The sequence below is a fragment of the Prionailurus bengalensis genome, chromosome B1, assembly GCF_016509475.1.
Source record: "Prionailurus bengalensis isolate Pbe53 chromosome B1, Fcat_Pben_1.1_paternal_pri, whole genome shotgun sequence".
In the NCBI taxonomy this organism is placed as follows: domain Eukaryota; kingdom Metazoa; phylum Chordata; class Mammalia; order Carnivora; family Felidae; genus Prionailurus; species Prionailurus bengalensis.
In genome coordinates, this window is record NC_057344.1 from 145,107,827 (window position 1) to 145,179,915 (window position 72,089).

The window sequence follows — 72,089 nt, forward strand, 5'->3', positions numbered from 1 at the left end:
TGAGCTGTCAGCACAGAGCCTGACGCCGGGCTCAAACTCACAAACTGTGAGATCATGACCTGAGCCAAAGTCGGACGCTTAACTGACCGAGCCACCCAGGTGCCCTCAAACGTGGCCATTTGGTAGATGAACTCAGTGAGTTGTGTTTCCAGGGCTCCTTCTGATTCATCATATTGTCCCTGTGATGGACATGGTGTGCCTGGTTTGTTTCCTGAGAGAATTCGGTTTGTCTAGGAGAGATGGGAGGGGATGGCCACCATGAGAAAGAGCATGGATCTTGAATTGGGAAAACTGGCTTCAATCTTGATACCTTCTCTTCCTGTCTAGGTGAATCCCTGAGACTCGGAGGCGTCTCTTGTGTAAAATGGGCCTTGTCATATTTCCCTCAGAGTGGTGATGGATATAGAAGAGGTAACTGACCTGAAGCCCCAACCACAAGGCCTGGCCCATGAAAGGGACTGGTTAGGATTGTCAGTGAATTATAATGACTCCAGTTCTTAACTTGTTCTCTTAGGAGCTAATAGTTGTCTGCTCATTCAGTCACTCCACAGGCCTCCCCTTTGAGAACATTTTCCTGGGCATTGCAGAAAGAACAAAACAGAACACAGTCCCTGGCTTCCAAGGGCTAACAATCTATCGGGGGAGACCATGCAAGCTGAGGACCAAACTGAGGAAGAATGCAAATACTCACAAACTAGAAAATGGCAGATTCCACAGGCCTGATGAGGATCCTAGGCAAAATTCTAGGACAGATGATTAAATGGACGATTTGTCAGCAGTTTGGAAAGGAAGCAGGGATCATGGAGAACAAGGCATTACCCACTGACTGGGCAGCTCTCTGTTGGTCATGTATCATGTGCCACACACTGGTCTAGGTGCTGGGACTAAAACTTAGGGTTCTGCTCTCATGGAGCTTATGGTCGTGCAAGGACTTAAATACTAAGAATAACAATAAAGGGTCTTGAGTATCAAGAGAGAGGAGTACTGGAGGCAGAGAAATCTGTAATTTTATGTCACTGGGTGAGGTATTACATATAGTGATGAGGGACTGAAGCAGAAAAATGTTCACCTTTAGCCCAGAAGGCCTAATTGTGGGCTGCATTGTTCCGATAAGGATCAAATACGTGCCCTTTGCTACACTCTTAAAGGGTCTCATGACTGCTTGTAAATCTCACTGATAGTTAATATCAAGCTGAAGGATAAGCACCAGAGAAATCTTGTGAAAGTAGTTTTATGTGTAGAAATTTGAAGAAGACGTTTATGATCTAATACTCCCTGCACGTCCCCTCCCCCTTGAGCACTAAGCAGCAGAAAGTGTAGCACTTTCGGCCCATGGGTCCTATCCCCGTGCTGTAATAAGTACCTTTCTGGCTCTTTCCATAATTTGGCTATTGTTGAAAGCGATGAGAAAGAATAAAATCCTGCTATTTGCAGCAACGTGGATGGAACTGGAGGGTATCATGCTAAGTGAAATAAGTCAGTCAGAAAAAGACAGATACCATATGTTTTCACTCATATGTGTATCCTGAGAAACTTAACAGTAGACCAGGGGGGAGGGGAAGGGGGGAAAAAGAGTTACAGAGAGGAAGGGAGGCAAACCATAAGAGACTCTTAAATACTGAGAACAAACTGAGGGTTGATGGGGGGTGGGGGAGGGGAAGTGGGTGATGGGCATTGAGGAGGGCACCTGCTGGGATGAGCACTGGGTGTTGTATGGAAGCCAACTTGACAATAAGTTATATTAAAAATCAATTAAATAAATAATAAACATAAATAAATAAAAGTACCTTTTTACACCAAAAACAGCTCAAGAAATCTTTCTTGACCATTCAATTGCAGCCCCACATGATATATTACTTTGCCCCCTGCATTGAAAACACATTACCATGCCAATAAAATTCGATCCATGTAATCTCTTACTACTGCCCAATGTTCCTCTTTGTGGATTTACTGAAAATTATTGAAGCAAACTTTTAGTTGATGGAAGTTTGTATCATTTTTTCTGATCCTCTTTCTTTTCTCTATTGGATTTCTGACAAGCCTTCAGTTTAAATGCTGATGACATAAATAACAAAAGCCAAATGGCGTAATTGTTTTTTTCTGTTTGCATCTATTGTCCTGAAATTTATAAAATAAAGGAATGAAGCTTCCAAAGGAGGAAAACGATTTTTTCAAGTAGGTAACAAACAAAACTTTGCTCTGTTGATGATATAAAACAAAATGAAAGAGACGGGGTGTGAGAGAAGAAGCCAAAATGTAAATTTGTCTATCAGACAATCAACTGGTGTCTCAGGTAGTGCTCTACACTATAGATTACTCTTCCTTTTGGATGGGTTTCCTGCCCACCAGGAACACCCTGTGGAGAGGTTGACATAAGCTTTCCACTCCGCCCCTCTCTCTTCGAGAAGACATTCATTCTGAATGCACGGAACCTAACCACCAGACCCCAAGTTTCTTTTATTATTTTTCTGGGAGACTTAAAAAATACTCATGCAAATGGGGCTAAGCTCCCCGCATAGGTCTGCCCTGGGGGTAGCGGATCAGATTCCCTGATGTTCCTTTGAAAGTGTAAACCCATGTGTAGAGGAAACAGGCAAAGAAGGGGAATGGTACCTGCTAGCGCCGGTGGCAAAAACGACTAAAAACCAAAAAAACTCGGGATGTATAAGGTGAAAATATTCTGAGACAGTAACCTGCAAGGGAAGCCGCACATGATGATGTTGATGCGGAAACTGAAGATCAACTGAAAGCAAACATGGAAAGTGAGCATTATCTGTCCTTAGAGCCTCCATGCCAGTGGGCTCGGCACGCGGGGCTGGCACTTCCTTTCCACCTTGTAGGCTTTATCTCACATAGTCATCATGTCCAAGTTTTGTGACAGCTATTGTCTTTTCAATCCCCTCTCATTCTAAGATCAAGAAAATGTTCTTAAAAAGAAACTCTAATTATATCACTTTCTAAGGATCCTTTGATGATACTCCATTGCCTAAAAACCAAAACCCAAAATCCTTAGGTGAATATTCAAAATTGTATTACTGATCTGTTTTGATCAATGGTTTTATTCCATCTCCCATCAATCTCTAGCTTAGATCCCAACCCCAGGCATAGTTCTCTGCTTCTAACTCTCAACTTTGTCTTGCTCTTCCAAGGAAGGAAGGAATGCAAATATCTGTATGGGGTCAGTGGTTCTCAACCGGAGGGGATTTTGCTCCCCCCCTCTCCCAGAGGACATCTGGCAATGTTTAGAGACGTTTTTGTTGTCACAGTCCCCCACAGCGAAGTCATCTCTGGCCCCAAATGCCAATAGTGCTGCTGTTAAAAAAAATAACGTTTAGAGCAACCTCGTGTGAAGTGTGTTGATCATTTCTTTGAGCCTTTAGGAATTTGCTAAAAGGAGGAACAAGTTTCAGGATAAAGGGAACACTGGAATGGAAACATAGATGTACTAAGAGGAAGACTTTTTTGTCTCCACTGGGTGATCAAATCAGTTGCAAAGTCGGTCGCACTCCTGCCAAGCTGCAAAGCGAATTTTCTCCCTTAGGTCAAAGCGAATTGGAGAACTAGAAATGAGTATATTCACAAGAAGCCAGGTAACACCTTCTGCTTGATACAACTAAAATGGGTCATCCTAAAACACAGGTAGCTGAAGTAGGGTTGAAAGGTATGGGCTCTGCCTTTCCTCACCAGTTTAATTTTTCAAGCTTTTCTGCACCCAATACTAAAATAGACATGCTTTAATGGAGACCTAGGAGGATGGGGCAAGCCTCCAGTCCTGTTGCTTAAAGATTAAAACTACCGGGTCAGGAGGCCACATTAAGGCCCTAACCAGATCTCTGATAGTGCCAACAGCGGACAGATCAAAAGGAACAGAATTTTTAAAAATCTCATTGAATTCTTATTTGACAGAAAATTCTACCTTACTTCTTCATTGGTGATGTATGGAGTTACTGTCTTGCCATATCTTATTTATTTATATATATATTGAGGGGAACCAAGTGTTCAACAACACATAAAATCAGTGAAGATGTTGTGAGGTTAGATTAATTTGAGGGGAACCAAGTGTTCAACAACACATAAAATCAGTGAAGATGTTGTGAGGTTAGATTAATTTGCAAAAAATCTTTACTTACCTTAAAAAAGGAAATATTTCTTTATTTCTTTTTTTTTTTTTAGAGGGGGTAGGGAGTGGAGAAGGGTAGAGGGTGAGAGAGAGAGAGAGAGAGAGAGAGAGAGAGAATCTTAAAGAGACTCCACGTCTAGTGCAGAGCCTTACCTGGGGCTTGATCTCATGACCCTGAGGTCATGACCTGAGCCAAAATCAAGAGTTGGATGTTCAGCCGACTGAGCCACCCAGGGACCCCCAAAAAGGAAATATTTCTGAAGCTTATTTCAAACGCAGTAATTTGAGTGATAATCTTCGCCGTCATATACTTTAAAAATCCACAGATGATCACTTTCTCATTTAGTTGAAGGCTAATCAGTGAGATTCTGATGTCCACATTCTCAATGTCAAGAAAGCTATTATGGCTTTGGGTCACTCTTGTTGATGCACCCAGGTATGCTTTTTCACTTAAATCTTTACTAGTTTCTCCCTCCATGGTAACTTCACACACTGCCCGTGGGCACATTCCTTCACCACCTTATAAGAATTATTAACCTTGTCCTTTTGTTCTTTTTCCTGAGGTTAATTACAGGGACCAGGGATGGGATGCAGGTTGATAATGTCTGTCTTGCCGAACCAGTATCAGATGTGAGGTCAACAGGTAAGGAACTAGGACCCCTGGATGGTGCCAGGACGCCGAGGACAGTGTGTTACCTGGAGAAGTTTCAAGCCTCCTAGAGAAGTTTCGAGGCCCATCCAGTTCCTGCCCTAACCCCCACATAATTTGCTAATCATACATAAACTGTTCCTAAGCTTAACAGGGCAAGGCAGACTTGGGACTGATTTCCTGACTGCTGGTTGGGCTGCCCTTCTGATAATAAAGCTTTCTGTGAATTAAACCTGGTGATTCAGAGATTGACTCACTGCGCTTTGGGAACATGAATCGGATTTCAGGGTTCTGTAAGGAGAAGGGCCCATGTAGCTGGTTTGTGTTAGGTGGTTTTGTTTGTTGTTGTTTGTTTGTTTGTTTCCTATAACTTTATGAGGAGGTGATGTAGGACTCAAGAGGAGTTATATTTCTTTCTCAAAGACTCAAAGATACCAAGTGGTAAGGTTGAGATTTGGAACAGGAACTTTCCTGACTTCAAAATTCTGTCAAAATTCAGTGCAAAGGCCCTGAGACAGAGGTAGGCATGGCATGTAATATAAGACCACAAGGAGGCCGTTGTAGCTGAGATAGACTAGGGGATAGACTAGGGGATGAGCTCAAGGAGTGATGGAGCCAGATCATTTCCCTGAGGGAAATGGGAAGTCACTGGAAGATTGCGCATAGAGGCGTGACATGACCTTACTTACATTTGAAAGGACAACTCTGGCCACTGCGTGGAGGAGAGACTATTGGGGGGTGATGGAGAACTAACTAGCAGAAGTGTAGGAAGGAGACGATGGTGACACAGATTGGGGTGGCAGCAGTGGAGACGAACAAAATAAGGAGATTCTGGACATATTTTGAAGGTGGACTTGACAGGATTTCCTGTCGGGAGAGGAAGGGTTGGAAGGAGGTTGTGAGAGACACCAGAGTCCTAGGTAACACCCTAGTTTTGGTCTGAGCGTTTGACGGCTGAGGTTGGGTGTGATCAGGTGGTGAGACTGTAATTGCATTGTATAAAGTTATTATAATATTGCTTCCTCCATAATGAAAAAAAATCAGGTGACTAAAAAGCACGTTTGTACTTTAGCGAGTACCTAACATAAGACAAGTTATAGCGTGTGGAGTGGCACCTCGAAGCTGCAGGACTGGAGAAGTGAGATCTTCAGGTTTGGGGATTAAGAGGGATCTGCCTTGTGGCCTGACTGGCCGTGTGTCCAAGGCAGCTGTGCTCAAGGAGGAGAGAAAGGACAGGGTGGGCAGATGAGCGAGCCGCCGTTTCTGTTCCTGTGTGGGGTCTGGCTTCTCCGGCTGCCCTGTCTTATTACGGGTAACCCCCTACACTGAAATTGTGCTTTGTATCTGTCCTCTCTCTCTCTTTCTCTGGACTTTGAGAACCTTGATGGCAAGAACTTGGTCTTTTTTTTGTGTGTGTGATAAAATAGACAATATAAAAATGACCATTTTAACCATTTTCAAAACGTGTATTTATTCATTTTGAGAGAGAGAGAGAGAGAGCCGGGGAAGGGCAGAAAGAGAGGGTTCCAAGCAGGCTCCGTACCCCCAGTGCAGAGACTGGTGCAGGGCTTGAGCTTATGAACCGTGAGATTATGACCTGAGCTGAAATCAAGAGTCGGAGGCTTACCCGACTGGGCCACCCAGGTGCTCCAGCATTTTAACCATTTTTAGGTATGCAGAAGAACTGAGCCTTGATTACATTTGGAGCCACAGTGCCTGTGTAGAGTGAGCACTCAGTAAACTATTTTGGAATACACCACAGACAGATGTCTGGGGAGAAGGGCCTCTGCTTGTGTACCGGGGTTCATGCACCTTGTTGTCTGGCAAGTCCCTGTCGGGGGAGGGCGGGAGGGTGGCTTTGTCCAGGGTCTCGAGCTGTCTGCCATTCTCTGCTTTTTGGATCTGAGCTCAGGGGAATTTAATCTCCTTTTTCCTCCCACTCGCACCCTGAGAGGTGGTGGTACTTTCATGTGTCAACCTGGCTAGGACATGGTGTCCGGCTGTTTGCTCAAATAACGACCATTCTGTGAGGATGGCTGTGGATGACATTGACATTTAAATGGATGCATTTTGAGTAAAGCAGATTGCCCCGCTGCTGTGAATGAGCCTCACACAAACGGTGGAGGCCTGCGCAAAAGACTGACCGCCCCTGAGCAAGAGCAAGAGGGAGTCTTGCAGCAGATGGCCTTGGGACTTAGACGGCAGCATCGGCTCTTTCCCTAGGTCAGCCTGCCAGTCCGCCCTGCAAATTTGGGCTAGCCTCCATGATTACGTGCACCAGCTCCTCAAAAGAAACCTTCCCCTCTATACAAACACACCCATATTCTCTCTCTCTTTCACTGGCATGTGTATACATGCTGCCCCGTCAGGGTGAGGGGCCAAGCCCACAGGAGGAGACTTACATTGAATGCTCTTACGAAGAACCTTGGTGTTTGTGGATAATGAAAGGCCGAGCCAAGTGCTCCTTGAGCAGAGATGTGTGGCATGACTTTAGGAACTTCTGCCTGGTCTGTGAGCATCGCACTGCTTCTAACACGGGTACTTCAGAGAGATGCCCATGAGGAGAGCAGCCCCTTCCTGGCTCAGGACAGCCTTTCTTTTAACTGGGGCTGAAACTATTTGGGGGGAGAGTCCCAAAGTGGTGACCACCCTGCTTTGCTCTCCGCTGTCTCCTTTGCCCTCCTTTGGTGGTTTAAAAACGTGTTTAGAATTTCGAGGAGCTCCAACTCTGAAGATATGGGTTTGGATATCACAAAAGTGGTTTTTGGTTTAAAATTTTTTTATGCTTTATTTTATATTTGAGAGAGAGAGAGAGAGAGAGAGAGAGATTGTGGAAGCAGGGGAGGGGCAGAGAGATGGAGATAGAATCGTAAGCGGGCTCCAGGCTCTGAGCTGTCCGCACAGATCCCGACACGGGGCTCAAAACCACGGACCGTGAGATCATGACCTGAGCTGAAGTCAGACGCCTAACCGACGGAGCCACCCAGGCGCCCCTAGAGCTCTTGTCCTAATCCCTGGGCTAAGTGTGCTTTGACACCCTGGCCGTCCACTTATTGATGTGAAAGCTTTGTAACAGTATCCTTGAAATTCACCTGTGTAGTGTCGGACAAAGACTCGTTTGTTAAAACAGTTGCTTTTCAAGGCAAAATGAATAAATAAACAGAGGTAGAAGGGACTCTACAGGTTAAAAGATTTAAGAGACATACCAACCAATTACAATGTTGGGACTTTATTTGGGTCCTGTTTCAAATATGCAAATTAAAAAAAGACAATTGGGGAAATGTGGACTGCGTATTTGACGATATTAAGGGATTATTGAAGGTGTGATAATGATAAATGACTTTGTCCCCCCTCCCCCCCCCAAAAATAGAATCCTTACCTTTTAGAGATAAATGCTGACGTAGTTACAGATTAGATGCTGTCTGAGATTTGCTTCCAAATAATCGAGAGGTTGGGAAGTGAGTGGGGAAATAGAATAAGATTGTCCATGTTTAATAATCATGGAAGCTGGATGACAAATGCATTTGAGTTCATTATACTCTGCTTTTGTTTGGCACTTTCCATTATAAAAAGTTAAAGAAAATCACCCTGTTTAAATTTTTGTTGTATTTCTCAGAAATGTTGAAAGCACCGTGGACCTACTTCACAGGACTAGTGGGAAGAAGGACAGTACCTAGGGAGAGAACAATTAGGATCTGCTTAGAGGATTCACCTTCCAAGGGGTCACTTATTTGAGGGTGATCCTGGGTCCTTTCCACCTGGCAGATAGAAGATTCTTCCGGGCTGCATGAATGCATGTGCATATGAATGAATGAATGCAAATGACTGGTGTCCAGGAAGAGAATGATTCTGTCACGAGAGCAGAAAAAAGAATCTAATCTCAGGGCCAAATATAATGATAAGATGATTCTTTGTTTCCCATTTAGCCAAATTGTGTATTTTAAAAAAGTGTTTATTTTTGAGAGAGAGTGGGGAGAGAGAGGGCAGAGAGAGGAGAAGACACAGAATCCTAAGCAGGCTCCAGGCTCTGAGCTGTCAGCACAGAGCCCGACATGGGGCTTAGATCATGACCCGAGCCGAAGTCGGATGCTCAACTGACTGAGCCACCCAGGCGCCTCGCCAAATTGTATATTTAAGGGGAGCTTTATCTACCACAGTCATAATAAGGACCAAAATACTTATACACCATTCCTATTTGTCCTGGTGGACACCTGTCCACAAAGAGATTTACTAACACAAAAATCTTCACTCTGAAGGGATGTCCCCACCACTACACCTCTCAGAGCCCATACTCTGTTCTGAGCTCTATTGCCTTGTTTTGTGTGCTCAGCCCAGAATCATCCCAATTCTTCTGAGTTCCCTCTGAGGAACTGGCATTACTCTTCTGTCTCCAGGATTGTCTGTAACCTATGCCTGTCAATCACCGTATAGCATTCCTATGGCCACAGCATTTGTTTTGGAATGGGCATTTGACTCAAGCCAAATCAACCGGGCCCAGTCAAAACTAATCCTGGGACTTTTGTATGAGTGTGACTAGAAAAGACACACCATCCTTGAACCTGAAGTTGGGAACAGATACGCCTACCTGAAGGGAGAGCCTGCTTGATAAAGCAGAGTGGAGAGATGTCAGATTATGACAACATCATTTGAACCCCTGGGTCCAGCTGTACCTGAGGCCACACAGTATACTGCATGTGGTTTGCTAAAATCCTGAAATATAACCAACACAATCTCATAGTAGCAAAGCACATATGGAATAAAGATTTTATTATAAGCCTAGTGTTGCTATGAAAGAAGAGATATTAACCAACTATAGATGCAGACGCAGAGTAGAAAACCTTCTCTGTTGTAGTAGTTGGGTAAGGCACTGGCAGAGATCAGGACCAATGTATTAAACATTCTATGCATTCTTCCTGAGAGCTGAGAGGAACCAGGGGACTAGACAGACTCCTGAGCAGGTGAAACACTGCTTGAATGTCTTGCCGACGTGTGTGATGAGGTGACTTCACCCTGAGTGCTCAGCTGCCTTGTTTATGCTTGGCTGTAGCATCAGACATATCCAGATTGTGGTGATGAGTAACTCTGGGCTTTCCCCAGCTTCAGACACAGGATGAGTTCACATTTTATCTTTCAGCCTCTCAATACCCCAGTTGGAGCTTCTGAACAGAATGATTGAAGCCTAGCCTGAAGGTGCTGTGAATGTTCGACAGTAATTCAACATTCAGTGAATCGGAATCTCTGGGCTTGGTGTTATAGGTCAGGGTTGACAATATGTATCTTTGTATAGTGATGAGAATATGTATCATACCAGCTGTGAGAGCTTGGGCAAGGTATCTAAGTTTTCTGTTTAATTTCCTCACCTGTAAAGTGAGAATAGGGGCGCCTGGGTGCCTCATTCGGCTGAGCAACTGACTCTTGATCTCAACTTAGGTCATGATCCCAGGGTTGTGGATTGAGGCCTGGGTTGGGCTCCAGGCTGAGCGTGGAGCCTGCTTGAGATTCTCTCTCTCTCTCTCTCTGTCTCTCTCTCTCTCCCTCTCCCTCTCCCTCTCCCTCTCCCTCTCCCTCTCCCTCTTTCTCCTCCTCTCTCTCCCCCGCTTCTCTCTCTCTCTAAAATAAAATAAAAATAAATAAAATAAAATGAAAATAATAGTACCTACCTCATAGGCTTGTTATAAGGTTAAATAAGTTAATGACTTTTAAGCACTTTGAAAAGAAATTGGCACCTTATGTTAGCTATCATTATTACTGCAAAATAACAATTTTCTGCCTCGGACAAACACTTCCTCTAGAACCTGGAGATCTGAAAGAAGACAAAGAAAAGGCAAAAATACGAGGATTTATGAAAATTGTGAAAAGCTCTGTGAGAGTGTGCAATACTTCTCAGATATCGGACTCTGAAGTCTTGTGTTTTAGTTTTCTGAGATACCGAGTCCTTTGGAAAGCTTGTCTGGAAGTTTCTTACAGGGGATGAAGGCATTGTATGTTTGTTTTAGGGTTCTGCTAGGGACCAGTCATAGGCAGGCTAACTAAAATCTTGTAACCACACCTACCCAGACAGTGGTTTCCGTAAATCTCAGTAGTTAAGCTGGTAGGGGTTTGAGAGAGTTCTTTGAAATGCTCAGGTAGCACAGGAAGTGGCAGTAATTCAAGACTTGGATTCAACTTTAGCCAATGTCTCCAGGAGACGATGAGGGTTGGTAACAACCAACCCCTAGGTTTTCAGAGAGGAAATGGTGTTGATTTCCATTTGTAGAATGCTGTTGTTATAATTCTCTTTCCCTTCCTTTTTCCCCTCCTCTTCCTCCTTTCTCTCTGTGTTTCACAGGAAGTCTATATTCCCCTCTCCAGAAGTAACCACTTTTAACAGTGTGCCATATATCTTTTGATTTCTTTTTCTGTATGTTTACACACACTTAGAAACTGTTTTGTAGGAGGGTCTCCGAAATTTTTACGTAAGTGGGATAATATTTTGAGTTGCCATTTATTTCTTTTCACTGAAAGGGAGCCTTTTCTTTCCATGCCAATACACATGGACCGATCTCTTTCTTTTCAATCGTTGCTTCTTATTGCATTATGTAGGTACACCATAGTTTGTCACCACTTGATGGAATTTTATTTCCTTTCCATTTTTTCGCCCTTGAAAAATTCTCATAGCCCTCTTTGGGCACACGCAGAACCTCTTTGCCATGTAAGGCACGTTTAAAAATAACTTGCTGAAACTGTTTGGAGATTTATATTACAGAATACATTTTCATTTCCCTCGAATCTTTCCCAGTCCCTATGGGGCCTTGGCGAGTGTGAACCTTTGGGTAGCCCTATTTTATTGTTGGTTAAAACCATTTCCCATCTTTTCAACAAAATATGGCCAAATAATGGTGATGGCCACAGAAAGGTGAAAGGTGTATCTCAATAAGACAGTCTACTCTTAAGACCCATCTACGAGTGGCATCATGAGAATGGCAGCCAAAACCTTTTTTGAAATCCTAAGGATTTCAGGTAATTTCCTTCGGGTGTGTAGCCCGGCAACACTTTGTACCGTTAGAAAATCGACCTCTTTCAGAAGCACCAGTACCGTTCAGTTTAATTGGTCTGTTGAGTGCGCTTTGCTGGCAAGTCTATAGCTGAAGGCCCATTTCCACAAGGTGCTCGTCATCTGTATTTGTGGTTGGCATCCTGCACAGCCTGTATACTTCACTATCTTTGTTTAATGAGACACTTCTATTTTAAAAAGCATGAGGCCAGATCCGCTGAGTCAGATGTGATATTATCTTTTAAGTGCACAAGCTCTACCACAAGGATTTGGGAAATTTATTACATGACACAAATGTGTCAGGAGCTCCCTTGCTGCCAACAACCACAAAGGAGCTAAGATTAGTTCAAAGACTGTTTAGTGACTTGCTATCTGAGACAGTGTTACTCAAAGTCGTGAGCCTGTGAACTCTTTTTTTTTTTTTTTTACTAGTCCAGAATGAGATACGGCAACGTTCTGGTTGTTCCAGAACGTCAACCATTACAACCGTTCCATTCACAGAAAAAAGTCTTGCGAAAAAAACGCCATGAAAAAATTTTAGTTTTCAAACGTATAATGGATTCTACACTCCACAATTATTTCCGTAATATTTTACCTTTTTATTAAAACTACAGTGTGCTTCATGGCATAGTTGATTTGCATTCCGTGCAAACTCCTTACTCTGTCCGCTGGTCTGTGAACCCCATTTTAAGTAGCACTAGGATGCTTTATGAAGTTGAACGAACAAATGAATAAATGAAGCATATCTAATCTGGATTAAATGGCTTTTCAGGGTTGAGGTGGGAGGATGGAGAGAAGGATGAATTAACTTTTCTCTCTCAGTGGGGCAGTGTTCTTTACCTGCTTTTGAGCTCTCACAGAGAGGGAAGTTATTTAAGGCACACCATTGCCTGTACCACTACCCTTCCCCACTAAATGCATTTTCCTCTCTTGTTTTTGCCCTCCTTTCTGTTCTTATCTCCTTTTTCCATGCTTCTGGCATGGAATTTAAAGAAAGAAAATATATACGGAAAGCTCATTGTTTTATGTTTCACACACAATGGAATACAACTCTCACCACAACTGGGTTAGGAAAGCATTACTGTCTACTTTGTAAATGCGCAGAGAAATTCAGGAAGTTGGTCCGGGTCCTACCTGTGATAACGTGGCCGGCTTGGGCCTTGACTCTAGGTCTGTTTGGTTCTCTCCCAGGGGGGTTGGTCTGCTACTCTCATACCCGAGGAGGTGCTAAGAGAAATCCAGATCCTGGGACAGGACTTGGAAAGTGCCCACACTGACACACTAATGTTCCATTTTGGAACTTTGAGATTCCATTACTCTCCCAGTCTCGGCACCTTCTTTAATTGCCTAAATTCTGCTACGTCGTCGCCCACTTCTCCAGATTTGTTAGATACTTTGTGTCCCTGTAGGTTGTGGATGCCTTCATCTCATTTTTGCATCCCTCACAAGAGGGTATGGGGCTTTAACGTTTATTTTTGAGACAGAGAGAGACACAGCATGAACAGGGGAGGGGCAGAGAGAGAGGGAGACACAGAACCGGAAGCAGGCTCCAGGCTCTGAGCCATCAGCCCAGAGCCCGATGCGGGGCTCGAACTCACAGACTGCGAGATCGTGACCTGAGCTGAAGTCGGCGCTTAACCGACTGAGCCACCCAGGCGCCCCGAGGGTATGGGGCTTTAAATGCAGGACACGTGATGGATGGGTTGTTACACTGAATGTTAGTCTGTAAACTTCTTCATGTGCCTAAGATAAATATTAGATGAATGAGACCGAGTGAGACTCAGGCACTTAAGCTTTAAGGTGTGATATGAATCTGAGCATGCGTGTCATCCTATAACGCAGTGCGGAGAAAGGCATCGGACAGCCCATTCTCCTGAGATGCACTCCTTGCTGCCCGTTACTACTCTGTAACCTCCTTGAGGACAGGAACGGAGACTTTTGTTTCCCCAGTGCCTGGCACATACCCTGGCATACAGTTCCCGGTACTTGAAAACGTGTAGAATTAATGAATGTGCTCAGCACTTGTTCTTAAACGGCTGTTCCTGGTGCTGTTAACTCCCACACGGTTCTTAGATCACAAAGTACATCTTCTTCTGCTCTTGGATTTCCTGGTCCTGATCCAATATTTTTTTTCTTCCTTTTTTATCCCGGCCAGCTCCTGCTTTGCATCAGGCCCCATTCTATGACCAGATGCACAGCAGGGAGGACGGTAAGAGATGGGACAATTGTTAGAAGCACGGAGGAGTGAAGTATGAGGAAGCGATATGAAAGGAAGACCACGTAGCCCACGGAGAAGGCAGTCACTGGTGCAGACAGCTCACACCCCATCCAGCTTGCCTCCAGCAGACCCACTGACTATCATGGCCTTCCCATTGATCCAATGGAGGAGCCAATTATACCTTTGAGCTTCCCTCTAGAAGCACTGAATTTGACAATGTGTATGACAGATCAGTAAAATTTCGGGGGAGGAGTATCCAGCGAGCACGGGCATGCTAGGACATCCCCTCTGAAGTAAAAGACAAATTATTACGGCTTGCATCTCCCACTGTGAGGAAGGAAACACAATGCCTAACAGGCCGTTTTGGATTTCGAAGGGAGCACATTTCACACCTAAAAATACTGCTCTCAGCTGTTATACTTGGGTGACATGAAAAGCTGCCAGTTTTGAGTGAGGCACAAGCAGGAAAGGGCTCTATGGCACATCCACATTGTGCTAAAAGCAGGTCTGTCATTTGGATCACTTAACCTAGCAGACTCTATGATTTTGGAGTTATTGTGGAGGGAAAACAATGCAGGAGAAATTAAAGCAAAACCACAGTATATATACTCTTCATTTTTCTCTGCTCATTTTATTGGATAACTGTATAAAAACCACATACAGCACATTACTGGAGAAAATATTTTATTTTCCAAATGTATAATGTATTCTACACTCAATTATTTCTGTAATATTTTACCTTTTTATTAAAACTACATATTTTAATACATTTCATCTTTTCTCAAAGGCTGTGGTATAATTGTGATTATCTTTAGCAACCAAAGTCTATTTCCAGAGATTTAAACTTGATATGGAGAAAAATGCCACGTTAAGTCCTTTTGAACTGGTGTATTGGTTTGTTCCAGGATCCAGAGGCTACTCCAAGCTTTAAAGCAAAGCGAAACCCTCAGACTGGTCTCAGCTGCTTGAGAAACCTCTGGATGGGGTCACTGGCTTGCTCTGCACAGGACAGTTTCTCACTGAGCTAGGCTGGAATATCTGGAAGAGGGAACTGAGGTATTTGCTGCATCCAGGCATTTGTTCTGGGTGGCAGGTGGGGAGAACCCTGTTTCTTATGTCAGATTTCTGTTGGTAATCATTTCTCTGTAAGAATAAAGAGCAAATGGGTAGCTCCGGGTGCTTGATGATACCAAGATTTTGCTCTCAGTTACTTATCTCTCAGTGACACTAAGACCAATGACAAAGACGACAAGGGCTGAGTTCACGGTGAGCAAAGGTGACCGTGACAACTGTGATTGTGGCACAGATTGGGATTGGACTCTTGGAAAGGTCTCCCAGGCTTGAATTATTCCAAGCAGCCAGTAGAGAGCTTGAATGTAGACATACTGTGTTTGGATCTATCCTACTTTTCTCTATTGTCCACTGACTTTAATTTTTATACTCAGAAATAGTTTCCATCTCTATCATAGTACCTCCATAAAATCTAAGATCGTACCCAAACTTTCCATTAGAATGTCCATTATTCAAAATTAAATAACTAAAATAAATAACGGGTAGCTAATGAGATTTTTTTTTAGGAAGTAAAAAGACATGACCTCAGTGTTTCTTCTTAGCATAATGCTGACCTCTCAAATGTGGGGAAGATTCCAATTCAGAGGAAGGTTTAAAACCTACATAAAAATATAACATACATCAACACATAGAATATTCTTGAATACAAAGGAAATTCAAGTGACCATATCCTTGCTGACAATATAACACAAATAAAATTTCCATGAAAATTTTAGCACAAACTGCGATTCATTTCTAGTTAACACATGGAAACAACTGATACTCAAATTCTAACTACTAGAGCATACACATCTGAATGTGGTTTGAATATGTACATGTGCTTCAAAGTAGAGTTTGGTTTTGAGCTAGTAATTTTTATTCTAATTCACAATTTATGACTCTAAATTTCAGTTGTTTTTAATAAGAAATTAGGAGAAAAGCTAAATTTCTGACACTTGGATCAGAAAATAGCTAAGAGTCATTCTTGTGTATATTCAGTAAGAAGCTATTCTAAAGCTGCTGCTTTACTTAGCTATTTCTTTAAATAAAAGCCTTTGGGCAGTAATCTACTCTCCTAATTACAGTAAAATATTCTAACCCTTTCTCCAATTCCTATTACAACTGGAAGAGTCACAATTTTTTAATGATTTCACCAACATTTTGTATTTTAGAAATGCCGGCAACATTACTTTCTGTAAAATACAAAGCAACTTTAAAAATATTCAGCTAGTACTAGCATTTAGGTTTTGAAAGGATTCCTTCATAATGAAACAAAATGTTCAGAACAACTGTCAGCAACCAACCATTTAAAAATCAGATTTATGACCCCCCCACTTTTTTTTTGTTTGCTTTTTAAACCTCTGCTGGTTTATATGAAAGTGCTCCTAGCCAAGAAGACGGAGGAGGAATGATGTACCGTACTGAAAACTGTGACCTCATCAGAGGTCTTCTCAACTTGGCTCTGAACAACTTTAAAAGCCAACAGATCTGTACCATATGCTATTCTCAGGGTCAGTACTATGGGATGCCGTGTAATCTTTTGTTATTATTAACAAAAGCACCCTGGATTGGATCCAAGGTGGACATGTGTTATAAATGAATTCTGCTTTATAGTAAAGTACATTTAAAGTATAATTCATTGTACTTACCATAAAGTACATACAAGTAAAGGTACTCCTTTGAGCCAAAAATCTGATGCTGTCAAAGCAGTGTCCAATTCCTACTACCATTGTTGAATGAGACTAATTTGACCTCATTTCCTAAGTCCTGTGGAATCTTTTTAAGCTTTTAACATCTTACAATAGTGAACTGGCACTAGTTTAGGTCTATAAAAACGTAATTGTCACATATCACACAAAAACATGATAACCAGCACAAATTTCTATAAATCTTTAAAACAAAGTCTTTGAATAACAACTAAATGTATAATGCTACAGAAGACCCAAAGAAGCACTCTAAATGATGGATATTTAATGATGGTAAACAAGAATTACTTTCTAAAAACCTGTACCAATGTTAACTTTAGGTAGAATATAACATGGAATTATTTCATGAAATATAGTCTCTTTCTATGCTCTCCTGACAACACTCCCAACAGAAAGCTTCCAGTCTATTTGCTGTTTCTTGGCTGATGAGACATTCATCTTTTAATTCCCTGATTGTCTTCCTCAATGATTTTTGGAAACGTTTTTCTCGGTCTAAAACATTCCGCAGACTTTTCTTGGTATCCTCTAGCTCGCTGATCACATGATCTAATTTATGCTTAAGTTTCTTTGGACTGTCCATTACACTGTAGCTATGTTCCTAAAAACATAAACACCAAGTTATTAAACTGGAGAGACAAGTAGTTAGATAAAAGTTTTTAGCTAGGCCTCAGCTGTTTCTTACGATGATTAGGTATCTTTAAGTTGGTGATACTTAGAGGTTTAAAGAACACAGGAAGAGGATGGGGGTGGAAGCAGTATTTTGGGTGCCCAGAGACTTCCCCCTTTATCTAAGGCTAGGAATAACATGAGGGGTACAATATCTATTGATGGGAAGCACTGCTTATTGGGGTAAGTATTTGCTATGAACATGACACCTGTAATGACTATCCAGCTTTTGTTCCCTAGGCGTGGCGCTGCTAAGTTTAAGTTTTACCTACCCAAAAATCTTATGTTGTTAAACTTTTAACGATTTTATTTTATTTTGATAAATATCTCATTTTAAAGGTGATGACAAAAAAGGAGCACTGGAGCAGGTCCTCAGGTTGAGTGTTTTTATTTAGCGAGGACCTTGGTTTTGGGTTTTTGGAGACAGAATTTAAGCTCTTTCAATATTTATTATGGTTATGCTTAAGTTTGCTGGGTATACTTTTTTTCAATTGAAAATAGGGAAAGTAACACTAACAGATCTTAAAAAGGCACTATAAAATAATTTTGAAAAGCTGTTACTCACTATTAAAATTACTAAAGAGAACATTTGCTTCTGGCCAGTATGACAGAGACTGAATTGATTCCTATCTAAAAAACCCGACATAGGGCCAAAAGACATAAAAAACGTTATGAAGATAACAGAGATCAGGCAGGGAAGGCAGCAATCCTGGAGACATGCAAACTAAGAGGTGAACCCTATGACTGACTGCCCCAGCTTACTGTCTTGGGAGAGTGTGTATGCCTCAGTGCATGGAGGGGAAACCCAGGCAGAGCTTAGTAGATTGAGAAGATTGTGTGAAGCATCCAGGAAGACCAAGAGAGAACTCTGAAGATCCTTAGAGGCTCCCCTTCTAGTATTCAGTGCACACAGGCAGGAAACTGCTCAAGGCTGAAGAAAGAATGACCAGAGAAGACCAGGAGTGCCCTGTGCTCCGATGGCATGGCCACTTTTCCCACCCCTTCCAGATCAGAAAATTTCAAGGTTCATGGGGCATTGAGGAGAGCATACAAAAGGGTCTTGCTCCAGCAGTGGAGAACAAATAGCCCTAAACTGAACATTCTCCTGGTCCTGCCTAATAAAACCTGAAAGGATCAAACTGTTTCCAAATAATTTTGTGGTATCCCAGAATAAAGCTCAAAAATACAAGACACAAAAATATCTAGCATCCAGCAAAGTAAAATTCACAATGTGTGGCACACAACATCTACCAAGTATGCAAAGAAGTAGGACAACATGAACCATAAACCAGTCAATGGAAAATAATCAAGAATTTATACAAAAGATGGAATTACCAGATAAAAGAATTAAGGTTATTAAAATAATATTCTATATGTTCAAGAAGTTAGGGAGAGAACGAAAGATATAAAAAAGAATCAAACAGAACACCTAGAGGTAAAATTTACAACGTGTTGAGGTGAAAAATACATTGGGGGGAATAGCATATTAGTGAAAGTGAAGATACAGCAATATGAACCATCCAGAACAGACTACAGAGAGAAAAGGGAGTATTGAAAAACAAACTCAGAAAAAAACAAAAAATTAGCAGAGCATCAGTGAGTGGTAGCATGACTCAGCTAGCCTAATATACATGTAATCAGGATCCCTGAAGCAATGGAAAGAAAAGTTGAGGTAGAATGAAATACCTGAAGACTCCATGAGTCTTCAAAATTTTTCCAAATTTGATGAAAACTATAAACCCACCGATAAAGAAGCTCAAAAATCCCAAGCATGAGAAATATGAAGACTGAACTATATATATCATAATCGAATTATTCAAACCACTGGGAAAGAAAAATTCTTAAAAGCCAAAAAAAAAAAAAAAGAAAAAGAGACATGTTAGAGGATACAGAATGTATAGAGGATATAGAGGACAGATTTTTCATTAGAAATGAAGCCTATGAGAATAATCTCTGAAGAACTAAAAACAAATAAAAAAATCTCCAAAACTATCAATCTAGGATTTGATACCCAATGAAAAATCTTTCAAACACGAAGACTAAATAATGACTTCTTTCAGAAATATAAAAGCTGAAAGAATTCATCCCCAGCAAAGCTGCTTTATAAGAAATGTTAAAATGCTTCAGACAGAATGATGCCAGATGGAAATATGGACTTATGCAAAGGAATGAAAAGCCCTGGCAATGGCCACTACACAGGTAATGTATACAGATTTTTTCTTATTATTTATATCTCTTTAAAAGATAATTTATTGTTAAAAAATAGATAATTTGTTGTTAAAAAACAAAGAACAAATGGAACATGTAGGAAACCAAACAGGATCAATACACTAAGTGAAAATGGTCTAAATAACCCAATTAAAAGGCTGAAATGACTAGATAAGATTAAAAAATCAAGACCCAACAGTATAAGCTCCCTAAAAGAAACATGTACTTCAAAAAGTCCCAAATAGGTTTAAAGTAAAAGAGTAGAAAAAGATACAGATCTTCCTCCACTTATGATGGGTCTCACAAGACCTATTTTATAATAAAGTATTGAATATCTCATGTCATTTATTGAATACTGTATTGGAAGTGAAAAATACAATGGTTGTATGGGCACAGAATGGTTGCAAGTGTGTTGGTTGTTCACCCTTGTGGCTGCATGGCTGACTGGGAGCTGTGGCTTGCTGCTACTGTCCAGCATCACAAAAGAGTATAGTACTCCATATCGCTGGCCCAGGAAAAGACAAAAATTAGAAACTTAAAATATGGCTTCTACTGAATGCCTTATTCATTTTGCACTATTGGAAAGCTGAAAAATCATGAGTTGAATCATCATAAGTTGGGGACCATCTGTACACCCATATAACACTAAAGAAAAAGGAAACTAGAGTGGATATACTGCTATCAGAAAAATAGATTTCAGACTAAAGAACATTACCAGGGAAGGTCATTTCCTAATAATAAAGGGATTAAATTAACAAGACAAAACAATCCTAGATATTAGCACTCAATCACAGTGCTGCAAAATGTAATGAGTAAAAACTGACAAGTTCAAGGAGAATTAGACAAATACATAGTTACAACAGAAAGTTAAACTCCTCTCTCAATAACAGAACAAGTAGACAGAAATTTAGTAAGGATAAAATCTTGAACAACAGTCTTGATATTTCTAAAACATTCTAGGTAACATCAGCAGAATGCACATTCTTTGCAAATGCACACAGAACATTTGCCAAGACAGGCTATATTAGAGACTATAAATCTCAATAAATTTAAAAACATCTCAAGCAATTTCAAGCCATACAATGTATTCTGACTACCACAGAATTAAATTAGGCACATTAATAGAAAGACATCTGGAAAATTCCCCAGTATTTGGAAACTACAGGGCACACACACACTTCTAAATAACTCATGGGTCAAAGAACAAATAAAAATGGAATTTGAAAGTTTTCTGAACTAAATGAAAATGAAAACATTTATGGAGTGTTGCTAAAGCAACACCTAGGGAGAAATTAATACCACTAAATGCCTACATTATAAAGGAATGTCTCAAGTCAATGACCTTAGCTTTCATTTTAAGAAACTAGAAAAAGATGAGCAAATTTTACTGGAATAAATAGAAAAAGCAAATAGTAAAGATGAATGGAAATCACTGAAGTAGAAAACAAAAACAAAAAAAAGTGAGAAAATCAATGGAAGCTAGTTCTTTAACAAGATCAATAAAACTGACAAATCTCTAGGTAGACTGATCAGCAATAAAAAAGAACAGAAACAAATTGCCAATATCAGAAATGGGAGAGATGATATCACTACAAATTCTACATATATTAAAAAGGACAGTAAGCCAATATTATGAACAATTTTAAGCTGTTAAACTTGACAACTGAGATAAAATGGGACAAATCCCTTGCAAGATACAAGCTACCAAAAAAAACCTTACCTACAAAATCACACACCCTGATAGTTTAACTGGAGTATTCTACCAAATACTTATGGAAGAAATAACATTAAATCTATACAAACTCTTTCAGAAAATCAAAAAAGGAGGCAATATTTTCCAACTTTTTCATTAAGGTCAGCATTATTCTGATTCTAAGCCAGACAAAAATATTACAAGGAAAGAAAACTACAGGTCAATATCCCTACTGAACATACAAGAAAAGATTCTAAACAAAATTTTAATAAATCCAATTCAACAATATATAAGAGGATAACACACCATGAAGAAGTTGAGTTTATTCTGAGGTTGGTTTAATATTCAAACATCAATTGATATAACTAATCATTTTTCCCAAACTAAAAAAGAAAAACCATAGAAAACCTCAATAGACACAGAAAAAGTGTTCGACAAAACTAACATTCATTTCTGATAAAAAACTTTCAGCAAACTAGGAACAGAAAGGCACTTCCTCAACCTGATAAAAGCATTTATGAAAAACCTACAGTTAACATCATATTCAGTGGTGAAAGACTGAATGTCTTCTTCCTAAAATCAGGAGCAAAGCATGGAGATCAGCTCTCAGTGTTCTCTATTCAGCAAAGCCCTGGAGGTTCAAAGCAGTCCAATAAATATTGCAGGAAAGAAATGAGGCATCCATATTAGAAAGGAAAAATTAAAACTATCTTTAATGACAGACAACATGATTATGTAGAAAATATAACAGCCTTTACAAAAAAGCATAATTAATATATGAGTTTACAAGTTTGCCAAGTACAAAATCAGCATACAAAAATCAACTTCCATATACTATCAGTAAACCAAACAAAACAACACCATTTGTAATAGCATCCAAACACATATAATACTTAGGGATAAATCTGACAAAATGAAAGACCTATACACTGAAAACTACAAAACATTGTTGAGAGAAGTTAAAGACCTGAATAAATGCAGAGATATAATGAGTTCACAGGTTCAAAGACTTAAAACAGTTTCATTAGGATGTCAATTCTTCTCAAATGAATCTGTACATACAACACAACCCAGCTAAAATTCCAGTAGGCGTTTTTGTAGAAATTGTTACAAAATGATTCTAGGGGCACCTGGGTGGCTCAGTCAGTTAAGCGGCTGACTGATCTTGATCATGACTGGTCATGATCTTGCAGTTCGTGAGTTCAAGCCCCGTGTCGGGCTCTGTGCTGAAAGCTCAGAGCCTGGAGCCTGCTTCAGATTCTGTGTCTGCCTCTCTCTCTCTCTGCCCCTCCCCTGCTTGCACTGTCTTTCTCAAAAGTAAATAAACATTAAAAAAAGAAAAGATTCTAAAAATTCATATGAAAATGCAAAAGATCTAGAATATTTGAAAATTAACAAAGTTGGAAGACAAACACTGCCCTATTTCAAGTATTACTATGAAGCGATGGTAATCAAGAAAGTAAAACAGACCTGGATTCTAGGTGTGGCTCTAATATGAGTATGCAAGGAGATGAATAAATAATGCAAGCTTGAAAACTGTGTATGTATGACTGTTCTTTAAGAAAACCTAAAGATGTGACTATATTTTTTATTAGATGTTTCCATGTAGAAAATATAGTACTCAAAGGGATTATTGCATTTTCTTGGTAAAAAATAGCTGTATGAAAGCACTCTTTGAACTAAATATGCAACCAAAGGATTAACTACCTGTATATTATTATCCCATATATAAAAATTATAATGGCTCTGGGAAACACTATTTTTGGGCATTTTATATATTTATATAACATATTTATATATATATATATATATACAAATACATATACACATATATACATGTACATATATATAATTATGTATACATAATATATAACATTATATAGATATATAATTATGTATATATAATATATAACATAATACATATTTAATATATATATAACACATATATATTAATGTCAGGGTACCTGGGTGGCATAGTTGGTTAAGCTTAGGTCATGATCTCATGGTTTGTGGGGCTCAGCCCCACCTCTAGCTCCACACTGACAGCATGGCATCTGCTTGGGATTCTCTCCCTCCCTTTCTCTGCCCCTCCCCCATTCATGCACGTGTACGTGCACACTTGGGTAGGCTCTCTCTCAAAATAAGTAAACTTAAAAAAACCCTCAAATGCCTAAACCTCTAGTTTAATCCTAATGGAGAAGACGTATTACCTTAAAAATATCAACGTTAGTTCAGTAAGTAATTTTACTTACAAAAGTGAACTGAGATTGGAATTCTTCAGTACATGAGGAAGCACCAACAAGCTGGTGATTGTGGTTTGTGACTGGAAGAATTTTGAGGGTGAAGTTTTTTCTAGAATGAAGTTTTTCTTTTTTCCCCTGTTAAGAAGAGTTAATAAAAATCATTGTAGATACTTCTGTCCTTTCTTACATTTTTATTCCTTCTCTACTTTGTGTAGTGGAATTAATATTTCTTTTCATGAAATTGCTCTAAAAACTCAGTAAATTTTAAATTTCTCTGAGATTAAAGGAACTTCCTGAAAATAATTCTAAAGTTCATCTAGAAACACAAATTTTCCTAAAAAAAAAAAAAAAAGAGAGTGGTATTGAGAAAGAATACGTTCTACCACTTATTAAAGATATATTACCCAATAACAACAGTTAAAGTAGTGTGCTACTCTCCTAAGATGAGACAGAAAAATCTGTAAATATATCAAGTGTATAAAAGGTGTTAAGATAAAAAATGGCATTCTAAATAAGTGGAAAAAGGCTATAAATCATGTAAAAATGAATTAAGAAAAATAGTTACATCCTTTATATATAATAAATCATGATGAAATTTTAGTACTGAAAATTTATGTACAAATGAAAACCCTTAGGAACTAGAAAAAATCAGCAAATATTTATATAATCTTAAGGTGGGGAAGGCTAAAGTCGGACAATTCAATAAAAAATATACAACATACTATTTAAAAAAGAAGTCTGAACTTCAAACAAAACAAAAAATACCAAACCAATGTGATAATTAGTACTAAAGACAAATGACAAAAAGTAACTATAACACATGGGGCACCTGGGTGGCTCAGTCGGTTAAGTGTCTGACCAGCTCAGGTCATGATCTTGTGGTTCGTGAATTCAAGCCCCGCATCAGGCTCTGTGCTAATGGTTCAGAGCCCGGAGCCTGCTTTGGATTCGTGTCTCCCTCTCTCTGCCCCTCCCCTGCTCACACACACTTTCTCTCTCAAAAAAAAATAAACATTAAAAAATAAATAAAATTATAAAAAAAAAAGTAAATGCAACACAGATGGCAGTTAAATGATTTGTATCTTCAATGTACAGTGTTTTTACATGTAGTTTAAAAAAGATGAAAATAGCAGAGGACCCAAATAAGTAACTCACAAAAAATACAAACGTCTAACAAACATATGAAAAAATGTGGAGACTCACCAATATTCAAAAATAAAACAATAAAATGCCACTTTTGCCTATCAATTTTAACAAAGGTTTAAAAACACAACTTACACTGAGGATTAGGGTGGATGGACACTTTCATGCATAGCTACTGGGAAGAAGATTGGTACAAGCTTTCTGGTGGGCCTTTGGGGATCTGATTCAAAAGCAAAGGCTTTAAAAATGTGTATAATCTTTGATCTAACAATTTTATTTCCAGGAATTTGGTTTGAGGAAATAAGGATAAGTACAAAGATTTGGCTAGAATTATGTTCATCACAGTGTTAATTTAAAATAGTAAAAGATGATAACCTATATACAATAGTGATTGGGTTACATAAACCACTGTTCATACATAAGATCCATTGCTACATGGTCACTAAAATGTTCCATAAAACCAATACCACCAGGTATTGACAAGGATATAGAACCAGAGGAACACTTACATGCAGATGGTGAGACTACAAATTGGCAAAACCACTTTGGAAAAACTACAGCAGTATCAGCTCAAGCTGAACACACACATCCCTAGGACCCAGTAGTTCCACTTTTAAGAGAATTGTACATATACTCTGCAGAAATGTGAACCTAAGTGCACCAAAAGACATGGACAAAAACATTCATAGTTGCACCATTCATAATAGCTCCAAAGTGAAAACGACCTAAATGTTTGTCAATAGTAGAATGGTGAAAGTTTATTTAAACAATAGAATACTATAATGCAGAGAAAATGAATGGACTATTATCACATACTACAACATGGATGAATCACACAAACAAAATGCTGAGCTAAGCAAGTCAGAGTACATACTGTCTGAGTTCATTTATATAACTGATGGTGACAGAAGTCAGGATAGTAGTTACCTTTGGGGCTGTAGTGACTGCCAAAGAGTATGAAGAGGTTTCTGGGTGCTGATACTATTTTATATCTTGGTATGAAGAGAGTTACATGAGTATATTCACTTTATGACAACTTATTGCTCAGTACACTTATGATGTGTGCGCTTTTCCATATAGATACTGTATTTCAGTAAATTTAGTTTAAAAAATTGATGTTCTACACAGGTTTCTCTTAAAAATATGATCCATAGATCTGCAAGACAATTGTGTGGGGTGCCTGTTAAAAAAATGCAGCCTTCTTAGGGGCTCCTGGATGGCTCAGTTGTTTAAGTGTCCAACTCTTGATTTTGGCTCAGTGTATGATCATGTGGTTAGTGAGTTCGAGCCCCGCACTGGGTACCACACTGACAATGTGGAACCTGCTTGGGATTCTCTTGTCTTTCTCTCTCCCTCTCTGCCCTTTCCCCGCTTGTGCTTTCTCTGTGTCTCAAAATAAATAAACTTAAAAAAAAAGTGCAGGTTTCTGGACTCCAGCACAAACTCAGTGAGTCAAATTCTCTGGGCCACATGATTCTCCATTTCATTTCATTTCATTTCATTTTCATTTCATTTCATTTTATTTTATTTTTCAACGTTTATTTATTTTTGGGACAGAGAGAGACAGAGCATGAACGGGGGAGGGGCAGAGAGAGAGGGAGACACAGAGTCGGAAACAGGCTCCAGGCTCTGAGCCATCAGCCCAGAGCCCGACGCGGGGCTCGAACTCACAGACCGCGAGCTCGTGACCTGGCTGAAGTCGGACGCTTAACCGACTGCGCCACCCAGGCGCCCCGATTCTCCATTTTAAACAAGCTCCCTGGATAATTCTTATGTAGGCTAAAGTTTGAGAGCCATTGTTGTGGAAAAATATTTAGCATCATGGAAAGCAGCAGTTAACAGTGGACTCTAGGGGCACCTGGGTGGCTTCAGTCAGTTAAGAGTCTGACTCTTGATTTTGGTTCAGGTCGTGATCTTCTCCTAGTCGTGTGATTGAGCCCTACATCGGGCTCTGTGCTGGGCATGGCACCTACTGGGCATGGCACCTTCTCTCTCTCTCCCTCTGTCCCTCCCCCTGCTCATGCACTCTCTCTCTAAAAAACAAAACAAAAACAAAAACAGAAAACAATGGACTCTGAAGCCAAAATGCCTGGGCTCAAATCCAGCCTCTGCCATTGAACAGCTGTGTGACAACGAGGAAGATATTCCAGCTCTCTGGACCTAGGTTTCCTCAAGTAGTAAAATGAGAATAACAATAGTATTTTTTTCACATGGGTGTTATGAGGATTAAATGAGTTTATATGCAAAGTGCCCCGAATAGTGCCTGGCACACAGTAAACACTATATAAATGTTGAGATGAAATGAATGGGGAGGGTGGAAGGGAATGAGATGGAAGCAAATTAAGAAAAGGATATACAGGTGATCCGTGAACAATGCAGGGTTAGGGACACCAACCTCCCTGCACAGTTGAAAATCTGTGTATAACTTTTGACTCTCCCAAAACTTAACTGTCAATAGCCTAATGCTTGTTGGTTGGAGGCCTTACCGTTAACAGTTGATTAACACATATTTTGTACGTGTATTATATACCATATTCTTACAATAAAGTAGAGAAAATATTATTAAAATCCTAAGGAAGAGAAAATACATTTAAAGTACTGCGCTGTGTATTTATTAAAAAATATCTGTATATAAGTAGACCCATGCATTCAAATTCTGTTTTCAAGGATCAAATGTACAGTGTAATTATAATTTTGTAAGAATATATAAATATAGGTGAATACATATACAAACATACACATACAAATGACTGGAAAGATACACATTGAAGTGTTAAAAGTATTATCTCTGGATTATGTGATTATTGATAATTTTTATTTTCTTTTTGCTTGTGTCATCTAATTTCCTATAATGCAAAATTTCTTTTGTTATAGGATATAGTTTTTGAAAGTTAGTAACTTATGGTTTGATTTTATTATGCCCACATTTCTTAAGGTTCTCAACATTAATGCTGGATGAGACCTTGCTATAAGGAAAGAAATCCTTTATAACAAATTGCACAAGATATTATAAATTTATTAACATGGGAGAGAGTGAGGCAGTCTCTTCTTGCTCACTCAGGCACTGGAAAATGACCAAGACCATCTCGAAGCAGGTACACTTCCAGATTACATATCTTCCTTGACTTATGATACGGTTATATAAATTGAGAATATTGTAAGTTGAAAAGGCATTTGATACACCCAACCTACTGAACATAATGGTTTAGACTACCCTACCTTAAACATACTCAGAACACTTACATTAGCCGATAGTTAGGCAAAGTCATTTAATGCAAAGCCTATTTTATAACGGAGTGTTGATATCTCGTGTAATTTATTAAATACTGTTCTGAAACTGAAAAACAGACTGGTTGTGTGGGTTCAGAATGATTGTCAGTGTATCAGTTGTTCACCCTCGTGACCATTGTGGCTGCAGCTTACTCCCACTGCCCAGCATCACAGGAATATGGTATTGCATACTCCCATGTGCGCTGTATTACGTATCGCTAGCCTAGGAAAAGATGAAACTTAAAAATTCAAAGTATGGTTTCTATTGAATGTGTATCGCTTTCGCACTGTTGTAAAGTTGAAAAATCAGAAGTTAAAGGCCATCTGTATTTCCCTTGTTTCCAACTGTCAGGAAGGAGATATCTTTCAATGGAGGTTCATGACTATTGTTCTGGGAACTGATAGGTTCTCCCTGAATTTTCTACACTGGAATCAGTTACTCTATGGTGTCTAGAAACACTTTGCCATATTTTAACTCAAGAGAGATACTGAGGGTGAGGCAGTCAACCCGTGGCACTAATATCACTGAAAAAAACCACAAAATTCAACTAGACTTTACTTATACAATCTTTTTATTTTCTTTTTCTTACCTCTTCTCTCCTTTCATTCTCCCGTTCTCCTCTCTTTTGCTTTTCTTCCTTTTAGTTTTACCTAGGCTTTAAGCTTGAATGTATGTGGCTCTAAAAGTATACTTTGGTCCTGTTACTTTGGCTCGATACTTTGGCTCTGCTCTTGACTTTTGCTCCAGTGTGAAGAGGACTGGCAACTTGGAACTTCAATCCAACCCTCTTATTTCCCTCCTTTTTTAGATATAAATCCTGAGTTATGTCAACTCCTAAAATCAGTCCCCTTCACCAAATATTTGTAACATGCCAGTATTTCTGAGTGGCTACTGGTAAAATACTCCTACTACATATTATAAAACCTGGAGCAGTCACTTCCAAATTTAGAAACTCAAAAAATGGACTTCAAACGAATAAGCAAACAATCAAAATGTTAGCCTGAATGGTGACGGCTCTTCAGCAGTACCATAAAAAATGAGTAACGATGCTAAGCAGTGTCTCATAAACAAACCTGTAAGTGAGATGAGGGATCAAAGATAGAAGGTATGACTCCAGGTTTCAGTTTAATATTTGGAGCACTTCTGTCAAAATCTGTCTTCTTAAAGTGCCTTGAACACAACACGTCTCCTTTTTTAGGCTCCCAGATGCCTGCAGCATTCACATCAAGTCTTTTCATGGCTAATACCCATTTTCTTTTGACGTTTTCATCTGTGGGGAATCTAGAAAAAAACATATAAACAGTATCCTAATATTAAGCACTGTCAATATATACTTGAACTAAGGTTGTGACTAAATTGGTTCACTGAGAAGTTTGTTACTACTCTTGGGAAATGGACTATTCAGGAAGCCATCATGAATCAAGCTTTCAGAACTTTCAGTTTTTTTTCTTTTTTTTAATTTTTTTTTTTCAACGTTTATTTATTTTGGGGACAGAGAGAGACAGAGCATGAACGGGGGAGGGGCAGAGAGAGAGGGAGACACAGAATCGGAAACAGGCTCCAGGCTCTGAGCCATCAGCCCAGAGCCCGACGCGGGGCTCGAACTCACGGACCGCGAGATCGTGACCTGGCTGAAGTCGGATACTTAACCGACTGCGCCACCCAGGCGCCCCAGAACTTTCAGTTTTAATAGATTTTTCCACCAATCATGCTGCAAACATATGGCCCTCATTTCAATTTTTCTCATATCATAAAGAAGAAAAGTTTCAAGGGATACTTCAACCTTACATTAAGATTCACAACTGGGGGATTTTCCTTCATCTATCTATGATAATACCATTTGGGACTTTTCCTATGTGAAGCCATACCCAGAATTGATCCCAGATGAACAGAGTACCTCATACTTTCATTCTTCTGTCAGCATCAGAAAGTTGCTTTGTACAGCATTTAACACACAACAGGTCTATAAATGCTTAGTGAATGAAGGCAGACAACAGCTGCACAGTTTGGGGTTCTAGAGAAAAGAACTATTTTGAGAGATCTGGAAACCAATAACCATATCTTCTGTAATTTTCCAAGCTGATTCAAATCTTTTTTTTTGGAATAAGGTGGGGTATACATACTCATTTTTTATTTCCTCATACCTAGCAAAGTACTTATCAGATCTTTCTCTAGCACATAGCACAGTGCCTGGCACAAAAGCAGCAAAATAAACTTCTAGCAAATGAATAATTATTAAAATTAGATCATCTTGACTTACCTGTAATACTGTTAAAGAACCCTTGGTCTGAACTTGTAATTTACATTTTTTCTCTACAACGTAAGTTTGATCTATTTCTAAATAGAAAGGTCAATATATTTGGGCAAAGATCCTTCCTTCAGATTGTAAACTCCATATAAGCAAAACACTTTCTTTGAAGGTATGTTAAAACACAAAGTAACAATATTAACAAAAATGAGCTTGATATTTTTGTTTACTAGCCTTTGATACCTTGACAGGAATCTTAAACTTTTAAACTAAGTTATAAAAACGTAAATGTATCCCTTCAAATTCACTTAAAAAGCTATTTATTTAAAAAAGCTTTGGGAACTAAAGGTCAAAACTGAAAAATTAAGTATAACTGTCTTTGGCTTTTTTAACAGAAGTACTTGGCTTAACTATGGCAAAATCTTACACGTGAAACGTCAGTCCTTTTAACTTGGAATTTGGCAAACAGCGGGAAGCACATCCAATGGCCGAGCAACATTTCACCATGATTTTAGCAACTCATAACAGAACTGAAAGAAAATTAAAACGGTAAGAGTTAGCAATTTCAAAGCTAAGGGGAACATGTTTACTTTTCCCAGCGTGTTTTGGGTGATGTGAAATCATGCTAGAAAGCCAAAGGCAAATATTTTCTTCCAACACTAACAGCTCTAAAAATTTTCCAGGGGCTTGCCTCTTCAGAAGGCCAATCATTTTTTCACTGCGCACCCGGAAGCGTCTGACTCAGTCTTGCAGGCTTGTACATTTCCCTTCCGCCTTTTTACAGGCACCATGCCACAAGGCCTTTGCACACGAACTCCTACTCATCTTTTTAGCTCACGTGTTGCTTCCCCAGGGAAGCCTTCCTTGGCACCCAGATTAATCCGATCCCCTCCAGCATTAACTCTCATAGAACACACACTTCTTCCTAGCACTTCTCAAAGCTGTAATCTTCATTTATGTCAGTGATTCATTCTGTGATCAATGTCTTTCTGCTTTACCAGTCTGCGAGATCCAAGAGGGCACGGTGGGGCGTGTACTTTTTCTCACTTTTTGTCCCCATGCTTAGCTGGTGACTGGCATACAGGAAACGTCAATGCACATTTTGAAGGAATGAAGAGCGACTAAAAGCAGCAGCTGCAAAAGCAGAGCGCGCCCGTACCCGCTCTGAGCCCGGAGGCCTGGCGGAGCTCCGCCCCTTTCTCGAGGCACCAGGCCGCCGCAAGCGGAGAGGGAGGGGCCGCCCTGTCACAGGTGCGGATGCGGCCGAAGAGCGTCCCTTTCTCAGGGGCCTCCCGGCGTCTCCGCGCCGCTGCGGTCCACCTCTCCCCGTACCACGCCCAGGGCTTGGGCGAGTAGCGATGGGGACTGGCGGGGGGGGGGTGGAAAGAAGAGGCAACCTAAGTTATTACCGTTAGCAGCGAAGTCAGCAACTGACGTCGACAGCAGAGATTGCGTTTCCCTTCACTTCCTCCCCGTCGCCCCGGGAACCGGAAATCCGGCTGCCCCGGGTCACGTGCTGAGCCGCCATATCAGCTCGGCTGGCTGCTGTGACCAAGAGGGGGTGCGCTAGTGACGCTACTTCTCTGGGCGTGGTTTCCATCCTGGGGGAAGGGTCCGTGGAGTTTGAGGGGAGATGGAGGAGATGGCGGCCTCGGCGCGGGAAGATGGCGCCCGCGGCCAAAAGCAAGGGCGGCGGGGCTGCAAGCACTATGACAGAGGATGTCTCCTGAAGGTGATGACTTCAATGGGCTCTTCCCATACAGGCTGCCGCCGGGTCGGGCGGGGGCGGAGTGGGCCAGGCGATTAGGCTTGGGCTGAAGTTAGAGGCTAAGCTGTTTGTCAGGATCCCTCCTCCACCTCGAACTGGGTTCCCGCTGTAGAGAACGTTTTGGCAGGGCGACCACAGGCCGCACCCGTACTCTTGTCTTACTTTGTAAGCAAAGTCCTTTTCGCTTGGGAAGAGCCGAGGCTTGCACATCAGTCGCTGTATCAACGGGTTTAGTCTTTTGCTACTGGGAAGTAGACTGAGGCAGCGTCGGGCCTGGGCCGGCTTTTCCCCAGGATGACTTTCAGGTGTGTGATGAAGTAATGAAAGAGGAGTAAGCGAGTGGAGAATCGGAATACGATTTCAGCTACTGTAGTAACAGTTTTACCGCTCGCCAGCTTCGTTTTAGAGTCGGTGAGTGAACCTCAGGCTGCCGAGGAGAAAATGCTTTTGTGACATGGAAAGCCAGCCGTGTGATTGCCACTAAATAGGAGATTATGTGTAGGAAAGTGCCTACTATACATATATTCTTGTTTTTGCCGTTTACTTTGAGGAAAATTGCTGGTCACTCTAGAACTTTTATGGGCACCCGCTCAGAGTTTCCTGATTTTGTTGTTGTTGCAAGAAGCAGTTTGAAGATTTTAAGAAAGCGTGAGCTTTGGAGTCCCACAGCCCTACCCACAAGTCATAGCGCTGCCCCTTGATAGCTCAGTGCTTTTGAGCAGGTGCTCCATTTGTACAGTAGGGCTGATAGAGTTACTGTTTCATAAAAAAGTATGAGGCCTGTAAAGACCACTTAAAGCCTTCCTTTAGGCCAGGCTTGGTGAATTCCTCCACAGCACTGGATGAAACTTTTTCAAAGTCACTCACCAAGTGTTGTGTAAGCAAATTGAAGGCTGTCCTTATGATTCCATTTCCACTGACTGATGTTACTGTTTGAAACTTGATGATTGGAACTGAATTCAACATTTTGGCCCTTTCCCCCAAGAAACTACATAAATATGTCTGAGTTTCATAGAGTTGAGATACTTGACCCTGAGTATCAAATACTTTTTGCCCGCTCTTGCTCCTTCCTTAAATACTAGAAGCCAAGTGAAGAGTTTTAAGGAGGAAGTAATCAACTAAATCAAATGCTGTTGTTTGAGTAAGACAAGAACTGAAAATTGAACTTTAAATTGGATGAGGAGGTCCCTGGTGATCTTGACGAGAGAAGTTTCAGTGGAGAGATTGGGACAGAGCCTGATTGGAGTGGGTGTGAGAGAGAGAGAGAGAGTAGTTAAACTGGAAATCTTAAATTTTTTTTTAATGTTTATTTATTTCTGAGACAGAGACAGAGCATGAGTGGGGGAGGAGCAGAGAGAGAGGGAGACAGAATCAGAAGCAGGTTCCAGACTCTGAGCTGTCAGCACAGAGCCCAATGCCGGGCTCAAACCCACAAACCGTGAGATCATGACCTGAGCCAAAGTTGGTTGCTCAACTGACTGAGCCACCCAGGTGCCCCTGGAAATAGTCTTTATAGACAATTCTTGGAGTTCTGTTGCGAAAGAGCGCAAAAAAACAAACCACCACAAAAAAAACAAAAAACAAAAAAACCCCAAAACAACAACTCTGGTTGCTGTGAGATTTAGAATCATGAGATTTTTTTTTTTTTTTTTAATCTTTAAAATGGGAGGTATTGCAGCATGTTTTTGTACTCTTGGAAATGACTCAGTAAAGTGAGAACATTTTTAATGCAGGAGGGAAAGAGAAAACTGTAGGAGCACTTACTGCCCTTGAGTAATCAAAGAAAAGATGGGATCCAGTGCACAAGTGGAGGAGTTGGCCTTACGTAAAAACATGGAACAGAGGACAGAGTATTAGGTACATTTGCAAGTAGGTTGGTTGATAGAGTTTGTGGTAGGATGTTTTCTTTTGATTATTTCTATTTTCGTAGTGAAGTAAGCAAGGTATCAGCAGAGTGTAAGGGTGGAGGAAAAGCTGTAAAGAAAGAGATGTGAAATAATCACCCAGATTTTAGGTCCTAGATTGTAGAAGAATGAGGGAGTCAACTAGGCAAGTATGGTAAAAACTCATATTTTATTAGTGATTTTGACTTAGAAGTGACACCAGTGGTCCCTTTTCTGGAAGGAAGAGAGAAGGAAGGAACTAGAGTATGTGCAAGGGAAGAATTGGAGTTGGGAAGAGAGGAAGTAGTGATTAGAGAATTGCATGCTTGAAATTAAGATAGAAACAAGATTCAGTTGTTTAGAGCAGTGGTTCTCAAAGTGTGGTGAATGGACCCCCCACCCTGTGATTCCTGAGGCCCTTTTAGGTCAAAACTACTTTCTAATACTAAGATGTATTCTTTTTCAGTGTATGCAAAAGTGGTGATTAAAATTGCTGGCACCCTAGCAAGATGAAGACAGTGGCACTGACTGTGCTACACCTATAATTTAGAAAAAAAAAAAAAAAAAAAAAAAAAAAAAAAAAAGCCAGTTTCACTCAAGAATGTCATTGATAAAATTCTATAAAATCTCAGCTCTTGAATACATGTCTTTTTACATGTTTTTTACATGTTTGATGAAATGGGATGTTTTCATCAAGAACTTCTGCAAACTAAAATTAGATGGTCATTGTGAGGAAAGTTCTTATGCAATTGGATTGTGTACTGAACTAGTAGCTTTCTTGTGGAACATTTCTTACTTGAAATCTGGCTTCTCAAATTTGAGTATTTGGTGGACATTTTTTTGAAAAGGAGAGAAGTGAAACTGTCATTGCAAGGAAGATCCTTGACAGTAATAAAATTCAAGCTGTCATGTAAAAATTAGAATTAAAATTAAAAAAAAATTTTTTAATGTTTATTTATTTTTGAAGGAGAGAGAGACAGAGTGTGAGTGGGGGAGGGGCAGAGAGAGAGAGAGAGAGACACACACACACACACAGAATCTGAAGCAGGCTCCAGGCTCTGAGCTGTCAGCACAGAACCTTACACGGGGCTTGAACTCACAAACCACGAGATCATGACCTGAGCTGAAGTTGGACTCTCAACCGACTGAGCCACCCAGGCGCCCCTAAAATTTTTTTTAAATGTTTGTTTTTGAGAGAGAGAGAGACACAGAGTGTGAGTGGGGGAGGGGCAGAGAGAGAGAGAGAGAGAGAGGGAGACACAGAATCCAAAGCAGGCTCCCGGATCTAAGCTGTCAGCACATAGACCGACGCGGGGCTCAAACTAATGGACCGCAAGATCATGACCTGAGCCTAAGTTGGATACTTAACAGACTCAGCCACCCAGGTGCCCCAAAATTAGAATTTTGGAAAACTTGGATTATTCTCTGTAAGCTTGAAAGTGTCCCAGTACCTAAAGACTTTTCTGATGAGATCGGTAATGATATTAACAAGCACGATTTTTTTTTTTTAATCTTGCATGGAAAATTTGTGAACATTTGAAAGAGCTATAGAACTCAGTGAACTGATACTTTCCAAATGACCAATGTGTGGGTAAAAGATCCATTCAGAGTGCAAGATAGATCAACGGACTTTGATGTAATGGAGAAAAGTTCACATACAATTTCAGAGTCCGTGTTACAACTAATGATTTATGAATTGTTGAGTTTTGTTGTAGTATCAGAGATGAGTATTCTTGCAAAGGCTGTTAAAATACTCCTTTTTCCAACTACATATCTGTGGAAGGCCAAAGTTTCTTCATATACTTAAACCGAATACAGAAGCAGAAATGAGAATTCAGTTATTTTGGGAGAAAGTAGTTATTTCATTAAAATAATGTTATTTATGTTAACATGTAATGGGTTCATTACTATTATTTTTAAAAGTAATAAATATTTAAAAAACCTTTCAATTTTATAATATGGTGTCAGATATAATTCACATAATCAAAAACTCTTTGAGATCATCAGTAATTTTTTTTAAGTTTATTTCGAGAGACTGAGACAGCACGAGTGGGGGAGTGGCAGAGAGGGAGGGAGACAGAAAATCCCAAGCAGACTCCACACTATCAGCGACCCGAAGTAGGGGTGGTAGGGTGCTCGAACTCACAAAACCGTGAGATCGTGACCTGAGCTGAAACCAAGAGTCAGATAGATGCTTAACAGACAGAGCCACCCAGACACCCCGATCCTCAATAATTTTTAAGAGTGTAAAGAGGTCCTGAGACCAAAACATTTGAGAACCACTGTTCTTTGGTATGACCTTGAGAATATGTGGTGAGGAGGGTTGGAGGACAAGGTCATTGGAAGTAAGAAAGTCAAGGAATTGAGAGTTCATGGTATTGGAAGGATTATAGTGGTGGATGTGCAGATCACTAAGATGTAGGACAAGAGTAGTGTTGGGAGAGAAAGGGTACCAGTTAAGTGTTAAAATCTTTTTTTTATTTTTTTTTATTAAAAAAAATTTTTTTTTTCAACGTTTATTTATTTTTGGGACAGAGAGAGACAGAGCATGAACGGGGGAGGGGCAGAGAGACAGGGAGACACAGAATCGGAAACAGGCTCCAGGCTCTGAGCCATCAGCCCAGAGCCCGACGCGGGGCCCGAACCCACGGACCGCGGAATCGTGACCTGGCTGAAGTCGGACGCTTAACCGACTGTGCCACCCAGGCGCCCCAAGTGTTAAAATCTTTAAGGGATGAACTGTATTGTGGTAAATTATGGTGTAAGATCTTCAGAAATGAGTGGATCTGGAAGGTCACAGTATACTGGAAACTATGGGGTGAGCTTACTGGCTTGGAAACTTTTTTTGATGTATTATACTATTTAGGATAAAGCTAAGTTACTAATGGTAACAAAAAGGCCCAACAGTAATGTAGGTTAAAGAATAGAATTTATTTCTTCCCACCTAACAATTTCAAGGTTAATTATCCAGTTTGGTAATAAGACTGTTCCACATGATCACTTCAGGGACAAGTTTTCCCCATTGTATTTTGCCCTGCTTTAGGGCATACAGTCAGCAGGTGGGTTGCTGCTATGTCCAGGTTTCATCTGATGGAAAGGAGAAAAGGAGCGTGGAGGAGGAGGCATGCCCAGTTTCATAATACTCAGGCCCAAGAGTGGCACTGATTTCTGCTTGTATTCTTTTGGTAAGAACTTAGTCATTTGGCCACAGCTGAAATCAAAGAAAGCTGGGAACTGTAATAAAGCTGGGCAATTGTGTCTGGGAAGGAGAGAATAGATTTTGCTAGTCTGCCACTCTTGAAAACAACGACTATCTCTTACATTTATTGCACCTCTAAAATATCAAGCATATAGCTGATGATTAATAAACACAAGCAAATTAAAATATATGTAATCTTTATGATATTTAATGTTTAAGGGGTGAAGTAGGTAAGTGAATTTATCTGGAAATGTCTAAGAAGAAATTGCCTGCCTGCTTTTAAGGCTGAGAATGAGTTTAGGGTATTGTGAGATTAGTTCTTCAGTCTAGGGATTTCCATTCTTCATGATTCCTTTATCTTTAAGGACCAGATTATGTTCAACTTAATACAGACATAGATGTTGAAGGGAATAATTAAAATATGCTAAGAAACAGTAAAAAGTTATGTTTAGGATTAGTTTACAAACGAATCCATTGGTTGTATTCTTTGACCTTGTTCCAGGAGGAGGAAGAAATTTTTTTTTTTTTTTTTTTTTTTTTTTGTGTTGCAAACTTGTTTTTCTCTTTTTATAACTCTTTTTCCCCCTTGGGTATTAGGCACCTTGTTGTGACAAACTTTATACTTGTCGGTTGTGTCATGATAACAATGAAGATCATCAGCTAGATCGCTTTAAAGTAAAGGAAGTGCAGTGCATAAACTGTGAAAAAATCCAACACGTAAGATTTTACATTTCTATTTTCTTTCTAAATAATGTTAAAGTGGCTTAAAAAAAATTGGTATTGCAAGTGACTTCTTTAATTCCAAGCAATATCTTTGATTTAAATGTTTAAAACCTTGTAAAAATCTGCATATACTGTAACAAACTGGATATTTAAATGATAATACAAAATGTTTTGATAAATTTAGTCCAATTTTTAATTACATGTATCTGTTTTAGGCCCAACAGACTTGCGAAGAATGTAGCACATTGTTTGGAGAATATTATTGCAGTATATGCCATCTTTTTGACAAAGACAAGAAGCAGTATCATTGTGAAAACTGTGGAATTTGTAGGTACTGTATGTAAAATGTTCTTTTCCTATTCTAATGTACCTGGGCAATAATAGTTTTTCAAATCTTTATTGGGATATAACTTGCATCTAATAAAATGCCTTCAATTTAAATGTCTAGTAAGTTTGACAAATATATATAGCTGTGTTACTAATACAGTCAGGATAAAAAACATTTCCATTATTCTGAAAAATATTTTCATGCCTCTTTTGTAGTAATCATTTAATTAGCCCATCAACTATTGTGTGGCTATTTAAATTGTAACTTTTGGATGTAAAATATGCTTTTATATAATGTGTTTTGTGGGCAGATGAAATAGAAAATTAGGGTAGAATTTTCTTTTTTTTTTACAATTAGTTTTTAAAAACATTATCAGAAAGTATAGGATGATTTTATAAAAATTGGAAAATATGAGAAAGTAGAAAGAATAAAAATAAGCTACAGTCCAGTCTCCCACTGACAAGCTACTACAGACATGTTGTCATATAGGAATTTTTTTCTTTCCAAAAATTTTTTTTTTTAATTTTTTTTTAATTTTTATTTTTTTCAACATTTATTTATTTTTGGGACAGAGAGAGACAGAGCATGAACGGGGGAGGGGCAGAGAGAGAGGGAGACACAGAATCGGAAACAGGCTCCAGGCTCTGAGCCATCAGCCCAGAGCCTGGCGCGGGGCTCGAACTCACGGGCCGCGAGATCGTGACCTGGCTGAAGTCGGACGCTTAACCGACTGCGCCACCCAGGCGCCCCTCTTTCCAAAAATTTTTGAGCATTACATACAAAAACATATATGTAACGTTGTGTACATTATAAACTATACTTTCTAAAAAAACGTATATTTTGAGAGACAGCGTGCATATGCAGTCCCAAGCAAGCTCAGCACTGTCAGTGCAGGGCCCAAAGTGGGGCTTGATCCCACAGACCATAAGACCTTGACCTGTGCTGAACTCAAGAGTCAGATCCTTAACCGTCTGAGCCTCCCAGGCACCCCTGTTGTAAACTATACTAATACAATAACTCAGCCACTCAATTTAAGAAATAGAATGTTTCCAGGGCACCTGGGTGGCTCAGTTGGTTAAGCGTCTTGACTCTTTATCTCAGCTCAGGTCTTGATCTCCTGGGTGGCTCAGTTGGTTAAGCATCTTGACTCTTTATCTCAGCTCAGGTCTTGATCTCGTGGTGAGTTCAAGCCCCGAGTTGGGGTTCTGTGCTGGGCAAGAAGCCTATTTAACAAAAGAAAACTGTTACCAATACTGTAGAAGCGCCAGGTGTTCCATATCAGTCTTTTTCCATAACCACCGTCTAGAATATTTTAAATCACTTGCTTTTATGTAGTTTGTTTTTAAGGAAGGATAACAAACATACCAAAAGATGTAGAAGTCATAAACAATCTTATGAATTTACTTATGAAAACATTTTTTTAATCACTACCCAGATCAAAAAATGGAATGTTCATAGCACTGTAGTAGCCTCTTTCATGCCCCCTACAAGTCAATAAAAACACTCCTCTGAAGGTAACTACTCTTGAGCTTTGGGGATCCTATAGTAAATGCTTTTTTGTGTTTTGTTTTATATATTTTAAGGTGTTATGTATTTTATGTATTTACATAGAATTGTTCTGTTTTCCTTTGTGATTGATTTATCATTGTCTCTTTTTATCTTTAGTTATATTTTCTGCCTTAAGAGCTACTGTATATCAGCTTTCTTTTGATTAGTTTTTGCATGTATGTCTCTTTTCATTCATTCATTCATTCATTCTTGAGAGACCAAGGGAGAGTGGGGGAGGGGCAGAAAGAGGGAGACAGGATCCAAAGTGGGCTCTTGCAGACAACAGAGAGCCCGATGCGGGGATCAGAGTCACAAACCAGGAGATCATGACTCGAGCTGAAGTTGGACACTTAACCGACTGAGCCACTCAGGTGCCCCCGTTTTTATTTTTTTATCCCAAACATTTTGTATGCTTACATTTAAGGCATATAGCTTGTATGCAGAATGTAGTTGAATTTTTTATTCAGTTTAATGAAAGCTGTCTTTTAATTAGCATATTTAGTCTTATTAATATAATTGTATATATAAATTTTAAATGTACAATTTTACAGTTTAGTCGACAAGTTTAGTATTTTCTATCCCCTTAGTATTTATCTATCTTTCCGTCTCCTCGCTTGCCTTCTTATGGATTAATCGGCAATTTTTCTATTTTACTTTATTTTTAAAATATTTTTTAAAGTTTATTGTTTTATTTTGAGGGAGAATGTGAGCAGGGGTGGAGGAGGGAGGGAGGGAGGGAGGGAGGGAGAGAGAGAGAGAGAGAGAAAATCCCAAGCAGGCTCTGCACTGTCAGTGCAGAGCATGATGTGGGCTTGAACCCTCAAACCATGAGATCATGTTGTAAGCTGAAATCAAGAGTTGGCCACTTAACCGACTGAGCCACCCAGATGCCCCGTGTTTTAAGTTTCATTTTTATTCTCTATAAACTTATTAGAGATATATTCTTCCATTATTCTCTTGGTAGTTATCTTAGAAATTATACATCCTTGGCTTACTAGAGTAATGCATTTATCATTTCTGGACAGTGTAAGAACCTTAACTAAGAGGCTTTACGTGTACTTGTCATGTCTTTTAATCTACGATATTTTAAACTCTGTAAGACATTGTTTCAAACAGTATTCTCTTACATTTACCTACATATTTACCATTTCTGTTGCTCTTCTTGCCTTTCTGCATTTCTTTCATCTTCAGGATTATTTTCCTTTGGCTTCAGGAATTCTTTTTATTAATACTTCCAGTGAGGCTCTGCTGGTGACAGATTCCGTCAGTTTTTCGTCTCTCTGAAAATGTCTATTTTCATTTTAAAATTTTGTCTTTGCTGAGTATAGAATTACTTTCTTTTTGCACTTGAAAAATATTCTGGTGCCATGGTTTCTGTTTCAGAAATAGCCTGTCAGGATTATTAGTGCCTCTTTGAGGGCAATCTTTTATCCCCCTCTTAATGTTTACAGGTTTTTTTTTTTTTTTAACGTTTATTTATTTTTGAAGGAGAGAGAGAGCCTGCGCGAACGAGCAGGGGAGGGACAGAGAAAGAGGTATACAGAATCGTAAACAGGTTTCAGGCTCTGAGCTGTCACCACAGAGCCTGATGCGGGGCTCAAACCCACGAACCATGACATCGTGACCTGAGCCGAAGTTGGACGCTCAACCGACTGAGCCACCCAGGTGCCCCCCTCAGGTTGTTGGTTTTTAGTTTTTCCATGATGTGTCCAGGTGTGTGAGATACTTATCTGGCTGGCAGTTTGTAGAATTTCTTGAATCTATGGCTTGATGTCTTCTGTTAGTTTTGAAATATTCTTGGCCAGTGTTTCTTCAGATAATGTTTCTGCCTCTTGCTCTTGGCCCCTTCTAGGACTTTAGGTGTAGACCTTTTCACTGTCCCATATGTCTCTTACATTTTTCTTTTTTTCTGTATTTATCTCTTGTCCCTTCATGCTTAAATTGGCTAGTTCCTACTGATGTGTCTGTCATACTGTGTTAAGTCTGCTATTTAACCTATTGAGTTTTTAATTTTAGTTTTTTTCTTAAAATTATAGAATTTACATTGAATTTCCCGCCCCACCCCCACCCCCATCCTTTGTAGTTTTAATTTTTTCAGGTGAAAAAAATTTTTTTTTCTTCTTTCAACATATTAATCACTGGTCATTTAAAGGCAGGGTCTGATAACTCCAATATGTTGATTATTTGTGGGTCAGTTCTGTTTTCTGTTTTTCCTCCTTTGGTGTTTGGTTCTTTACTTCTGCCTTTTGGCATGCTTGATATTGTTTTTAGTTGGTTGTTGGACAAAATTGAATGCTATTTATTATTCTCCAAAGAGCATTTTCTTTTGGCAAGCAGTTCATGTAGAGCCAGATCCTACTAATCCAGTTAAAGATTGAGATGATTATGGGGTGCCTGAGTGGCTCAGTTGGTTAAGTGTCCCGACTTGCTCAGGTCATGATCTCATGGTTCGTGAATTCGAGCCCCGCATTGGGCCCTGTGCTCACAGCTCAGAGCCTGGAACCTGCTTTGGATTCTGTGTCTTCCTCTCTCTCTGCCCCTCCCCTGCTTGTACTCTATCTCTCTCAAAAATAAATAAACATTAAAAAATAAATAAGTAAAGATTGAGATGATTAGAGGCCAAGTTTTATTTATATTCCTGTTCTTTTTTGTTTTCCCTAACACAGGCTCCTAGCACATGTTTCCTCAGGGGTCTTGATTTAAAGTTTATCAGGGCAACTCTTGTAATGGGATCTGGGCTCCCGGTTTATTGCCTCCCTAGCCGAGAAATTGCCAGAGGGTTTGCGTGGTTTCATATCCTCTTACCTGCTGCTTGCTGCTTAGCTTGTTTGCTTCTGACAGTATAGTTTAGGATCTGCAAGTCCCCCAAGGAGGGTGAAGCAGGGACTGTTGGATTTTTCTCAGTGTATTTCCCTTCTGTCTGGAATATTGACCCTTTAAGCCCTTTGTTGATTATTTATTTATTTATTTATTTTACTGCTTTTAAATTTCTTGTTTTCTTTGAATCCAGACTTTGTAGTTCTCAGTGGGAGCTTTGGTCCTGTACAAGCTATTTTATCCATTGTGGAGTGGGAGTTTACAATATATGTTTAGTTTTGCTTATTTTTTTTTAACTCATGCTATGTTTATTTTTCTGTGGCTTTTTTTTTTTTTTGAAACAGAGCCTTGTTTCTAGGGTTTCTCCTATTTGATTCATGAGCTCCAGTTGATTTTCACTGTTGTACAGAGTTATTTTGTATGCCAGATCTGCACACAGCTTTTAATTACCACTATTACAATAAAGGAATCAATACATTTTATAGTTAATTTGTTGACTCAAGTTGTTGAGACTGTAGGATACATATCTCATACTACCCTGTATACATTAAGCTTTGTGAAGTTAAGATATTTTCAAATTTTAAATTCCTATACCTGGTAATATTAAGCTTCATGAGATCAAGGTATTTTCAAAAGTTTAAATTTTTATACCTGAGAGTACCATGTACACAGTGTGTGCTCGTAATGTGTAGGCTGTGCATCTTAAGCAGAATGTTTTTGGTGTTATTCCTTTCTGTATGTGAGGAAAATTTGTCATCAACATTTACCGTCTAAGTATGTTTTTAAAACCTTTTAAAATAACAGAATAAATATTTTGTTATATATATTATTATGAATGATAGAAATAAGAATAAAGGCGGTGAAAAACAACTTCATTGGAAATTTTAATAAGAATTTAAGCATTGTAAATCCAAATTTTGATTCCATATTTTTCTAGTTTTGAAAAGATATGTACTAAATTTGACAGTATCCCTTGACTGTATTCACTGGTCACTTGTCATGAATCTGGCACATGTCTATCTTGTTAATAACTGATTCTAGGTTTTAGATATAGTTCTAATAGGTTCTAGCTTGTAATTACTTTTGGTTCTTCTTGCACTTGTACCATCAAAATGTAATATTGATTCCAGATCTCAGATACATCACTAGTAAGATTCTGGCTTATCCTTACTTGTGTCTATGCATTGCCAAATTCAGTGTTTTTGAAACCTTGTATTTAAAGGTGGCCATCATTTTAGTTCCAATATAACAAAATATTTTTTATTTTTAGATTTATAAATCCCTACTAGAATGTCAGTCCTGTGAATTTTTTCAATTTTTACATCATCTATTCTCTTCCAAATGCTTTATGCACATACTTCAACATTTGTCCATTTTACTCAGCCATACTGAGTAAATTTTGGTGTACGAACATAATAAAAGATGGAAGAACGCTGTCACACATCTTTTTAGCAAAATGGGTTGGTTTAGGTTCATGTAACAAAATACTGTGAATTGAAGTCCTTATTGAATGACTAGATGAAGAATCCATGTTTGGTTTTTTTTTTTTTTTCATTTGAAATACATTGTTCATTTTTTTTGAGTGAGGCCATTCATCTATGGTATGTGTTTTAAAGGATTGTTATCACTTCAAGTAGGTATTTTAGGTGGCATTATTTCTGTTGTCATTGCTCAAAAATCTTTGAAACATCTCAAAAATCTTTGAAACATTTCAAAATCTTTGAAACAAAAAATATTTATTTTTGAGAGAAACAGAGTGTGTGAGTTGGGGAGGGGCAGAGAGAGAGGGAGACACAGAGTCTGAAGCAGGCTCCAGTCTCTGAGCTGTCAGCACAGAGTCCGACATAGGGCTTGAACTTTGTAAACTGCAATATCATGACCTGAGCTGAAGTCTGAGGCTGAACTGAATGAGCCACTCAGGCGCCCACCCGTCTTTGAAGCATCTTTGTACAGTTCTTTCAGAGTGCCAGTGGCACACTGAAAATTCAACCCCCCCTTTGGGGATTTTCAGAGCTGTTCATCTTCATTTTTTTTCAGATTGTTAAAAGATATTGGGAGCAAACTCTATTAAATAAGATTGGCATATACTGTGTTTAGTCAGAAATGACATATGACCATCAGATAATGACTATTTTTTTAAACAACAAAAATATCAAAAGACAGGTTAAAAAATGTTTTTGCAATAGCAGTGTTTTTGGAAACTCTACCCTCTCATGGTAACATTAAAAAAAATCATGTCATTTGAATGTATGAGTTCTTATATATTTGCATAAATATCAATCTTTTCACTTTGTAGCTAACCTTCTTTGATAATCTTTTACAGTGATTCCTCTTTTGGATATTAAAGACAAGTATTTTTTGTCTTCAGTATATTATGAAATTTAGTTATTGCTTTTAGTTTATTAAACAAAGCTGCAAGGCAAGGGTGATCTGATTTCTTGTGCTTGGCGCTTAAGGCACCTCTAGGCTTGGCTCTGGTCTGGAGGTATGAGCTTGACGATTATTGTCTTTAGGCAGTAATCACTGTAAGGAAATCAGTACTGCTTAGAGTTAGTGATATGTTATTCCTGATTTTATATTTTAAAATAGTTTCATGATAGTTAGGTAATCTTTTGAGTGTGGTGGTAATTCTCTTAAAGAGTGATGTGCCCTAAAAGATAGGATTTCAGTTTTTCTTTAATTAGGGGCAGACATCCAATACTGAATTTTTTGGCAGAAGGTACATATATCCTTACTGAAATGTACTAGAATGAGCTTTTTTTTTTTTTTTAATAAATGGGGCAATAAAATTTCTTAGTGTTATTAGATAAGCACCATGATACTTACCATGAGAGTATGATATAACAGATGTGGTTTTGGTGTTCTGATTTCTGATCTAAAAAAATGTTTCATCCCTTTGACTCTATAATCCCATCTTTAGGAGATTATCCCAAGGAAATAGAGATATGTACCAAGATTTCTGTGTAGTATAAGTCTTGTACCAATAAGTATAATAGTGAAAAATGAAAAACAACCTGTATGTTTGGGAGATTGTTAATTTGCAAGCCCATATCAAAAGTAATGTTCTTAAATGATATTTAGGGATTGGGAAAATGATTCATAAAAATTATCTGTCAGGATATTATACGTACCAAAATATTAGCAATAGTTATCCATGAGTGCTGTGATCCTGAGTGATTTTAGGTATTTGTTGGTATATTTGTTGGTTCATGTTCTTCTGGGTTTTATATGTTTTAAATAATGAGAATTACTTTTAAAGTTTAAGAAGATATAAGTTTGTAACTACATTTGGGGAAATACAGCATCATCTTATTAGATGTTATAAGAGAAGGATGTGCGTTTTCACATTTCTGCAAATTATTAAATAAGCATCAGACCAATCTTTGTCATGTGTAGAGCACTAGAGTATAGAAGGCATGATTCTTGTTCTTAAATTTCTATTCTGTTTGTGGAAGAATGGGCTTAATAAGCAATCACTGCTAGAGAGTTTGTCCGATTATGGGGATTGGAGTGGTCTTAATTTTAGGAATGTTTCAGTAAAGTTATAACAGAGATAGGCCGAGGCTGAATAGATCACAATGGTCTGGGTAGAAATAAATAAATAGCCAAGCCTAAGAAAAGGCAGTGAAAGGATGGAGTGAGGGGGTGGGACAGATAGAGACTGGAGTTGAGGATGGAAGTGAAGAGGTTATATTATTTAGAGTAGTTATTTTAAACGGAAGCAAATCTAGTTAGTCCCCGCCACCGTTTTAAAAAAAAGCATAAAAAAGAGATAAATACATGGTAAGGATAAGTACTGTTATGTGGAACTTTCATTAGCATTTCGAGTGTGTGTGTATATGTGTAAATGAAGGGAGAACTGGGTCAAGATGTAAAAGTACTTACTGTGTGTTGAGGTGAAGTTTGAGAGACACTGCTGCAGAGTCTGCCAGGTCCCCTCTAACTGTGACTATGTACTGACGCCAAGTTGACTGTTTTTGTTTAAACGGAGTCTCCTGGTTTTTGTATGTTTGAAACCTCTTCATTTTACTTTCATTTTTGAAAGATATTTTTGTCAGATACAGAATTTTAGGCTGACCGAATGTTGCTCTGCCGTATTTTGTGGATATACATTCTGCATTGTTCCCAGTGAGAGATCTGGTGTCATCCTCTTTTTGTTCCACTATAAAGTCTCCCCCCACCCCCCCACCCCCCCACCCCCCCGGCTGCTTTTAAGATTTTATTTTTGGTTTTGAGCAGTTTGATTATGATGATCCATGATAGAGTTTTTTTTCATGTTGCTTGTGTTTAGGGTTTGTTGAGCTTTCCTTTTAAGGACGTAACACAGAATTTTCGTTTATCTCTTCTGTTCACAACCTCCAGAGAAGTTGCAAGTAGTCTTTATTCAGGACAGCCCTTTGCCTGAGTGTTCTGTTGTTGTGTAAGAAGGGGAAAATAAAAATTTGGGGACAACTAGCAATTTCTCTTTATCATATCTCTTTACATTTCAAATGGATAAAAGAAAAATATAAAATTAAAAGCCATAAGTATTGGAGGTATATATATATTTATGACCTAGAGGTTTCAAAAGTCTTTCCTAAATAAGAGATAGAAGCATAAGCCATAAAAGAAAATATCAATGGCTTTTTAATACATAGAATTAAAATGGCTGTATGACAAAATATGTAAATCAAGATAATCTTGGTCACACACCAGAAAATTATAAGTATACAAATGAAAAAGGTTAATATTCAGGATATATAAACAGCTGCTTTAAAATGGTAAAAGACAAATACCCTAGCAGAAGAATGAAAAGAGCACATGGACAGGCAATCCACAGTAGAAATCCACATGGTTCATAAATATTAAAATATATTTCCTGTCTCATAATCTGAGAAACGCAAATTAAAATGACATCTTGTATTTGTCTATCATATAGGTAACCAGTGTTCACTAGGGTGCAGGGAATGCAGGTGCTGTCATACATGGTTAGTGCGGGTATAATTTAGTATTGTCTTTTTGGAGGTCGTTTTGTCAGTATCAAAACCAGTGGTGCAATACCCTCAGTACCCATAGTTTAACTTTTAGAAATCTTATAAAAGATTATCAACAGATAGACTAAGCGATGTTTGTATAAAGATAGGTATTTTATATCATCGTATTAACTAAAGATAGTAAATTATATAAGGGAATACTTTAAAAAATATGGTCTATCCATACTATGTAATACTATGTAATTATGAAGAGGAATGAAGTGGTTCTATATAGACAGACATAGAATAATCTTCAGGATATGTTGTTAAGTGAAGAAAAAGTCAGAGAACAGGATATAGAGAAAGAATCCATTTATGTAAAAAATAAAGCCCAAAGGGTGTGTGTGTGTGTAGATTTTTGTAGGAAAAAAGACTTGGATAGATACCATTCTGTAAAAATGAATCTAATCTTTTGACTTTCACGTGTATTTTTAGGATTGGTCCAAAGGAAGATTTTTTCCATTGTTTGAAATGTAACTTATGTCTAGCTATGAATCTCCAAGGAAAGCACAAGGTATATAACTAAGTTTGTGTAATTAAAAAAATATTGTATTGTGTTTGAAAACTAGCTTAAATCCTAATATGTTTGGAAGCATGCTAATTTCAGATATTACCAAGTACAACTCTGTTGCTTTTTATTCTTAAGCAGTATTAAGTAGGTGTCCTCAGATCTATGCCTCAGAATATCTGATCTACAGTTCTTTTTCTTCTTCATAGTGTGTAAGAATACTTATATCAGTTATTAGCATACTGTTGACAACTTCTAAGTAAGTTAGTAATGGATTCTTCTCATTGATACTGGTTTTAAGAATAAGTGAAAATGCACAGTACAGAAGAAATAGCAATGTAACAGCATTCCAAGAAAATTCAGAAAATATTTTTGGGTTTTCTTTCATAGTTAGAAATATTTTTAATTTGGATATAGTAATTATATCATGATACCAGTTCCTTTAAAATTATTTTTCATTATTTAGAAAAAAATCTAATAAACATCACAGAACAGACTAATGATTTTTAAAATTTAAAAAATTTTAATTCCAGTATAGTTAACATTAATGAGGGTTTTTTAAAAATAGGTACTAGATAATAACTAGCCTGAAATAGTCAAGTATTAAGATAAATTGAGATGAATAATGAACATTTGGGATATGGTGACAATGAATAAGGGAAAAAGAATGGGGCTGAGTAAAGACTCCCAAGGTTTTTAGCCCTTGCTTTTAAGGTACTGGATAAATAGATTGTAAATTTGCTGGAGATAAAAGATTGAGTTTGGTTTTACAGATTTGAGTTGGGGTGATAGCCGTGTTATCTTTCAAAAACTATATACACATTTTCTCTTGTGGTATCTTTGTCTTGTTTCTCAGTTATTTCTTATTGTCTGTATTTTAGTAAATGGTCCTATCATGTACTCAGGTGCTTACTTAAAAAACCTGGGCATCATCCATGGCGTGGCGCTTCCCCTTACCTTCCCCCATTTAATCATACACTGTCTTGTCAAGTTAGGAACTCTGACACTGGAGGCTGCCTGTTGGAGTTCAAAAACCGTTCCACTTCTTATTGGCAAATGACTTTGGAAGTTATTTAGCTTCTCTAGGCCTCAAATACCTCATCTGTAAAATGGGGTAATGTACCTGTTTCATTTAGAGTTGTGGGACTTAACTGAGCTAATGCAGGTAATGTACTTAGTATATGACATGTAGTAAATTTCAAGAATATGAACTCTTACCATTATCGATATTATTAAGTAGTTTACTTTGGAGCAAAACACATATAAAATAGATTCCAAAAGTTATTGTCTCTGCATCTTTGGTAAATCTTGATTCACTGATTTTCCTTATGTGTAAAATGAAGATAATTTGAACAATTAAGATATACTGAGCAATTTCATTGTTTCAGGTAATGTGCAAAGCCTGAAATAGTTATGTGAGTTAGCTGTTCAGTTCTTATCTGACATATAAGAAACATGTATTGTTAATTATTATCTTTAGTAAGTTAGTAGTGTTGTTTCCTTTATTGTTTTTATTAGTAAATCTGTTTGTCATTTCCATTTAGTTAAGTTTTTAGTAATTTGAGTTTTTCTTTTAAACAGTGTATTGAAAATGTTTCCCGGCAGAATTGTCCAATATGTTTGGAGGTAAGCTTAAAATATAATTTGCTTTGGAAATATTCCCTGTTGAATTTAAGATATGTGGATGTTTATATTGTCTTCATGCAGACACTAACATTTATTTCCTTTACAGGACATTCACACATCCCGTGTTGTTGCTCATGTCTTGCCGTGTGGACATCTTTTACATAGGTAAAGGAATTTTGTGTTTTTTCTCTCAAAATTGAAAATAGTGGAGATAGTTTTTGTTTTACTGAAACAATGTTATATATTTTTTTCAGAACGTGTTATGAAGAAATGTTGAAAGAGTGAGTGTTTGATGGGATTTTTAAAAATTATTGTAAGATGCTGATTTATTATTTTTTCGGGGATGTGGAAGTGGGCCAGCTCTGTTCCTCACACTGTGTTGGGCGTGACATATTTATGTTGAGATGGGCAGGGTAAATGCATAGTGGTAAACTGGGCAAAGCGTCTTGTGTATGTAGGACTGCACCTTTTCCCCCATGTCTGCAGTATGCCTTATCTCATCCCTCATTTCAAGAGACTCTTATTTTCTGGCCTTGCTTAACAGGAGGCATGGGCTGTACCAGAGGCAATCGATAGCATTGTAAGATTGCTGAGGTATTGTCACTCAGAATCCTGTTAGGTCAGTATATTGGCCCAGGATAATCATCTGCAAGGAAAGCTGGTAACAAGATTATCTAAAGCAGAAACTTTATTATGGGGAAAGGATGTTACAATGAGATGAGAGTAGTAGGATAGAAGAGACTGTGTAAATGTATTTTCATAAGCAGAAATTTTAATTTAATATAAGAGCCAGATAGAAGGGAACTTTTTCAGAATGTTTAGAGAGAAAATAATATGATCTAAGTTGCCTGAATATATTAAGGAATTGAGGTCATTTAGTTAGAAAGTAGCTTAATTGGCTTTTAAAATATATTGAATATATTCTACAAAGAATACGGGCTGATTCCTTCTAATTTTAGAGAGCTGAGGAAAAAGAGTAGGTTTAAAAAATACCATGGATCTACTGATCATCTTAAAATTCAGAATAATGCTCTGTTTTGGATGGTTTATGTACCAATTAGCATGCATCCTCTTGTGTACCTGAGTTGATATACTCCTTGTTAAATGTTTGGAAAATAACCTCTCTGTTTCTTCTAGAGGCTACAGATGTCCATTATGTATGCACTCTGCTTTAGATATGACTAGGTACTGGAGACAGCTGGATGATGAGGTAGCACAGACTCCTATGCCATCAGAATATCAGAACATGACTGTGGATGTGAGTACGATCAATGCTTAAAACTTTTCAGGTTCCTAGTTGATGTTCTTGTTTATTTTTGCCTTTTTGCTCAAATCTGTCTAAAAAATACTGCTTTGGCAGAAACACCAATGTGATGATTAATGGGAAGGACAAAATACAAATTTTAAATTCAAAGGACCAGACCAAAAAAATTCTAAGAATACCATTATGCAATTCTTCCCAACACTAGATGGCAGGCAGAAACTTTATTCTGAATTATTTACGTATTACTTGTCAGAGCCAGTCAGTCATGTAATGGTGTGGAGGTGAATTACTGGTCTGATGTTTTTAATGATGCTTTATTTCTAATTATTTTAAATTTTATTTCAGGCATATGTATTTGTTGATTTCTGAAGAAGATTACTTTTTGTTTTTTAATGTTCGTTACCCTTTTTATTCATGTGGATAATTGAATTGTTAGTAAGGTAAATGAAGGATTGCTTTTGGAATACTAATTGGTAATTACGTGATGTTTTACTAGAGGCTTCAGTGTGCTTTGTTCCATGTAGGTCATTTTTTCAAATAACAGCTTTATTGAGATATAATTTATATGCCGTGTAACTCATCCATTTAAAGTGTGCAATTCAGTGCTTTTTAGTATATTCTTGGAGTTGTACAAACATCAGCCACCGTCAATTTTAGGATATTGCCCCCCAAAGAAATCCCATACCCTTTAGCAGTCATTCCCCAGTCCCCTAGCTCTAGGCAACCACTAATCCTTCTACATTCAGATTGTATTCCAAATTATAATTTTGAACAAACTTGGAAGTTTTCTATTTACTATGGTATGACTATTCTATTTTTTTAATCTTATTTATTTTTAAATTTTAGTAAACATATCACGCAATGGTTTCAAGAGTAGAATTCAGTGATTTATCACTTAAATACAACACCCAGTGCTCTCCACAAGTGCCCTTTTTAGTACCTATCACCCATCCAGTCCACCCCCCACCCATGTCCCTCCATCAACGCTCGGTTTGTTCTTTGTTGTTAAGGGTCTCTTGTGGTTTGTTTCCCTTTCTTCCCCATCCCCCTCACCCTTCCTATATGTTCATCTGTTCTGTTTCTTAAATTCCACATATACTAGTCATCAAAAAGAATGAAATCTTGCCATTTGCGAAGATGTGGGTGGAGCTAGAATGTATTATGCTAAGTGAAATAGGTCAGTCAGAGAAAGACAAATACTGTATGATTTCACTCATGTGGAATTTAAGAAAACAGGTATGGGTATTCTAAAGCTAATGCTTTTCTTACATACTAATGCGTTGATCTGTTTTCAGGTTAACACCTTTTTTATTTTTTGGGATCTTTGTGTTAGAAGAGATTAATTCTCAAGTGATATCTTACTGTCATTTTTATTTATTTATTTATTTATTTGTTTGTTTGTTTATTTTGTTTCCTTACTTATTTTGAGAGAGAGACAGAGCATGAGCAGGAGAGGGCAGAGTGAGAGGGAGACACAGAATCTGAAGCAGGCTCCATGCGCTGAGCTGTCAGCACAGAGCCTGATGTGGGGCTTGAACTCACAAGCCTTCGAGCTGTGAGATCTTGACCTGAGCCAAAGTCGGCCGCTCAACCTACTGAGCCACCCAGGTGCCCCTCTTACTGTCATTTTAGGGATGAGCCAAAACCTTTTATTTTTTAACTAAATTTTAAGAACTGCTTCTTTGGACTTTATTTTTGAGGCATAGAAGATTGACAGCTTAGTATATTAAACCTAAAGAATAAGCAAAAAAATATTATAAGTGTAAAGATTTTATTAACTAAGATAATTTTGCAAGTGTCAAGGAAGAATAATGAAATCATGTATGTTGTTTTGAACTGTAAATATAATTGTCAATCTGATAATGCCTATGTTAAATTTTATGCTCAGTACTATTTATATACTATTTGGAAACAGTTTTAAAATAAGACTTCTTGACTCAAATTTACACTTTCATTTTCTAAATTCAAAGCTACCTTAGTAGCCCTCTTAGAATTTTCAGAAAATAAATAAAAGACATTTCTATTTGGGGAAATGTTTAGACTTACCTATATGTGTTTCAGTTCTTCAGTATGATTTTTGAGGAATTGTTTTGGGCAGACAATGCCACTTTGTATCTATAAGGTTTAATATACTTAATTTGAATTCTCTTCACTTTTCAGATTCTCTGCAATGATTGCAATGGGAGATCTACTGTCCAGTTCCATATATTAGGCATGAAATGTAATATTTGTGAATCTTACAATACTGCTCAAGCTGGAGGATGTAGAATTTCACTAGATCAGCAATGACCAGCATTTATTACACTGGAAAACTCAGCATTTTCTGATCTAGGAAAAGGCTATCTTTAGTATTCTGTTGTCATAATGTGTCAGAATCTATGCATTAGAGTTGATGTGTTTTGTACTAGTGTCACAGCAAAAAATCATATAAGTACTTAAGGATTCAGGGTCTCTTTGTAGAATTGTCATAGCTCTATATTGGATGAAAGCCACTGTGCTTGTGTTTTGATTGGAAATTCCTTTAGTGTCAGTTTGGAAGCCAATGATGTTTGCCACTGAAATTCACATCCATAGAAGTATGTTATACTTTCATGGAACTTTGCTTTAAGTGACACTCTGCACGCAGAATTCATTTCTAGTTCTTGATAGAACTGCACTTACTTCTCAGTGTTATTCTTGACTTTTTAAGAGCTGTGCTATAATGAGAATATGTTGTATCTTACTGTTGAAATCTTATTACATATACTTTAGAATTTTCTAAGACAGTCCTTTGGATCCTATAAATGTGAATTTTGATGTAATAACTGCTAATAAAATTATATTGAAACAGTGTTTTATAGAAAGTTTTTTCCAAGTTTATCTATTTTTGGCTTAGTTTGGGCAATATAGTCTTATATATAATTCTGTCTATAAATACAAATATACATACACATATATGTATTATATATTTCTGTAGAAAACCTCTTTTCTTTCTTTTGAAGTACTCTTCCATTAGAGTAGTTGGAAAAAATATAAAACAGTAGAACTCTTCCAAGCCTTAAGAAAAACCATTAACATTGAAAATAATTTTGTTTTGGTTTCCCGGAATTATTTCTTCAAAGAGTGATTAATCCAGTCAGCAAGTAGTTAGTGTCCAACTACTATGCGCTGGGTAAGGTTCACGATGGTTGTGGAGACAACAGTGAGCAAGACAAAAGTCCCTGCCCTCGTGGTGGTGCCTCATGACTAGCTTTTCCCTTGTTTTTTTTTGTTTGTTTGTTTTTTTGTTTTTAATGCATGAGGTGGTTGTCTTTGTTGTAAATGGATTGTTTCTTTCTTCTCTAAGTGCTTGAAAGTAGGTATGAATGAATAGAAGGGGCATGGAATATTCCTGGCAAGATCTGATTTTATAGTACCTTTTTGGCTTATGTAATGGAATTAAACACACCTCTTAATTCAGGAACAAAATACACAAAAGATTATTTGATGATCCTACAACTTATACAGTAGTATTCCAGTTTCTAACATAGCCTATTTATAAAAACCTTTCGGTTAGGAAATAAAATGTGTACATATTAGTTCATGGGTATTTATTGAATACCATTTTTCTAATTTTGAGCTAGTTGAATCTCCTGCAAATAAACAAGGTTGGCTTACAACTAGAAATCCTAACATTTCTGGTACATTTATTTATTCTGTAGAAATCTCATTACCTGGATAAAGGCAATTGTATTGATTTCTAGTTTTGAGCCCAGATCTTTATTCTCTCCCACCTTCCTGTCTTCTGTGTTCCACTCTTTTCCCCTTCCTGTGTTAGTTTCCTTGGCTTAGGCAGAGCAGTAGTGCTGATCTTGATTTGGGGAAGGAATGAGATATCTTCCCAGGTGTTGCCAATCAATATACAGATTAAGGAAAGACTAATTTTCTAGTTGTAATACTTCTGTTTTTAATTAAAAATTTTTTTTTATTTTTTAAAGTTTATTTTTTATATAATTAGCAGGTAGGGGAGGGGCAGAGAGAGAGGGAGACAGAATCCCAAGCTGACAGTGCAGAGCTGGACCTAGGGCTCAAACTCAATAACTGTGATACCATGATCTGAGCTGAAATCAAGAGTTGGACACTTAATCAACTGCATCACCCAGACACCCCTCAGATTTGTTTCAGAGAGCATGAGTGGAGGAGAGGGACAGAGGGGGAGAGAGAGAATCTTAAGTAGGCTCCATGCTCACTCAGCGTGGAACCTGATGCGGAGCTTCATCCCATGACCCTGGGATCACAACCTGAGCTGAAATCAAGAGTCGGATGCCTCTCTGTTAGTAATACTTTTTGGTTCTGTTATGTCACCCTAAGCTAATTAAAAGCATACTGCTTTTAATCACAGGATCATTGGATCTTGAGTAGGAGTGAGTATAGAAAAGTAACAAAACTTTGTGTTTGGAGCATCTACTGCATGCCAGGCTTATGCATTAGCATTGATTGGCATGATAATTCTGTAGGGTAGGTGTCTTCATTTTATAGATGAGAAAGCTGAGGTTCAGAGGTTAAATGATATGCTTGAATAAATGATAGCTATTAAATGTTGGGAGCTGGGAATTCAATTAGGTCTGTGACCCCAAACACACCACACCACACTGCCTTTGACTCAAACTTCTATTTTGCTAAACTACCTACATAATAGCTAAGTCCTCTATCATGGAGGAGCTCATGATTTGATAGACTGTCCATTTTTAGGTGTTTTAATTCAAAACCTGATTACTTAGATCTTTGAGGATCCAAATTTGTCCAAAATAATGCAGAATGAATGTATTACCACGTGTTGACATGCAGTCATGTGCTAGAAGCATTTTTCTCACGCTCTTGAAGTCTAGGCTGTAGCACCCAGGGTTTCTTCAAAGATAAGTCCATGACATGTGAATTCAATGTTCGAAAATATCTATTGTAGGAAATATGTAAGAAAAGGTGAAAAACTCACAATCTCATCTTCCAGAGGTAAATAGTTTACATTTTGACATTTTTTTTTTCTTTTTCTGCTCAGAGACTTTAAGAAAGCTTAGAGAAATGTTAAATGCTTAGTCTGATTTTAAGTATGGTAGAATTGTCCATGAAAGAATTGTCCCTAAAATAAGGTTGCCTTGCCACAGAATTCATATCTATTATGTTCTCATTTCAAAAGCCAGTAATTCAGTATGTTTATGAATATCAGGGTGTACAGAAACTCATTGTTTTATCATCAAAGAGTGTGCATGAAGTTTTTTTTTTTTTTTTAATGTAGCTTTCAGAGCCTTCTTAACTAGTAAATGGAGCTCTGTGGGATACTAACTAGCTTGTGTTCGAAGTAGTAGTATGTTTGTGGCATCGTAGATTTTAAAACCAAGATTTTTTTCCCCCACTAAACATTTTTATAATGTGTACATGTTTAATTTTCTCTTAATTTTTTGAAGTTTTGGTCACGAATCAAAGTGAATGTGAGTACTATGGAGCCAAGATCCTGTTTTATAAGTGCTTGTCACTTAAAATTTTTTTTTTTTTTCAACGTTTATTTATTTTTGGGACAGAGAGAGACAGAGCATGAACGGGGGAGGGGCAGAGAGAGAGGGAGACACAGAATCGGAAACAGGCTCCAGGCTCTGAGCCATCAGCCCAGAGCCCGACGCAGGGCTCGAACTCCTGGACCGCGAGATCGTGACCTGGCTGAAGTCGGACTCTCAACCGACTGCGCCACCCAGGCGCCCCTGCTTGTCACTTAAAATTTTTTTTTTTTCAACGTTTATTTATTTTTGGGACAGAGAGAGACAGAGCATGAACGGGGGAGGGGCAGAGAGAGAGGGAGACACAGAGTCGGAAACAGGCTCCAGGCTCCGAGCCATCAGCCCAGAGCCCGACGCGGGGCTCGAACTCACAGACAGCGAGATTGTGACCTGGCTGAAGTCGGACGCTTAACCGACTGCACCACCCAGGCGCCCCCAAGTGCTTGTCACTTAATAGGTGATCAGTAGTGCATAATTTGAAGTGGGGGATGTCGTTCTTTATGCCATTTCCTTCATCGTCTCTGCTGAAAGTCTCTTCAAGGTTTTGCTGTTTGCCTTATATTCACTGAATTTTAAGTGGAGTTGTTTCTTACTGTCATTTTCATGTGGACTTTTCCTTGTGCTTGTCCAGTTAATCCTTTGGATTAAATGCCACCTTTGGGCAGGTCTGCTTTTTTTGTTCGTTTGTTTTTACATATCCCTTTTCATTCTCATAATAATCTTACACCTAGCTGATGGTCTTACATCCGATTTCAGTTTGTCTCCCCTTATATCCATCCCGCCAGGTTACTTTTCCTAAGCTTAGACTCATTGCAGTCTTGGTCAAAATGTACAGGTATACTAATGTTTATTCGATTAAGCCCAGATTCCTTACTTTGAAATCTTTACAATCTTGTTCCCATTGTATCTTTTCAGTTTTATTTTACGTTCTTCTTTCACATATATTTTTATAACACACTACCTATGAATTTTTGCTCCTTTGTGCACATGGTTCCTTCATGGAACAATCATTTTTAGAAAATGCCACTTCCTCATAGTCCAGTTTAAAGTTTACCTTTTCCATGAATGCTAATTAATATCCAAAATTATTCTGTAATTTCTCTCTCTCTCTCTCTCTCTCTCTCTCTCTCTCTCTCCCTCTCCCTTTTTTGTGAGAGAGAGAGCAAGCGGAGGAGGAGCAGAGAGTGACGTAGACAGAAACCCAAGCAGGCTCCATGCTGTCAGTGCAGAGCCTGATGCAGGGCTTGAATTCAGAAACCGCGAGATCATGACATCAAGAGTCAGATGCTTAACTGACTGAGCCACCACACGCCTCTCTCCCTCTTCTAAACTATAAACACTTTGTACCAGTTTTAAAAGATTTAGTACTTCATTTATTATAGTTCAATTTTTGCTTTTCCCCGCATTTCAACATTGCACATCAAACAGTATATAAAGCTTCTTGTAGACAAAGCTGTGTCTGAGTTGGGGGTACGACTAAAACTACTGAAAGCTTTCTAGGAGTTGACTCATGAAAGACAAAACACAGGAGGTAACTAACTGATCAGGATCAGGGTGAGAGAAAGCCTAAGACATTTTGAGGACAGTGATGGAGCTTTTCATCTCCTATCTTACTCATAAGAATTTGTTGAATTCAGAGGCTCCTGGGTGGCTCTTGATTTTGGCTCAGATCATGATTTCATGGTTGGTGAGTTCAAGCCCTGCATCAGTGCGAAGCCTGCTTGGGATTCTCTCTGCCCGTCCCCTGCTCTCTCTCCATCTCTCAAAATAAATGAAAAAGAAAAAAGAATTTGTTGAATTTCTATCATATGTAAGAATCTGATAGAAGCGTGTGCACACATACTATACAAAAATTGGTTGAAGACACTCCCCCCAAGTGTTTAACACTAGAACATATTGATTGAAATATGATGGAATCATACCTTTCTCAAACTAGAAGACAATCAAGTCATGCTGGAATCTGGTCGTTCGGTTTATCCATTCATTTATCGCATTTAACAAATACTTACTTTGCACTGGTTTTGTGCTAGACACAATATGTAGAGCTGGGTTATAAAAAAGTGAGTATGACAGTAAGTGACCTCAAATCGTTCCTGGCTGGGAGAGGTGGATGTGTGGCCAACAGAAAGTGCTGAAGGAATCTGGCTGAATTTGGCTGAGTTTGGCTGAATTCTAACCTTAGTGTTAAGTGGCTCAATAAGGAAGATGTCCTTAGAAACAGCCTCTTCAGGACAATTTTTGGCTTAGTTCTGTCACACAGGGACCACAAAAATATGGTCTTTGGGAGATATGTAAGCCTGTGACTTGTATGCTCTCTCTTTTAGAATAAGAATTTAAGCTTAGATTCCTATGGATGTCAATTAACAGAGGCCCAGTCTGTGATATGTGATACACTGGGTCCCTGGTGGAGCACCTGCCATTTCTCAGTTCATTAAGGATTGCTTTTGCCCAGATAATGTTGCCTAGGAATGCCAAGCATCTACTCTTGTAAACCTCTGATCAAGATCAAAGCTTCAGACTGATTGCACTTCCCCCTGCCCGTAGACACAAACAACATATATTCAAATTAGAGTCAAAACTTTTTTTTTTTTTTTGATCGAGAGCAAGTGCCTGTGTGTGGGGGTGGGTGGGAGGGGGAGGCAGGTGGGAGGGGTAGAGAGAGAGGGAGAGAGAGAATCTTAAGCAGGCTCCATGCCCTGGAGCACAGGAGCCTGGAGTCCGGGGCCCAGAATGGGGCTCCATCTCATGACCATGAGATCATGGCCTGAGCTGAAAATCAAGAGACGCCTCACGGACAGTCACCCAGGTGCCCTGGAGTCAAAACTTTTCTTAATCACCAACTTGCTTCCAACGAACTGTTCTGTCCCATTTTCACTCTTTGTTCTTTTCCTTGTCTTACATATTCTGTTTTTCTGGAGTCCGAATTCAGAATGAGCTAAGTGTGGTAAAGAGACTTCTTAGCCTGTCTAGAAGCGCCTGTAAATCCAGCCATTGCCAGTAGAGTGGATTTAGGTGGGGCTTGGCATTGGCTCCTCATCCTCATGTGTTTGGGGACCCTGAGGTACTAAGCCTGCCTGATGGAGCTTGGAGAACCCTGAAAGGAAAGGACGGTTCTGGGTCTTCTTTCAGGGCCTGGTCACAGCACCAAAAGATTTTCTGAAACACAGCCCTGAATGCCCTGGACTGTGGTCACCACCTCCTTCTCCCCACCTCCCACTTGGCATCATGACAGCATTTGCCTGAAATCTCTACTTGGCATTTGTTCCAGTCTGCCTTGCTTAGATTATGCATATGTTAATGTCCCGTGTTGAATTCTAATTTCCTTTAGAGCAACTACTACCGCGTGTGACTTTGAACTTAATATGATCTGTGCTTTCTTAAAGTTTTAAAGGGTTATATTTCTCCAGAGTTCTGAATCAAGTTTTAAATCAATTGGGAAGTAAATATGGGAGTCAAATATTGCTGCTAAAGCTGGAAAGGGGATTGTGGCTTGGACCTAAGGCCAGATTGAGTTTGTTCTTCCTTGCTCTCAGTTGAGTTTACCCATAAGGTCACAGGCTACAGGCCTCCCTTTTACAGGGGAGGCTCTGTTCTCGGCAGAGGAGCAGTGAATTATAAATACCGCAGCTGCCTGGGGCGAGGCTAGAGCCCTGGAAAGGGCTTAGACCACACCTGTGCAGTGGCTTTTTCTCAAATCTCACCACCATCCTGTAACTCTCCTCTGGTGGCGTGGGTTGCATGGAGAACCCATGGAAGGAGGGATGGAAGTTTTTCTTCCCAGTACTTCTAAAGGGGGCAGGATTGATGAGCTGAGGCAAGAATATAGAGAAATCCTCCTTCAAAGACCCTGAGGCAGCCCTATTTCCTGGTATTTGGATGGGAGGTAATCTGAATCAGGTGAGCCCCTGTGGGCTGAATGTAATTTGCAGAGGATGAGGTAAATAATCTCTGGTACAGACTCTAAAATTGGCCTGACCTTCAGGGATGGTGAACCATGGCACCAGGCAAGACCCACCTTCCACTCCGTCATTTTGAGAGGAAAGCAGCACTGGCTGGTGTAAGTCTGTGCACTTTCTTTTGTTTTTGTTTTTGTTTTTTTAAATCAAATCATGTTGTCTGGGCAAAGCACAGAATTTGTTAGAATGAATCTATCCCTTTCTTTTGACCTTTTTCTTTGTAAGTTAATGTATTTCGTCGGGGCCATTTCATTTGTGAAGAATAACAAATTTGTTTAAAGTAACGGAATTATAGACTTTAGAGCTAGAAGACTGTATAGTCCAACACACTCTGGTTTTGCTTGTACAAACTGAAGCCCAGCGAACTTAAATTTCCTTGCCCAGGCTTTCTACAGAGACCTGCAAAGGAAGACTTTCTCTTGATTTTCTGCACCATTATCTCCTCTGTGGCTCACTAAATATGTGTTGGGCTAAATATATGCTGGAATAAATAGGATTGTCCCTTTTGACAAATACCCATCCAAGACATAAAGATCAAGAGAGAGGACCTGGGTTGGGGGAAGGGAGACATGAGGACTAGGGGAGAAGAAGGTAAAACATGGAGGAGTAAACAGAAGAGGTGTCTCCTCCAAGATGTACTGCCCAGTGTCATAATCTAGTATCACAATCATAGTATCACAATCTAGGTGTATTTGTGGATCCCGACATTTGGGCTTCTGGTCTAGTCTAAAATTTCAGGGGAGGGCCATAAACAATTCTCAGAGTTACTCAATGTCATGAATTGTTTGTTGCATGGTCTGCTTGATATAATAGACATAGCATGGGCTTTGGAAGCGGAGAGACAGAAGTTCAAATTCTTCCAATCTAACACATATTGGCGTGCGACCTTGGGTCAGCTCTTAACCACCTTTTATTTTGTAAAATAAGGATAGCAGTAGCAGTTTCATAAGGTTTGTGTTGTGAGGTTTACATAAGATAAAGCACTAAGGATAGTGCCCGGCGCACACTGAGCCCTCAGTAGGCATTAGGCTCATAATCTTCCTGTTGGCAGCATTTAGGTGATCTACCGCATGTGCTCCCAGTGAATTGTACCAGTGTCCCCAAGTCTCCAACACTGGAATAGGGTCTAGGCTCTACCATTACCATCTGGGGGCTGACTGAACTATGAGGTTCTTCTAACACCATACCAGGAATGCAGTCCTGTTTTATTCAGCCCGCAGCCCAGAGCTCTCCAACCCCTTGGACATACTTTTCATCCTGACCCAGATCTGCTTGACTTAATTTTTCATGATGGAGGATAGGAATTGATTGTTCTGTCCTTTATGGGGAAAGGCCTTTTCTCTCCTGCCTCCACAAAGGTTTCACCTGGCAAGTGAACCAGTCTTTGTATCTGCGTGACGATCTGCTCAGCTGCCTGGTTGGTTGGTGGATGAATCAGTCCAGATGTATAAGCCTTGAGCTTGTGGGAGGACCTCATTTTCCGAAAACCAGCTGACAGATTTCGTGAGATTGTGATGAGGGACATTAGCTTGGGGGTCATTGTAATACATTTTGCTTTCTCAAAAGAACAAATTTGTTCCTAAATTTAGAAGGGAAAAGAAACTTCCAAACTTTAGAATGGCTTTAATTGTGAATGGGAGACTTGGATTTCTTCCTAATTTCTCTTATTAAGGGGCAAGTAATTTTCCTCGCAGTTTTCTTTTAGGTAAGAGCAATAATGATAATGATAATTCTTGATACATTTAAAGAAAGTCCCTCCCCATTAGTAGCCATACTTGTTTATTAAGCAGTAGAAAAGAGTGTTCAAGGTCACAGGCTCTGGAGACAGATTGCTGGGGTTTGTATCTTAGCTCTACCATTCACTCACTGTGTGACCTTGGGCAACTTATTTCACCTTTCTGTGTTTCATGGGTAATTTGCCGAGATAAAGTTATGTAAAATGTTCAAAGATAGCTATCCTGTGGTGTCTCTGGTATCTGCTACCTCTTGAGATTCTCTTCCAAGCTCCATTTTTCCTTTCCTACTTATTACCATTCAGTTTTGCACACTGATTAGATTTTCATTCTTTACTGTCTTGCCTGAATTAAGTCCCCTAACTTTCCCCCAGTCTCTGATTTAAGCTTTTACATCTGGATAAGATGGTTGACAGCCTATGGTATAAGGATGCTGGAGAATCCTTCAAGGAAAATGAACCTAGGGTAATTTTAAACTCTGTTTCCTGACAGCAGAGGGTGCCACAATGTTTCCGGTGATAGGAATCTTCTGTGCAGGGTGCTTTTTTTTTTTTTTCTACCTGGTACTTAGAAGTAAGAGCTTTTTTTAGGATTACTGACATTGAGGACTTTTATTGTCCATTATATAGTAATGACATAAACATGTCATTGAATAGTTTTGAAATTTAATTAAGCATGTCTATTACCACCATATTTCATATCTGCCTGTTTGCATTTCTTGGATGGGGTTTGTAAAGGTGGAGTATTTTCTAGAGTATGTGAGCAGTGTTATATGCAGTTTTGTCCTTATACATTTTGAAATGGGCTTGAGTGGAGGGAGGAACGGTGAGGGCTCAGGGGTAGAGGCAGAAGTCTGGGAGCAGGCAGCACCCATACTGGAATGATGCTGGTTTTAGTGGCGCCATGGGGAATTTGCAAACCGAGTGGGACCAGGTGAGTGATAGTCCTAAGCAGAAAAATGCTCTTTGGCTTGCTGGTAATTGGAAGCTGGTCAGCACCAGAGGAACAAAATGTACATAGGGGGATCTAAAGTAGGGCTGACTGAGTTTTCCAAGACGGCTGTGACAAGATCTCCATCTCGCATGCTCATCTTCTAATGTGACATTGATGCTGCTTCCAGCAAGAGGTGGGACCTACTTTTCTCCCCTTCAATGTGGGTGGCTGGTGACTATAGCTGAAGTAGTTTCCTACACTCGGTCATAAAGTTTATAGACTTGCTGCCTGGGATACTATTGGGAAGCCGGCTCTCGGAACCTTGCCACCATGCTATGAGGAAACCCAGATGACTTGGAGAGCCCACGTGTAGGTGTTCTGGCTGACAGCCTCAGCTGACATCCCAACCAGCAGTCAACCTTGATTGCCAGACCTAAGAGTGAGGAAATCTTCAAATGGCTGTAGCTTCAATCATCTCCTAAGTAGATGGATAGACTGAGAACTTCCCAGCTCAACTTCGTTGATCCCTGAGAGATAATAAGAAAGTGATTGTTGTTGTTTCAACCCACCAAGTTTTGGGGTGATTTGTACCCAGCAATGGCAACTGGAATACAAAATTAAGGTCCTCCAAGAAAAGGATCTGTGGTAAGAGAGTTAAGTCTCAAGGATATATTTCCAGAGTAAAAGCTAAATAGCAGAAAGGAGTCGGGGCACCGAAGAAGGATTCAAGATCAAGGATGGGTTAGCCACTAAGGGAGTCTCTAAGGAAGCATGACTAGCTGGGGTTCTGTGACATGGCATCCTACTCACTATCTTGCTCTTCTTTTTTTTTTTTTTTTTTTTTTTAAAGGTTTTTTTTTTCAACGTTTATTTATTTTTGGGACAGAGAGAGACAGAGCATGAACGGGGGAGGGGCAGAGAGAGAGGGAGACACAGAATCGGAAACAGGCTCCAGGCTCTGAGCCATCAGCCCAGAGCCCGACGTGGGGCTCGAACTCAGGACCGCGAGATCGTGACCTGGCTGAAGTCGGACGCTTAACCGACTGCGCCACCCAGGCGCCCCTATCTTGCTCTTCTTAAAAGTAAGCCCACAGTTGTAGCCTCACCCCGAGCTTACCCCCTTCTTTTTGTATCATGGAAAATGTCAAACATATGCAGAAGTGGAGACACTAAGGCACTGAACCCCATATTCATTGCCAAGTTTCAACATGACCAATTCATGGCCAACCTTATATATCTATACCCTTACTCGTTTTCCCCCTTCACATTACTTTGAGGCAATTTCTAGTCATAATGTCATATTGTCCCTACATACTTCAGATATAGTTCTAACAAATAAGGACCATTAAAAAAAAAAAACCAGAGCCACAATCGCACCTAAAGCAATGAGCAATGAACAATTATATATTTATATAATAACTTTTGTGCTGAAATCAGAGTCTGAATAATATCAATAATGCCAGACTATCATAGAAATATAATGCAACCTATGTATGAATTTTTAATGCTAATTTAAAAAGTAAAAGTAAAAGTAGATTTAATGTTTTATTTAATCTAATATATCAAAAATATTACCATTATCATTTCAACATTTATCAGGATAAAATATTTAAATATTTGCATTCTTTTCCTATTAACGATGTGAAGCCTGGTATCTATTTTACACACCTCAATTTTTCTTTTATTGATGTATAATTGACTTACAATATCTTATTCCTTTCAGGTGTACATGATAGCAATTTGATATTTTTATATATTACGATATATGCTGACCCCCATGATAAATCTAGTTACCATGTGTCACTGTGCACATTGTAATAACTTACAATATTATTGACTATATTCCATATGCTATAAATTATATCCCCATGGCTTATTTTATAACTGGAAATTTGTACTTCATAATCCCTTTCACCTATTTCGCCCCTTCCCTCAACCCCTCCTTTCTCTGGTAACCAACATTTTGTCCCCTGTATCTGAGTCTGTTTCTGTTTTGTTTTGTTTGTTTGTTTTGCTTTTTAGATTCCACATATAAATGAAATCATACGGTATTTGTCTTTCTCTTTCTGACTTATTTCACTTAGCGTAATACTCCCTAGGTCCATCCATGTTGTCCCAAACAACAAGGTTTCATTCTTTTTTTTGTGTGTGTGGCTGAGTCATGTTTTATATATATATACATTTTCTTTATCCATTCATCTACTGATGGACACTTAGTTTCTTCCATATCTTGGCTATTGTGAATAATGCTGCAACAAATATAGGAGTGCAAATTGGTGCTTTTGTTTTCTTTGGATAAACACCCAGAAGTGGAATTGCTGGATTGTAGGGTAGTTCTAGTTTTAATTTTCTGAGAAGCCTCCGGACTGTTTTCCACAGTGGCTGCACCAATTTACAGTCTCATTAGCAGGGCACAAGGGTTCCTTTTCCTCCACATTCTCACCAACACTTGTTATGTTTTGTCTTTTTGATAACAGCCAATCTGACCAGTGTGAGGTGATATCACATTGTGGTTTTGATTTGCACTTCCTGACGATGAGTGATGTTGAGCATCTTTTCAAGTGTCTATTGCCAATCTGTATGTCTTCCTTAGAAAAATGTCTACTCAAGTGCTCTGCCCATTTTAAAATTGGGTTTCTTAATATTATGTAAGTTAATATTTGGGATGTTAATCTCTTATTGGTTATATGGTATTCAAATATCTCCTTTTGTTTTGTTGATGGCTTTCTGGGCTGTGCAAGGCCTTTTTAGTTTGATGTAAAGGAGGAGACTTGTGCAAAAAAATATTGCTGACTGATGTCAAAGAGCTTACTGCCTCTAGAGATTTTATAGTTTCAGGGCTTGCATTCAAGCCTTTAATCCATTTTGAGTTTATTTTTGTATATGATGTAAAATAGTGGTCCAGTTTCATTCTTTTGCATGTAGTTTTCTAGTTTTCCCATCATCACTTATTGAAGAGACTATCTTTTCCCTGATGCATATACTTGCCTCCTTTGTCATAGATTAACCAACCATATATGTGTGGGTTTATTTCTGGGCTTTCTATTCCATTGATTTATGTGTCTGTTTTTGTGCCAGTACCATACTGCTCTGATTGCTATAGCTTTCTAATATAGTTTGAAATCAGGGAGTTACACACCTCAGTTCGAGCCACAAATGACTAGTGACTATCAAACTGGACAGTGCAGGTCTATTTATTGCAACTGGTTGATATGTCTCTTATGTTACTTTTAGTCTATAGGATCTTTCCTCCTACCTCCCTATTCATTTTATTCCTCTGTAATTTAGTTGTTAAAGAGAAATGTGTTATCTGTCATATAGAGTTTTGCACATTCTGGATTTTGCTTCTTGCACCCCTGTAGCATCATTTGTTATGTATTTCCTGTAAGCAGATAATTTATAAGATTAATCCATTTTAAGGAAAATTCTTGTCAAGACTACTCGTAGCTTACATTGTGCTCTTCCATCAGGGGAGATACATAATGACTGGTAGTCACTGATGATCGTTGTCTTAGCTCCATTATTTTATTCATTCATCTTTTGTTTAGGCAGGAACATTACTATAAAGAGAAAACTACCCTAATCAACTTGGTAATGTAAATAATTGTGGCATGATGTTTTTGTTTTGTAAAGTATTGCTTTAGAATTGTATAAAATTCAGTAAAAATGCCTAGTCTATGTTATGGTGAGAGCATAACAGAGATTGCTAATTATGGTTAGATTTTCTTAATAGAGTTAGTTTTGTTTCTTATCATTAGAGTGACATATGTTCATGATAGAAAATTAGAAAATGTGGAAAAGTAGAAAGAAGGAGAGAGAAAAAACAGTGGCCCTTAATAGTACCACCAAAACACAACCCTGTAAACATTTTAATTTATTTCCTCCCATCTCTTCTTTAAGCATTAAAAAGAAGAAAAACCCATTTGTTGACATATCAGATAAAGGATTAGTATCCAAAATCTGTAAAGAATTTACCAAACTCAACACCTGAAAAACAAATAATCCAGTGAAGAAATGGGAAGAAGACATGAATAGACGGTTTTCCAAAGAAGACATCCGGATGGCCAACAGACACATGAAAAGAGGCTCAACATTGCTCATCATCAGGGAAATACAAATCAAAACCACAATGAGATACCATCTCACACAAGTCAGATTTGTTAAAATTAACAACTCAGGAAACAACAGATGTTGGTGAAGATGTGGAGAAAGGGGAATCCTCTTGCACTTTTGGTGGGAATGCAAACTGGTGCAGCCACTCTGGAAGACAGTGTGAAGGTTCCTCAAAAAATTAAAAAATAGCTCTACCCTATGACCTGGCAATTGCACTACTAGGAATTTATCCAGAGTACACAGGAGTGCTGATTCATAGGGACACATGTACCCCAATGTTTATAGCAGTGCTTTCAACAATAGCCAAATTATGGAAAGAGCCTAAGTGTCCATCAACTGATGAATGGATAAAGAAGATGTGGTTTATATAAATAATGAGATACTACTTGACAATGAGAAAGAATGAAATCTTGCCATTTGCAACAATGTGGATGGAACTGGAGGGTATTATGCTAAGTGAAATAAGTCAGTCAGAGACAGACAGATATCATAGGTTTTCACTCATATGTGGAACTTGAGAAACTTAACAGAAGACCATGGGGGAAGGAGAGGGGGAAAAATAGTTTCAAACAGAGAGGGAGGGAGGCAAACCATAAGAGACTCTTAAATATGGAGAACAAACTAAGAGTTGATGGGGGGGGGGCCAGGGGAGAGGAGAATTGGGTGATGGGCATCGAGGAGGACACTTTTTAGGATGAGCACTGGGTGTTGTATGTAAGTGATGAGTCATGGGAATCTACTCCCAAAGCCAAGAGCACACTTGCTGTATGTTAGCTAACTTGACAATAAATTATATTAAAAAAATAAAAACCCATTTGTGACCATGATGTGACACACACACAATTGTGTCTTGCTCTTTTTCATATAATAGAGCAAGCACATCCCTGTAAAACTATGGTCTGTATGTAAACACCATTTACCTGTCTTGCATAACATTTCAATCATAGATGTCAAGGGTTTAGTGTTACTGATACCTTTTCATTTATAAATGCACTATGATGAAGAGTGATGTATTTGGCTCTTCTGTATTTCAGAAGGAAATGCACCTTATTTTATTCTATTTAATTTTTAATTTAATTTTTTATTATTTATTTATTTTTAAAATTTATATCCAACTTAGCTGGCATCTAGTGCAATAATGATTTCAGGAGTAGAGTCCAGTGCTTAATCCATTACATATAACACCCAGTGCTCATCCTAACAAACGAGTGTCCTCCTTAATGCCCCTTGCCCATTTAGCCCATCTCCCCACCCACAACCCCTTCAGCAACCCTCAGTTTGTCCTCTACATTTAAGAGTCTCTTGTGTTTTTTCCTCCCGCCCTGTTTTTATATTATTTTTGCTTCCCTCCCCATATGTTCATCTGTTTTGTATCTTAAATTCCACATATGAGTGACATCACATGATATTTGTCTTTCTCTGACTGACTAATTTCACTTAGCATAATACACTCTAGGTCCATCCACATAGCTGCAAATGGCAAGATTTCATTCTTTTTGATTGCTGAGTAATACTGCATTGTATGTATATACCACACCTTCTTTATCCTTCATCCGTCGATGGACATTTGGGCTCTTTCCAGACTTTGGCTATTGTTGATAGTGCTGCTATAAACATGGGGGTGCATGTGCCCCTTCAAAACAGAACAAATGTATCCTTTGGATAAAGGATACATTATCCTTTATCCTGCAGTTGCTGGGTCATAGGGTAGTTCTGTTTTTAATTTTTTGAGGAACCTCCATACTGTTTTCCACCATGGCTGCACCAGTTTGCATTCCCACCAGCAGTGCAAAAGGGTTCCTCTTTCTCTGCATCTTCACCAACACCTGTCATTGCCTGAGTTGCTAATGTTATCCATTCTGACTGGTGTGAAGTGATGGCTCATTGCGGTTTTGATTTGTAAGGAAATGCACTCTGTTTTAAAGAGCTGTGAAATGTTAGTGTGCAATGCATACATAACGTAGCATAACAAAATTAAGTAAGAACTCTACAATCTAGGAACTATTCACTCAGTCACCAAATATTTATTGAATTTCTTCTATGATTCTTTTCTAGGCACTGGGGATATGGTGGTAAACATATGGTAAACAAATAGACAGGGTCTCTATCCCCATGGGGCTTATATTTTAGTGTGTTTATGGGCAGACGGGCAATAAAGAGGTAAGCAAGATTATTAGAGATGGTGAGAAGTACTACAAAGACTGTAAAACATGGAGCAGCTACGTAGAAAAAGTAGTTCTTTGTGGGGGGTCTCTGGCTAGACACTAAGTTTGGAATTTGGAATTATGGAGAACAGGGGTGAAAGAGAAAATAAGGCACCAAAGTGGATGAACATTTCATTGGTAAAAGGAAAGAGAACATTTTAGAATTAAAAGAGGTGTTCCAGAGAGAATCCCCAAGTGGCAGAGCCTGCAGGTTTATATCTGCTAGCCACATAAAAAAGACTGTCAGCATCATTAGCTACCAGGGAAATGAGAATCAAAAGCACAATGCGGTACCACTTTGCACTCACTAGGATGGCTACCGTCCAAAGACAGATAATAGCAAGCGTTGGTGAGCATGTGAAGATATTAGAACACTCATATACATCGATGGTGGGAATATGTATGGTGTCACTTTGGAAAACAGTGTGGCAATTCCTGAAAAGTCTAAGCATAGAGTTACTATGCTATCCAGAAATCTGACTCTTGGGTAAATACCCAAGAGAAATGGAAAGAGATCCATATAAAAACTTGAACACGAATGTTCACAGCATCATTATTAGATTAGCCACAAAGTGAAAACATCTTAAATGTCTATCAACTGGTGAAGGGATGAACATAAGGAAATATTATGCAGCCATGAAAGGACTGGAGTACTAATATCTGCTACAACACGAATGGACCTTAAAAACATTATGCTGGTGAAAGAAGCCAGTCACAGAGGACCACATATCATGTGATTCCATTTATATGAAATATCCAGAGCAGGCAAATCCATAGAGATTGATGGCTGGGGGAGGCAAGGGGAGGGAGGATGGGCAATGATTGTTAATGGTGATGAGGCTTCTTTCGGAGTGATAAAAATGCTCTAGAATTGATTGTGGTAATAACTGTGCAATGGTGTGATTATTCTAAAAACCATTGAATTGTATACTTATTTTTTTAATGTTTATTTATTTTTGAGATAGAGAGAGATACAGCATGAACGGGGGAGGGTCAGAGAGAGAGGGAGACTCAGAATCCGAAGCAGGTTCCAGGCTCTGAGCTGTCAGCACAGAGCCCGACGCGGTGCTTGAACTCACGGACCGTGAGATCGTGACCTGAGCCAAAGTCGGACGCTTGACCGACTGAGCCACCCAGGCGCCCCATGAATTGTATACTTAAAGTGAGTAAACTTTATGATATGTGAGTTATATCTCAATAAAGCTGTTATTAAAAAAAGATCTGTTAGCACTGCACTCAAGAAATTATTCCACTCAGATGGAATGATGTGATGCCTGGAATTTGCTTCAGAATAATCCATTATTGGGCTAAGGTTCCAGATGAAACAAGATTAGAAATGATTTGATAATTGTTGAAGCTGAGATATGGGTACAAGGGGGTTCATTACACTACTTATTTTTTATATGTCTGATATTTTCCATAATAAACATTAACAATGCATTTTTTGTTAGTTTGTTTGAAGAACTTTGGTTCTGGCAGTTATTAGTAAGTCATAACCATGAAGAGTCCAGAATGGCCTGGTGAACAGCCTGGCTTCTGGAAGCAGTCTACGTATTTTGAATCCTGGCTTTGCTGGGTGACCCTGGGCAAGCCATGTAACTTCTTCATACCTCAGCTTTCTCATCTATAAAGTGGAGGCATAAAGCACCTATTTCATAGGCATGTTGCAAGGATTAAATGAGTTAATATTCATAAAGTGGTGAGAACACTGTCTGATACTTGGTAAGCATTATGTATGTTCACCTTTTCATTTAAAAAGAAGGCAGGGGGAAGAGAAAGAGCGAGAGACTCTTTATTTGCCCTCACAGATGAGAAGGCTGTCTTTTTTCAGCAGTGAACCTCTTGCTGCATTAGTGAGCAGAGAGAGAAATCTTCAGCTATAAATGCAGATATTTTTGCACTTGATGTTTTTAATCCATGGTCTTTATTACCTTGGCATTACTGCCAGGGCAAAGCAGCACACTTTCTAGACCCTGATGCTGTTTATGCAGTTTCTCACACTTCATCAAGTTCTGTTTTCTGTGCAAATGCTTATTAACTGAGATGCATAGATAGCCTACACATCCAACAGCCAGCCCAAAAAGGGTATTCTGGGAGGTGTGGACATGCTTTGATTTCCCCCAGGGATAGAACGGGAGACTTTAAAACGTGTATTTTAAAATGCTTTGTAAATGGGGCGCCTGGGTGGCTCAGTTGGCTAAGTGTCTGACTTCGGCTCCAGTCACGATCTCATGGTTCATGAGTTCAAGCCCCACGTCGGGCTCTGTGCAGACAGCTCCGAGCCTGGAGCCTGCTTCAGATTCTGTGTCTCCCTCTCTCTGCCCCTCCCCAGCTCACACTCTGTTTCTCTCTCTCTCAAAAATAAATAAACATTAACAAATTTTTAAAAATGCTTTGTAAAAGTGTTTTAAAAATGTTTTGGGCCTGAACAATTCACTATGGAAAGGACCCATAGTGAATGTTTATTTGCTGTGTAAAGAACAATTACGTTTGTAGAAAGGAAGTTTCTAAGCTTTCAGATGAAACCCCAGTGTTTTTTGGACCAGGAGTTAGCAGTCACTTTGGGGTGATTTAAGCACCTTTGTCCTTCTGACCATCCCATTTAAAGTTTTGTGACTTGGAACCACTCAGTGAGCAATGCAATTTACATCACAATCCAGTATGCATATAGGACTGAAAAAAATGTTTTCATGACACAAGACCCTTCATAGGCTAGCCT

At 38.8% G+C, this 72,089-nt stretch overlaps 2 protein-coding genes across 6 annotated transcripts; one reads left to right on the top strand and one right to left on the bottom strand.

Moving 5' to 3' along the window:
• Positions 1–14,626: 14,626 nt before the first annotated feature.
• On the bottom strand, positions 14,627–31,765 carry THAP6 (THAP domain containing 6). 2 transcript variants are annotated; one of them, XM_043572468.1, is made up of 5 exons: positions 31,658–31,765; positions 30,676–30,778; positions 29,074–29,281; positions 23,596–23,721; positions 14,627–17,374 (listed from the first exon to the last, which is right to left on the bottom strand). In XM_043572468.1, the coding sequence occupies exons 2-5, from the start codon at positions 30,753–30,755 to the stop codon at positions 17,120–17,122; spliced, it is 669 nt and encodes a 222-aa protein (XP_043428403.1). In that variant the 5' UTR covers positions 30,756–30,778; positions 31,658–31,765; the 3' UTR covers positions 14,627–17,119. The 2 variants fall into 2 exon arrangements, with proteins under 2 accessions (XP_043428403.1, XP_043428404.1); XM_043572469.1 differs by lacking the exon at positions 30,676–30,778 and having other exon boundaries at positions 31,658–31,738.
• On the top strand, positions 31,691–53,756 carry RCHY1 (ring finger and CHY zinc finger domain containing 1). 4 transcript variants are annotated; one of them, XR_006296169.1, is made up of 10 exons: positions 31,691–31,980; positions 37,696–37,815; positions 38,037–38,152; positions 47,962–48,040; positions 49,616–49,660; positions 49,767–49,825; positions 49,915–49,941; positions 50,798–50,918; positions 51,270–51,364; positions 53,085–53,183. XR_006296169.1 is itself a non-coding variant. In XM_043572465.1 (9 exons), the coding sequence occupies exons 1-9, from the start codon at positions 31,882–31,884 to the stop codon at positions 53,211–53,213; spliced, it is 795 nt and encodes a 264-aa protein (XP_043428400.1). In that variant the 5' UTR covers positions 31,701–31,881; the 3' UTR covers positions 53,214–53,756. The 4 variants fall into 4 exon arrangements, 3 of the variants coding, with proteins under 3 accessions (XP_043428400.1, XP_043428402.1, XP_043428401.1); XM_043572465.1 differs by lacking the exon at positions 51,270–51,364 and having other exon boundaries at positions 31,701–31,980; positions 53,085–53,756; XM_043572467.1 differs by lacking the exons at positions 37,696–37,815; positions 38,037–38,152; positions 51,270–51,364 and having other exon boundaries at positions 31,877–31,980; positions 53,085–53,756.
• Positions 53,757–72,089: the final 18,333 nt, after the last annotated feature.

Bases quoted from the DNA above. Each gene is read 5' to 3' on its own strand.
- THAP6 (XM_043572468.1), bottom strand. From the start codon at position 30,755: ATGGTGAAATGTTGCTCGGCCATTGGATGTGCTTCCCGCTGTTTGCCA. The intron at 29,282-30,675 runs GTAAGATTTTGC...GTTTTTTTCTAG, and splicing joins AAAGGACTGACGTTTCACGT to ATTCCCCACAGATGAAAACG. The intron at 17,375-23,595 runs GTAAGTAAAATT...TTATGTTTTTAG, and splicing joins TCCAATCTCAGTTCACTTTT to GAACATAGCTACAGTGTAAT.
- RCHY1 (XM_043572465.1), top strand. From the start codon at position 31,882: ATGGAGGAGATGGCGGCCTCGGCGCGGGAAGATGGCGCCCGCGGCCAA. The intron at 37,816-38,036 runs GTAAGATTTTAC...TATCTGTTTTAG, and splicing joins ACTGTGAAAAAATCCAACAC to GCCCAACAGACTTGCGAAGA. The intron at 50,919-53,084 runs GTGAGTACGATC...TTCACTTTTCAG, and splicing joins ATCAGAACATGACTGTGGAT to ATTCTCTGCAATGATTGCAA.